Source organism: Sorex fumeus, unplaced genomic scaffold (assembly GCF_029834395.1).
Source record: "Sorex fumeus unplaced genomic scaffold, SorFum_2.1 ptg000058l, whole genome shotgun sequence".
In the NCBI taxonomy this organism is placed as follows: Eukaryota; Metazoa; Chordata; class Mammalia; order Eulipotyphla; family Soricidae; genus Sorex; species Sorex fumeus.
The window spans coordinates 24,968,571-25,040,659 of NW_026606115.1; the positions used below are offsets into that span (position 1 = coordinate 24,968,571).

The window sequence follows — 72,089 nt, forward strand, 5'->3', positions numbered from 1 at the left end:
TGTGAAACTAAGAAGTCGAGTTTGTTTGGGCTCACAAAACACATGGGGGAAATGTATCTGCCAATACCCAAAGAAGGACTGACTAGAGGAGGCTGAGAACATTCATAAATAAAATAACCATGAATCTGCTTGTAAACACCGTACCATTCCATAGCATCATTTCTTTTTTAAGCAAAACTTTTTTAAAGAACAGACTATTGGAGTCAGTGAGCAAGTGTGATTTTGAGAAGGGTGGGTGAGAAGGGGGCTTGCCATTTGCCTTTAAGGTTCCTACAGTCTTATTATAAAGAAAGCTAGAAATGGGAAGAGTAGCAGCAGAGCAGTGAACAAGCTGAATAGTAGGTAAGAATGTGGCTCAGTGGTAGAGCACTTGCCTTGCATGTCTGAAACCTAGGTTCCATCCCCAGCATCGGAAAAAAAATGTCACTGACTTAACCTACAAAACTGTTTATTTTATGCCAGATATCTGACTGACCTTGAAGAAGGGAAGGAGGGATTTCATAGCCAATTCAGTGTGGAAAAATGAATATGCTGGGTAGGTTCCGTGAGAGCAAAGGCCCACAAATTGACTTTTGTTCTTTGGCAGTTATGTCTTCTCCTAAAGAATGGCTCTCTTCATGTCAACTGGAATCTGTTCTTTCAGGACTTCAGCAGAAGGCTTTATTCCCTTAACCCTCCTTTTCTTCACCAGTGTTGCTGCCTGTCTTGGAAAGTAATAGGACTCCACTCCTGGGACAGTTTTCTAGTCCACAAGTTTAGCTTGATCTTTCACCCACTTCGGAGTTAGGACTGAAGTTTGACTCCATCAAGGAAAAGTTGAAAGGCCAGAAGGACAACATCGAAGTTAAGTTGTTTGAAGACAGTCCAAGGAACTGGAAAAACTATTCACCCATTGCCCATCTGATAAGGGGTTAATATCAAAGATATACAAGGCACTGGTAGAACTTTACAAGAAAAAATAACACCCAACCCCATAAAAATGGGGAGAAGAAATGAACAGAAACTTCCTCAAAGAAGAAATTTGAATGGCCAAAAGGCACATAAAAATGTTCTACATCACTAATAATCAGAGAGATGCAAATGAAAACAACAATGAGATATAATCTCACACCACAGAGACTGACACACATACAAATGAACAAGAACAACCAGTGCTGGTGCAGATGCAAGGGAGAAAGGGACCCTTATTCATAGCTGCTTGGAATGCCGAGTGGTTCAGCCTTTTTGGTAAACAATATGAACATTCCTCAAAAAAACTAGAAATTGAGCTCCCATTTCACCCAGCAATACCACTTCTGGGAATATATCCTGGGAGTCCAAAAACACACAGCAGCAACACCATCTGCACTTTTAAGTTCATTGCAGCACTATTCACAATAGCCAGAAAACACCATCTGTATCACCATGTTCGTTGCGGCACTGTTCACAATAGCCAGAATCTAGAAACAACCTGAGTGCCTGACAATAGATGTGCAGATAAAGAAACTATGGCATATCTACACAATGGAATACTACACAGCTGTTAGGAAAAGTGAGGTCATGAAATTTGCCTATAAATGGATAGACTTGAAGAGTATCATGCTGAGTGAAATGAGTCAGACAGAAAGGGACAGATAAAAAATAACTGCATTTATTTGTTGGATATAAAAAAACAGTATGAAACTAATATCCAAGGCCATGGAAAACGTACCAGGAGGACTGATCAATGGTTAGTCAATGATGTGGGAGATGGAGGGTAGTTCAGATAGAGGAGGATCCATTGTGACAATATTAGTTAGAAATGATCACTCTGGACTAGAACTGACTGTTGGAAGCAGGTCAAGGGATGTACATGATAACTGTTCGCCTTCTGTATATAAATCATAATTCCTAAAATGAGAGAGAAAAGAGAGAGAGAGAGAGAGAGAGAGAGAGAGAGAGAGAGAGAGAGAGAGAAGAAAGGTGCCTGCCATAGTGGCAGGCTGGGGTGGGGTTGGGGGCCTTGAAGGAGTGGGAGGGAAACTGGGGACACTGGTGCTGGAAATTACCCTGGTGGAGGGATGGGTGTTGGAACATTGCATGACTGAAACACAATCATGAGCAATTTTGTTATGTTCTATCGCATGGTGATTCAATAAAAAAATAAAATAAAATAATTAAGAGAAAAGAAGTTAACGTGTTTGCCTTGCATGCAACCAACCCTGGTTTGATCCCAAGCACCACAAAGGGTTCTCTGAGCACTATTGGGAGTGATCCCTGAGGACAGAGTCAAGAGTAAGACCTGAGCACCACCAAGTGTGGCCCAAAATCCCGTCTTCCTCAAATGAAAAGTAGAAAGAGTATGTGGGTAATATTTTAGTGAAGCAACCCAGATCAAATGAGAAAAGTGAGGATAATCTATTATTTATGTTTTGCTTTTCTGGAACCAATTGTTCTTTAATGTTAATTTAATGCTGTCTCTTCAACAAAAGGGTAATGTCCATGACGTTGTGACTTTGTCTTATTCATTATCCTCAGCATCGAGCACAGAATCTAAAACATAACACACTCTATAAATATTTGTTAAATGAACAGAGAATTAATTAAGTAGATCCTACATCCTGCTAAGATGTGGTGGAAGCTATCAAATAACTGAGAAAAGGTAGTGAAAAACTCTGGTCTGGGGCTGGAGAGTAGTACAGTGGGTAGGATGCTTGTCTTGCTTGCGGCTTACCCAGGTTCAATCCCTGGCATTGCATATGGTGCCCTGTGCACTGCCAAGAGTAATTCTTGAGTGCAGTGCCAAAAGTAACCCCTGAACATCGCTGAGTGTGGCACAAAATCAAACAAACGAAAAACCACTCTGTTTTTCGTTGGAAGCCATGAAGGACTAGAAGAACCAAACACACACAAACCAACTCAAAATTTGTTTGAAAGAAAGACTGGGGCCAGGGAAGGATAGGAGAAAACCTTGGGACACTGGGAGAAGGAAGTTGACACTGGTTGTGAGACTGGTGCATTATATGCCTAAAGCTCAACTATGACTAACTTTCTAAATCACAGTGCTTGAATAATTATATATAAATTTTAAAACAACAGCAACAAAAAACAACTGGAAGTTTGTAACTCTTTGTCTCCTAGTAAGAGTATTGAAAACAAGAAGGAAACAAAACAAGCATTTGTTGAATATCTTTGTAGTATCTGGTGCTCTCACATGTGTGAGTGCATTTACTCTTCACGATTCCATGAGATATATACTATTGACCATTTTAAAGATTAAAATAATAAAGCTTGTGCTAGAGCAATAGTATTATGGGTACAGCACTTGTCTCCATGCAGCTAACCCAGGTTCAATCTCGGGCATTCCATACAATTCCCTGAGCACCACTAGGAGTGATCCCTGAGTAAGGCCAGGGGTAAGTCTGAACACCATCTGGGCATGGCCCAAAGCCCAAAAAATAAAAATTTCAAAATATAAAAACTCAAGGTTAGATAACTTGTTCATTATCACTACTGCGAGACAATCTTAGTGTATCTTTCATGTTTCTAATATTGTATAAGCAGAAACACTGACATCATTCTGGAATTTTTTTTCAAGAATATTTGTAAGGTGAACAACTTTTCTCTTCCTCTGGAGTGAACCAAGGCAGACTTACTGCCTATCACATAGGATCTAGAGTCGTTCAGCTCTGTTATTTTCCTGAAACAACCCACAGCAAATACAAGTACCATCCAAAGCTATCTCCAGACTTGGAGACAAGGAAAACTGATACAAGAAAATGCATACACCCTGGCTACTAGTACAGCAATAGGCAATAAAGTCCCTTATTTCTGGCCCTGGAGTCTTGTGTTTTCAACTGTCTTCTATAAAATGTTGCAGGCTATAGACCAGAGAGATAGTACAGCAGGTAGGAAACTTGCTTTGTACTCTGCCAACCCAGATTCCATGCCTGGCACTATAAATGGTCCCCTGATCACCGACAAGAGTGATCCCTGAGCAAAGAATCAGGAGTAAGCCCTGAATACAAATAAGTGTATTTCTCAAACCAAAAACATTGGCAGGGGGCTGGAGAAACAGTACAGTGGGTAGGGCATTTGCCTTGCACACAGCCAACCTTGGTTCGATTCCCAGCATCCCATATGGTCCCCTGAGCACTGGCAGGAGTAATTCCTGAGTTCAGAGCTAGGAGTAACCCCTGTGCCTTGCCGGGTGTGACCCAAAAAGCCTAAATAAATAAATAAAATAAAGAGACAAAAAATGGCAGGCTACTTTGTTAGTTTATGCGTAAGAAGAAAACTCAGATCTTTCATGTCTCAAAAATCTCAAAAGTGAAAAGTATCAATTAGAACTGGGGATTGTACCTATGTCATTTTGACTCTGGAATCCACCCTCTTCTCACCTGGATGGTGTGACTTCCTGAGGGGAATTGGATGCATCATATAATGACACCCACGTGTCCCTAGACCTGTCATTACCTTTTTATGGTGGATGACTTGTGTGTTAATAATTAAAGTGTTTTTTATTATAATTCAGATAAAGATTTACTTAAAAGAAAGGAAAAGAACAGGACAGGAAGGCTTCCATAATGGGAAGGTGTCTCTTAAGCTGGATTCCTGAAATAAGAAGAGTTTGAAAGCACATGATTGTCTTCTGTCTATCTCAGACTGTAATAGAAATCCATACCCTATCCTCATGTTAGTCATGCTATTTTCTCAGGGCTAAGATTCTTGTAATAGTCAGGGTCATATTAGGTAGATTCATGCCAATAGATAGAAATTCCTGGACAACTCAACTGAAATGCCTTCAGTACTTTATAAACAATCAGCTAGTTTGAGCTCCTTGGTGAATACTTCCCAACTTCAACATCAAAAGTCCCCTAAGAGACAGTTCAGGGTATTAGCATGATTATATTTTCCATATATTTCTTGTCTTGGAGGGAGGTCTCCAAAGTGATGCTTAGGAGGTCTTCGGGACCCTTAGGAACTGTGGTTCAATGTGAAGGTCAGAGAATGCAGAGCTGCTCAGACTAGAAGTGCGGAGGATGACCCTAGGTCATCCAAGCCATACTCAGTGGCATCCCGGACTGCACCCAGCCACATTTGGAGGATTGTATAGTGCCAGGGATAAAATCAGGGCTCAGGCAAGACAAGTGCCTTCACCCCCCAAAGTATCTCTCTGGACCTTTCCATATATTTCAAAGTCTCAAGTTAATTGTATAAATGGTTTTATTGGTGATTTCTCATCTTAAGAGTACCAAGTATCCCCTCTATTCATATCGATATTTTGTTCCCTTTGTTTAAAAGTTCTTTTTATCTTCCACAATATTGGGTTGTGAAGCAATTATCATTTCTTTTCATGAAAGCTGAAGCAACAGCTGCTTGCAAAGGGTTGGGGAGCTGAGAAGCAGGATGTAGTGGAAGGGTAGGGTCATCCCCCTTCTCTGTCCCCTGCAGGCTGCATTCTTGAAAGCCTGGTATTGCTATAGCAAACTCATCCAAGTGGCTGCCTGCTAGCGTCAGAACAGTCCTCTCAGGGAACAGAGGTGCAAAAGGCTTGAGTGACTAACTGTTTTAGTGTTAATAATGTGTTTTCTAGCAGACTTGGAGGTTAGACTCCTCTCCCTATTCTGGACCCTTAATGAGTTCAGAAGAAAGAGTTTCAAGGAGATAGAGGAGAATGATATTCAGATAACTCCTCATTTTTGCTTGTTTCTTTGTTGAATTGGGAGGGGACACACATTGGTAGTGCTCAGGGTTCACTCCTGGATCTGTGCTCAAGGATCACTCATGGCAGTGCTTGGAGAACCGTGTGGAATTTTTCCTTTTGATCATTTTCAATCACCTTGCCTAGAAGACAGGATCTTGGAGCCAAGGGCAGGGCCACACTCATGTCAAGCCATGTCATGCTTCCTTCTACCTAGGCAGGGTAGAGGAGAGATGTGGGAAAGGGTGGGTTGCAAAGATGGGAATCCCAGAGCTGATTGGAACATGACTTTTGCTTTCGCCATCGTGGATTCAGAATTTATAAAGCCTGGGAGTCTTTGAGATGGAAGCCTTTTCCCCTCCAGACTCCAATCAGAAGCCGGCCCCCTGACCATATGGCCCTTAGCAAAGTTTGTGAGAGTAGAAATAACCTCCCTGTGGCCTTCCCTGAGCCTCTCCAGCAGCTGTTGATCTTGCCTGAACAGAGGACAATTGTTGCATTTCTTGCCCTGGAAGCATTTCTTGCCTCGGGAGACTTACCAAGTTGAGTTGGAGCCAGAGGGTGGGGGTAGGGGGAAATCAACAGTTCAAAAAACACCGCAGTAAATTAAAGTTCCCACCCCCCTGAATCAAGCCAGGAAGACTGGAGATAAGAAAGAGAGACATTTGGTGGGGGGTGGGGGGGAGAGAGAGGGAGGACCCGTAGAAAGTGGGCTCTGTGGTTTTTTGCTTGTGTCTACTAGCAGGAATCCACTAAACACTGGTTTATTTGTGTCCTTCCAGTCCTCATGTGAATAGCAACATGGCCTAGAGACATTTTCTTTCCTTTCCTGGATGGAAGGGGTTTGGGGGCTACACCTGGTGTTGGGTGTCTCTCTGTCCACTCCTGGCTCTGTGCTCAGGAGCGACCCCTGGAAGTGCTCAGGGTACAATATGTGGTGCCAGGGATTCAAACCCATGCTGAGGCTGCCACAGCCACATACAAGGCAAGTGTCTTACTCAATGCACTATCTCTCCCACCCAACATTTTCTGTTTAGTGTCAGCATTAAAGTTTCTTAACAATTGGGAACTTCACAGTTAGCATATAACAAGTTAAAGCAAATCTAGGTGTCAGTATCTTGTTCTTTTCCAATGTTCCTGCTTCCTTTTGTAAGTCTGCCTCATTCACTTGCCAGTGACTTGACAAAACCTCTCCACAGTGCAGAGGAGAGCTTCAAAAACTCTTTCATTCACCACCCCTTTTCACTTCAGACATTTTTACACTACTCTACATATATAGATTTATAAAAATAGATGTATAGGAGCCAGTAGATACAGCCGTAAGAGCACATATGCAACTGACCCACGCCCCATTCCCAGCATTACTCATCCCCCAATCAATTCCAGGTGCAGCTCTGGAGGTCCCAGGGGTGGCTGGGTATCCCCAGAAGCACAGGATCTCACCAGCATTGTAGCCTCAAGCTTTTGTGCTCAACTGCAGGCCTGATTGACCAAGAATTGCTGGTGGGGCCTCTAGGAACCCTGAGCACTGCATGGGATATCCAATATAAAGTAGCACTGTAGCACTATCCTCCAGCTGTTCATCGATTTTCTCGAGCGGGCCCAGTAACGTCTCCATTGTGAGACTTGTTGTTGCTGTGTTTGGCATATAGAATACGTCACAAGTAGCTTGCCAGGCTTTGCTGTGCAGGCGAGATACTCTCAGTAGCTTGCCGGGCTGTCCAAAAGGGGCGGAGAATCGAACTTGGGTGGCCAGGTCGGCCGCATGCAAGGCAAAAGCCCTATCCGCTGTGCTATTAGCATACAAATAAAAATATATTCTAATAATAAATCCGAGCACTGTAGCACTGTCCTCCCGTTGTTCATCAATTTGCTCGAGCAGGCACCAGTAACGTCTCCATTGTGAGACTTGTTGTTACTGTTTTTGGCATATCGAATACGTCACAGGTAGCTTGCCAGGGTTTGCTGTGCGGGCAGGATACTCTCAGCAGCTTGCTGGGCTCTCCAAGAGGGGCGGAGGAATAGAACCCGGGTTGGCTGTGTGAAAGGAAAACGCCCTACTGACTATGCTATCACTCCATCCCTAAGACATTTATTTTAAAACACACTTAAACATGTTTTTACCCCCACATTGCTTATGTTTAAATGTTTGTAATAGTTTTTAAGGATGCTTAGGGTATAGGGGCAGAGATATAGTATGGGGCTATGGTGCTTGTCTTGCATGTGGCCGATCCTGGTTCAATCACTGGTCCCCCTAAGCACTGACAGAAGTGGTTCCTGCACAGAGACAGGAGAAAACCCTGAGCATAACTGGGTATGGCCCTAAAACCAAAAAAGAGATAAATCTTTGTATTCATTTCATTTAACTTAGTTTATCTTATTTACTGTGATGTGCAATACTGTTAATATTAATGATTCAGGAATACCATGTTACTACAACACGCCCACCACCAGCATTTCTAACATTCAAAACGAATCAACATTGGCTCAAAGCTAGGGTCCAAAGATGCAGTGTTTGAGGAACTTCAGTGCTGTGCTTGGTGATGCACAGGAAAAAATGTGGTGCTGGGAACTGAACCTGGGCAGGTGCATACTAGGCATGTATCCCATCTCTCAACTCCCTAAGTGGTTTTCAAGATCTCATATTTCTGGGCCCTTGTCCAGACCTGAAGCATCATAATGGTGCATCAGAGAATCTGCGTAGTTAACAAGTTCCACATCTTATTCTATACACACTGAAGTTGAGAACCTCTGATCTGGATTCTTACAACTTCTCTTTTGCAGTTGCCTCTTTCAGGATAGTTCTTTCTATATTCTCTGCTTGGCAAAATCCCGCCCCCTCTGTGGAGGATGGAGCTGCCTTCCCCAAGCTTTCCCTGATTTCCTTTCTCTAATGCTGACTCCTCTCTTGCTGCTATTGAATGGAGGATACGTGGGTCTAATAACTTGGGGTGGGATTATGTTAGAGACTTGACAAGGCACTGGTGGCCATGGAGCTATACGAAAGATTTGGGTTTTAACACCCATTCCCCCAACACTTTATTTGGAAAAATATGGCAGGAAATTCAGAGGAATACCAGTATACTCTCCACCTAGGAACTATTAACACTCATATTTGCACACACACTCTCATACCATACACAAATCAGTAATGAAATAGATATGTATTTGGTTCCATTTGAAACCGAATTGCACTAACAATGTCACTTCAGACATAAACACTTCAGCCTATATCTTGTAAGAACATGCATCCTCTTAGCCTCTTACATGCTCATGATGCCATAATCACAACCAAGAAATGTAGCATGTATAGAATAATGACCTTAAATTTGGAGTCCATATTATAATGTCTCCAATTATCTCCAAAACAAAACAAACCAACTGCTAGTGTTGATACAGGATTTGGTCAATAATCATGAAATTCATGTGATTTTGGATTTTTCTTTTCCTTTTTTTTTCTTTTCCTTTTTTTTAAATTTTTTTTTTGAGAGTCACACTCAGTGATGCTTAGGAGCTACTCCTAACTTCAGAGTTATTTCCAACAGTGCTCAGGTGAACATATGGTGCCAGGGATAGAACCCTGGTCCCCCACATGCATTCATACTATCTTTCTGGCCTTTTTTATTATTATTACTATGGGAGGCACACCTGGTAATGCTTGGGGCTCTGTGCTCAGGGATCACTCCTGGAGATACACAGGGGACCATATGTAGTGCTGGGAAAGAAACTGGGTTTGTCATATGCAGAATTATTGCCTTAAATTCTTACTATCTCTCCAGCCCCTCCACCCCTATTTTAGCTTTTTTTCCTCTCTTAATGTTATTGATTTGTTCATCATGCATACAATCTGAAATTTGGTTGTTTCCTCTTATTTAGATTCACAGTAAATACTTTTGGCAAGGACACTAAAAAGGTAGTTTACTTCCCATTTCAGAGAAGGGAAGTGGAGCCACTCACACGACCCTGTAATTGTTTATTTTTTTTCTTTTGGGGTTTTGGGCAAAATCTGGGGGATCTTGAGGGGTACTCCCAGGCTCTGTGCTCACCAGTCACTCCTAGCTGTGCTGTGGGAACTATATGCAGTGCCAGGAATCCAACTGGGTCTGGCTGCATACAAGCAAGCACCTTAACCTGCTGTGCTATAAAATGTGTTTATTTATGGAAGCCGGAGTTTTGTAGGAGTCTTCATTGTAAAGGTGCATTTGTTTCTCTGAAATTGAGAAGTCATGTAGAAAGTAACCTGAATGTGGGTATTTCACAAGCTCTTAATATTGATTCTAGTGAGGCTTTTTTTACATGATGTGATATGAGTAAGGGGTCTCAAAAGCCCTCTCTACTGTTGCTCCACCTAAATATGAACTCAGCTCAGATTTATCATCTCTGCCTTCTCCACTCATTTCTTATTCCACCTCCAAATACCCACTCACGCCTGGGCCAAAGTCCCCTGCAAGAGAGAGACAGGGGTGGGTCTGGTGGGTCATTGTCTCCTCCCTTAGTTGCCTCACTCCCTAAACTACTCAGTTCATTGGCCTTGTAAAGAAGATCTTGTGCAAAAGTTCCAGGTATGTTTGAGGCTAGAGAAACCTAGACCTGAATATGTTTATGGACAGAACTCCTAACTGGGTTTGTGGGAAGTGGCAGACATGGATCCAAGCATCATTGATTCCAGTTCCAAACCCCAAAACTAGCAGGTAAGTAAATTTCTTTCATCTTGTTCTCATCTTCCCAGACCATACTTCTGGACTAACATGCCATTTCTGTCTTTTTAAACTCTATTTAAACACATTGATTTACAAAGTTGTTCATAATATGGTTGGTATGGGCATTCAATGTTCCAACACCAATTCCACCATCAGTGTGACCTTCCACCATAGTCCCCAGTTTCCCACCCACCCTCCAAGCCCTTAGCAGGCACAAAATAATTTATTTTATATTGCTTGTTACAACTAAATGGCTAATGGAATTATAAAAAAAAACTTCAGTAAAATAAATTGTGAAAATTATTATATCTAACCATTAAGTCCTTCTCTGAGGGTTTACTAAACTGTTGTTAGTTGAGCCTTCTGTGCTAACATTTTTGTTTATTGAGCTTAGTTGGCTTCTATATTACTGTCCCAACTATTTGGTGTACTCGTACAGGGATGTCAGCATTGTGGAATTCACACATGATTTCATGGAGCGGGGAGAGGGAGGATCCAAAGTGGGGAGTTCCATGAGGCTGGGAGGCTCATTATAGCCTGCCCAGTGCAGAAATCTTGAGATGTTGTGGCATAGGCAACCGCAGGCTCCAGGAACTTCAGGATCTCTAGAACTGGGCCTATGAGTTTATATGGCTGCAGCAGTAGGATGTGGTTGAGATTACTGGGGATTCAGAAAGTATGGGGTTTGTGGGGGGAGACTGCTTGCCTCTACTCTGAGAAGACCCAGACCCCACAGTTTTCAACCTAAATACCTGTGTACCTGTAATTTTCACTGGTTTGGCATCTCTGCAGAGGTTAGTTATGAAGCAGTGGAGTTGGGTCATTGGCATGATGGCAGCTGTGGTGTGTGGATATCTGACAGGGCTTTGGCAGGGTGAGGACTCAGCCCACCCACTCCTGAGGGAATCTCAGAGGTTTCAGCCAGAAGAACCCTGTACCCATGAATTTTAGTGGTTTGGCTTGTATCTTTCAGAGATTAGTCACGAATCTGTAAAGCTGGGTGGATGAGTTTACATGTGGTGCCTGTGGGATGTGGGTGTTGCTAATTGCTTTCTTGATCAAGAAGAGAGCCAAGAAGTCATGTGATCTGGGAGTTTATGAACCATAGCCATAGACAGTCTAGAACAGTTATGCATATCCTCTTCAGTGTCACCTTTATGAGTGAACTGAGTCAAGCACTTTGTACATATCACACCATTTGATCCTGATTATATGAATCCCACGATTTGACACATGGGAAAATGGAGGCTCAGAGAGGTTAAGTAACTCCCCCAAGGTTGCACAGCTATGAAGTGTGTGAATTGGGTTGCTGCAACTTGGATGAAACTGAAGTGTATCATGCTGCGCAAAATACTTCAGAGAGAGGACAAGAACCAGATGCTCTCACTCATCTGGGGTATTTAGGGAAACAAATCAATGGAGTATACAATATCAATTGATAGAAAACCCTGAGTACTGGAGTAAAATCTGAGAACACCAGATTTTTGGTGGGGACAGGATGTGGAACAGATGGGCTGGAAATGACGTGTGGGGTCTTGGGCACCTGAGTGGTTGTGAGGTGAGATAACTGAATATACCAAGACCATAAAACTCAATACTACTGTGAACACATTACTTCAATTATAATAATTTAAAGGGAGTGCTGAGAGATAGTACAGTGAGTAAGATTTGCACATAATGCACCTGGATTTGATCCCTGGTACCCTATATGGTCCTCCCAGTCAGGAGTAACTAATCTCTGAGCACTGAGTCAGGAGTAAGCCCTGAGCACCACTGGGTGTTGCTCAGAAAGCAAAAAAAATATTAATAAAAGAAAAAAGAAATCAAAAGAGTGGAATCTGGAGCTGGCGCCAAAGGTTGAGGCATGGGGCCTGGAGCGATAGCACAGCGGATAGGGCATTTGCCTTGCACGTGGCCAACCTGGGTTCGATTCCCAGCATCCCATATGGTCCCCCAAGCACCGTCAGGAGTGATTTCTGAGTGCAGAGCCAGGAGTAACCCCTGAGCATCGCCGAGTGTGACCCAAAAAAGGAAAAAAAAACATTTAAAAAAGGTTGGGGCACAAACTTTGCATGCAGGAGCCCTGAGTTCAATTCCCAAGCCAGGCACTGGCCCAAAAGAAAGTAGAATGAGGGGGAGGTGTGGTAGTGTAGCTAATAGGGCATTTGTCTTGCATTTGGCCCACAAGTGTTCAATCCCCAGTACCCCATAGCGTCCTCTGGGCCTGCCAGGAGTAATTCCTGACTGCAGAGCCAGGAATAACCCCTGAGCACGCCGTGTGTGGTCCAAAAGCCAAAAAAAAAAAAAAAAAGAAAGAAAAAGAAAGCAAAGAAATGAAAAGAAAACAGAATGGGAACTGGAAATAAATTGTCTCCCAATGATAAGTGTGCATGCTCTTCAACACTGCTGTTCGCCTCAATGAGCAATAATTGAACTAGACTTCAGAATTCTCTCTCAGTTTCCTTCTGGAGGGTTCCAGACCCACTATTATGTTCTTTGGAGGGAGGAAGCAGCGAGGCTTAACTGATTCTCTTTCAAGATGGCAATACAGTACAGTCGAGAAATCAATTGGTATTCCTGTGGTCTTACAGCAACTGAATAACTGAGCAGGGCTGTTGATGGAGAGACCTTAAGCTCTTGCTTATGAATTTGATTTTGATTTAAGAGGCAGCTGAGAGCCACTGTGATTTCTGCGTGGTGCTTGCTGAATCCAGAGTGGGTTCAGGATAAATTCATATCTCCATCCTTTGTGTAGGAAAATGCTGCTGCTTGATAATAAACAGGTTCTCCAGGTTTGCTGAAAAATACCCGTGTTGCCTACCAGCTCCTTCTGTGCTAGGCACACTTGATAGATTGTCTTTAGGTTTACAGCTCTCTATCCAGCTTGTCTCTGGAGGGGAAAAACGCTCCTTCTTAGATTTTAGCTACTGCAAGAAACTCTCTCAAACGCCCCCACATTCGTACTTTCCATTCTCAATAAACAAAAAAAATGCCATCTAAAGGTGCTCCAATTTTGTGGACCCTGGGTTTCCTCCATCATTGCCCAAGTCTCCCATGAGCTATGCTGTCAAACACTGCAGTGGAATGGGAAAAATTAATTAAATAGGCCTAAACCATCAAAAGCAAGCCTTGGATGGAGAGAGTACAGCAGGCAAGATGCCTTGTGGCAAGAAACTTACCCAGATTCAACGGCCAACACCTAATATCGTCGCAGAGTGCTGCCAGGAGTCACCCCAGAGCAAGGAGTAAGCCCCGAGTTCAATGAGTTCAACTGCCGGGTGTGCCACCCCCACCCCCACCACACACACAAATAAAACAGCAATCATTTCTCTTGCTAGCAAGTGTTGTGTAATTTCGGAGTTTGTTGCACACTTTATCTTTAGTTTCAGGGTTGCTATTCCTTAGCGACGGAGGTGTCAAGAAAATCTCTCTGCACCTGTTGCAAAACTTTGGCTATGACTGGAGAGAGGCGCTTGCAACTAGTGTCTCATCCCAATTTTAGTGTCTGCGTTAGGGAAGCAAGCATGTGGACATATAAAGTATCATCCAAGCTTAGCATATGTCTGGAAAGATTCAGTAGCATCACCCAGAGACACAGATTTCCAACTTGGAAAAGTCCTAAAAGGTCATTTATCTAAGCCCACCAACCTGCTCCTGACCACCCACCCTCCTACCCACTGCCACTACCTGGAACAGCACATGTGCAAAACATCTGTGCTCTCAGAAACCAAATTTTGAGCTGCTCCAGCGATATGCAACTCACTGACTTCAAGAGGCAGCTGCTCCCTGACTAGCTTTTAAACATTTTTTTTTGCTTTTTGGGTCACACCTGACAATGCGCAGGAGTTACTCCTGGCTCTGCACTCAGGAGTTACTCCTGGCAGTGCTCAGGGGACCACATGGGATGCTGGGAATCGAACCCGGGTCGGCCACATGCACGGCAAACGCTCTACCTGCTCTGCTATCTCTCCAGTCCCTTCCTGACTAGCTTTTAAAAAACATTGAGTAAGAAGTGAAACTAAAGAAATGTCTTATGTAGTGCATATTTGACGCACATGAGTCCTGGGTTCCATCCCCAGCACCACATAGTCAACACCCCATCTTACCCCTCCACCCCGGAGCAACCTCCAGCCAGAACCATCAGGTGTGACCCAAAACCAAAAATAGCAATAATATCTTAAAAATTCTTTTTATAAAATAAGGTGAAATCCAGCCTTCTGATACCTTCTAACCTTTGAGAGCTTCTTCCACTGAAATCTCTCAGAGAACTCACAGGCCCCATCCCCAGACTTCAGCAGATAAAAACTTCTAGTACCAGTTCCCAACCAGGAACCTCTCTGTAATGACTCTTCTCCCCCCCCATAGCTTTCTTTGTGGCCCGCTGGTCCTCAAACTTCTTCCTGCCATGGAAGTTGCCCATCCCATATTTCTGAGGTGCTGCCTGCCTTCCCAGCATGCAAAGGGTCTTGAGGTGCAGGGTGTAGGAGGAGATTGTGTTCTTGAAGGGTCCTCTGCAGCACCCTCACTCTACTGACCAAAGGCCATGGGACAGGACAGGTAAGCAAACAGTTGGAGAGATACATTGGTTTTCTGAGAGGCATCCGTCTAGCTCAGGAAGAAACAGCTCTAACTTAATAATCTGCTCCTCACACACAGTAAGAGACACCCTGGCTTATTCAAAGACACCGTGGGCGGTGCAGAGGATGAATAAGCATGATTCACTGCCACTCTGGCACCCGGGGCACGAAGAATAATAAAACCCAAAGAATTGTAGCGGTCTGAGTAGTAAATTAAGAGATCCGGGGCTCAGCTAGACTCGAGACATCAATGTTACCATGGTAATAAAGGGCCCTAGCATTCAGCAGCTATTACAGATCAGGCATCTAATAGGCTCGTCTATGTCACAGCCAAAGCCCAAGAGGCTAGCAAAGAAGACCAATTAGCATATCCATTCATTAGGGGCTTCTGCACACTTTGTCTCTTAATTCCAATTAGTTGTTTGTTTGAACCAACTTCACTTGCCTGTCTGAGACTCATTAGTGCCTTTTAGCCACTGGAAATAGGCTGAAATCTCCACCAGGATCTCACAATTCCCCAAGTCTTCCTCCCTCCCATCTTGGGGTTGCAAACCCATGGCCTTCAGTCCCTCGAAATGAAAGTCTCACTCATAGTACAACTGTCCTCGACAGATGGAAAGTCTCCTGAGGAATGTTATGCACTCTGGGTTCCTCCTGAAACCCAGTGAAGGAGGGATCTGAGGCCATTATCTGGACCATTCAGGTCAAGGAAATCCTCTCTGTCCTTGGCCAGGGAACCTGCTGACCACGCCTGCTGGCCATGACTCAGGAACTGGCTCTTCCAAAGGGGGAATTTTGGGCACTAGGGACCATCTTGGCATTATCCAACTCGGACAGTAGCTGTTCCAGCTTGAAGGACTGCCCTTCCGACACCCGCCCAAACCCCGCCTATTCCGGGAAGACTTCCCTAATCTTTTCCGTTCCAAATGAGTTCCCCCTCTCAGGGTGCCCTTCCAAGATGACACCCTAGGCAGGGCAGCATTCACTGCTAGGTTGGTCTAGAGCTTCCTCCCCCACCCCTGGCTTCGGAGTCCTCCAGGTGACTCATGTGGAAAGGGCTGGGCTCCTAGAGAGTACTCGATAGCGCCTGGGACAAACAACTCAAGTTCTAGTGCACAGGACCTCCCGGGGAATCCCAGAGGATTTTACCAGTGCCTATGGAGAAAGAGGACACATGTGTCCAAGGATGGCTTTTGACATACTCTCCCCAACCCCCCACACTCCCACAATGGAGGAAATTTATGATGACTGACTAGCAGAATCTCCATTCTGAGGCCAGCATGGCAATTTGTGTTTGTCATTGCTGGTGGCATCATTAATAATGCTGTTTTATGTAATAGGAAATGTTGGCAACAACCATTGCTGTTGGTATAGTCTTTGTTATTGGGCTGTCAAAGGTGAGCCACAGATGGTACACTCTGCCTGATCAGATATCCAAGAGTGGGTCATGCACCAGCATCATTGTATTGGGGAAGGAGTGGGGCCAATACGATTACCAAAAAGAGGTTCAGTAGTTCCTAGTGGTCAGGTGTCAAACCAGGATGCAGGAAGTAAGTGAGAGATCCATAAGGAGATGCAAGCCAGCAATCTCTCTAGTGAGCCCACTGGGCAGACAAACACCCTCACTGGCCCCTCTGTGATGTCTCAGCAAGTTTCTGTTCTCACGGGCAAGACACAGATGCTAACATTCAACAGCTCAGCAAAATATTTAGCCGTAGGAGGCAAGTAGTGTCTGATCAATAAGAAGAAACTCTCATGTCTAAGTCTAGTAGATAGCCTTCCACATCCAAGAAAGAGTATGTATAGCCAGACAATGAATAGCACTGGCTATTTCACCCTTGGGAGCAAAGATCTGCTTGCTTCTTTTTTGAAAATGTTCTGTTTATATTTTTCTAATAAACTTTTCTTAAGCAAAGCAAGCAAATGCTTTCTTCAGTGAATTCTTGTTCAAAGTTCTTGGATGCCTGACTGTACTCGGGGATCACTCCTGAAAGTGCTTCAGGGAACCATATGACCTTATCTAGTGTCAAAGATTGAACCAGAGTCGACTACATGCAAAATAATCTCTTTACTTCATGTACTATGCCTTGGGCCCAGTAAATTTTTCTTACTTTTTGGTTGTTGGAACACACTCAGAGGTGCTCAAGGACTATTCCTGGCTGTGTACTCAGGTGTGACCCCTGGAGATCGTTAGGAGACCATATGCTATGCTGGTGATTAAACCAGGGTCAACTACATGCAAGACAAATGCTTTATTTCCAGTACTGTATCTTCAGACCTCACTGAAGACTTTCACAAATGTGCCTACCCATTCCCCAAGAAATGCACCATAGGAAGAAATGTCAACAACTCTAGATCATTGCATGGTAGAGGTAAAGATAATTTGAAGAGGGTAGTCATATCTTCCTTCCTTTGTGAAATCAGGAGTGCACAGTCTTTGAGACTGTTTACCCATATGTTTCCCATATGCAATCATGTGGCTCTTCTGGAGGAGCAACCCAGTAAAGGGACCTTAGAAGCAGCTGCTAATATCTGGGCCCAAGGGTGGAGCACAGAATTCCAGGAACTGGTATGATTTGCCTTTGAATGTGCTGTCAAAGGCAAAACTTGCCCGTTTTCCCCCATCTCTTGCTTCTGTAGCCACGGCTGTGCTTCCAACTCCATGGGTCACTTCTGGCTCCAGATTGCTCTACTATTCAAGCAGAATGCTTTTCCTCTGAAAAGTGGCAAGAGCAGTCTCTCCTCTTGCATATGAATTCATTCATATTTCTGTCTTTTAGGCCCTCTTGGGTTTTGTTATTTTACCCCACCCAGCAGCTGGCATTCCAGAAGGCAACTTGGGTTATAGTCAAAGTATATTGCAAATATGTTAAGTAAATAGCAGGCTTCGGATTACCCAGTAAGCTAGCAGATGAGAGATTCTGCAAAATGAACGTTTTATTGCCTGAGGCCACGTTATTCAAATGACCTTTTTGCCCTCTCACTTTTGTGCTTTTGGGGTGCCTTTTTGTGTGGTGGTGGCAGTGGTGATTTGGGGGCCACACCCAGAAATGTTCAGGGTTTACTTCTTCTCTGTGCTCCTGGCAGTGCTCAGGAGATCATATGCATTGATGGAGAACAAAACAGAGTCAACTGCATACAAAGCAAACACCGTAACTACCCTGTATTGTCTATCCAGCTCCTGGCTTTCTGCTTTTGATTTCTGGCTTTCCTGCTTTATTGAGATATAACTGACCTATATATATATATAGGTCAGTTATATCAGTTATATAGCATTGAATAAGTTTAAGGTGTTCAGGATGATGATGGTCATATGCAAAATGGTTATCATCACAGTATTAACTAACATCCTTATTACATCACATAATTACGATTTCTTTTTCTTTTTACTTTTGTTTTGTTTGGGTTTGTTCTAACTTTTTTGGAAGAGGGAATGCCACTTCTGGCTGTGTTCATAGCTTACTCCTGACTCTGCACTCAGGGATCACACCTAGCAGGGATCTGGTGACCATACCTATGTGGTGCTAGGAATCGAACCTGGGTTGTCTGTGTGCAAGGCAAATGCCCTATCCACTGTACTATCTTTACAGCCCCACCATTTCTTTCTCATTTAAGATCTACTCTCAGCATTCATTAAGCACAGTGTATAATACAGTTTTATTGAAAACTATAATCACCAGGTTGTTTACTAGTGCCTTTCATCCTATTCGTCTTATAACTGGAAGTTTGTAGCCTTTGCCCAACACCTCCATGTTGTCCCTTGCTCCTGGAAACCACCATTCTATTACATTTCTCTGAGTTCACTGCTTTTAGATTCTACATCTAAGTGAGTTTACACAGTATTTATACTTCTGTAACAAGCTCATTTAGCATGGCATACTCAAGCTTCCTCTGTGTTGTTGCAAGTGGCAGTATTTCTTTCTTTCTCATGGTTGTATAATAGTCCTCTGTATATGTTTTTGTGTATGTAGTCAAATTTTTCAGTTGTTTTCATATTTTGGCTGCTATAACTAATGTCCTTCATACCTGGTTTGGAAACCTTGCAGCAAAACTACACTCTCTTTTCTATCTTGGGGAGACAAGAAGACCAGGTCATCCATCATTGCTTTGGATTTGGTAGCTTTCCAGTATTCTACTTCACATTCAGAAACACATTCAGACTCAGGCACAGAAAGTGTTTAAGAGACAGAGTTCAATGTTTACCGAGACCAGCATATTCCCTGGAATACATTTTGCTTTTATTAAATGCCAAAGAGAGTGATGACCTTCTCTCTCGCTCTCTCTCTCTCTCTCTCTCTCTTTCTTTTATCAGTGAACGATTTCTCTTCAAGCACAGGTAAAGGGTGACACTTTATTTAGGAAGATTTTCAAGTACCAACAAAGATCTCTTGTAAATGAGTTTCTTGTTTGCAATGAGCCACTATGCAAGCTGTCTTCCTCAGAATAGCCTAGACTTGGAATTCCAAATCAATATATCAATCTGAATGCTTGGACTATTTTTGCTTAGTTATAAATATGCCCTGAATCTCAGTATAGGAGATATTCTCTGCCACCTGGGTGTCATTAAGGGGGCAGGGGCAGGTTTGTGAAAGAAGAATTGCAAACTCCACCCTGGCTCTAGTGGGGTGGGCTAAACAAAGCAAAAAATCTCTTCAATAGTCTCACAATTTCTGCTCCTTTCTCTCTCATTAGATTCCACATTAGCTTCAGGAGTTATATATGTCTGAGAAACTGACACTGCAAAGTTCTGGCTTGTTCCCTGCCCTGATGCTAAGGGATAAATATAGATTGCAACCACTACAGAAATTTGGCCAGGATTCCAATGGGTATGAGTGTGTGTGGTGGGGGTGGGGGGCAGTGACCGATGGGGCCATTCTAACATGTAGGCTGGAAAGCTGGAAAGCTATTCTTTAGACCCTCTTTGGAGTGGGGAAGAGGTAAGGCAGGAGCCTGCTCTCTAAAATTGGACTGCCTAATCCACAGTTTAAGGGGTTCCTATATTGACACAAAGAGGGAAGACTGTCGTGGCTGTGTGTGTGTGTGGCGGGGGGTAGCAGGGGAAGGGAGGGCAAAGGGAATCTTTTCTGACACCCTAGATCCTTATGCATGAGATCAGCCTTATGAAAAAAGAAAGTTATTCTTGGCCAACTCCCCTCACCCCCAACTCCCACCCCTGCCCCACCCCTTGCACACACTGATATCCAACTCTCAATTGAGAACGCGACTCAAGATTTCCATTGGATCCATAGTATCTCAGGCGCTAGAGAAGAGCAGAGGGGGCAGGAAGAGAACTGTGTGTGTGTGTGTGTGTGTGTGTGTGTGTGTGTGTCAGGGGTGGGGGAAGAAACGCTCATCTTCATGACCCAGAATATCTCCCCCTCCCTTAGTGATGAGCTTGCTTTTCCATAAGGGCTTTCCTTCGATTCAAGGAAGGGGCCAGCCAATGAGAGAGGGGCATGTTAGATTATTTTGGGGAAGGGCTCATGCCAAGAGGGTTCACTTTTACTAAGCTCCAAGTGGCCCCAGCCACCAGTGTCTCCTGTACCAGCAGAAGCTACAGAACGCTTGCCCATCTGCTTGCCTCTGCCACGTCTTTATCCACTGACCAGCATGAGAAGGCAGCTGCGGTCCAGAAGGGCACCCACCTTTCCGTATGGTTATCGCTTCAGACTTGTGAGTCCCCACACGGCAGGTTATTTTGCTGCAACTTGTCAGTGTGTGTATTTGTGTGTGTGTGTGTGTGTGTGTGTGTGTTGGGTGTGTATGTTTGAGGTCTTAGCTTCTGGCTGCTTCTCCTTTGAATGGGCAGAAACAACAAGATGCAAGAAACCCATTCATTTCCCAGCCCCCCACTGTGGTACCCTAAATTTGTTGAGAGGAGGAAGAATATACCCCCCCACGATTTCCTGTGGAGCAAAGGGAAGGAGAGGGGAACAGTCCAGAGGGAAAGGGGGCTTTTAAACTGTATTTTTCTTGGTGGTCTCAAATTTGAACAGACCTTTAGGAATCTGGAAGTTGAAGTTTCGTTCCAACAGCAGGGAATTTTTCCAAGATGAGGGGGAAGAAGAAAGGAAGCAAAAGGAACAGCTATTCAGCTGTCTCACTCCCTTTGGGGTGAGCCTTTGGGAGCTCCTTGGGAACCCAGCTGCTCTTTATCTAAAGCGACCATTGCAAGCTGTGACAAAAATCCTAGATTCCTTGCTAGAAGGATGATAGGCAGGGGCTTGTCTAGAACCCCTCATTATCTAAAGGAGACAGCTGGAGCTCAGAGCCTACAAGTGCCTCGCAAGTTATCAGAAGAACTGAGAATATAAGTTTCTTCACTTTGAATCCTGTGCTCTTTTCATTCTATTTGTAGAATGCAACTGCCAACCCCCAGATCCCGACCACTCATAGCTACCCTGCTTCCTCATCCCCGCCCCCCCCTGCAACCCCATTTTTTCCGTACCATCATCAGTCTCCAGAGTTCATGCCAAATGTCTTTGAACCCAAACTTGCTTTCCATTTACTTTTCCATAAATCATTAATGGATAGCACACACAGTGCTTCTGTTTGTTTGTTTTTTGGTTTGGGGACCATACCCAGAAGTGTTCAAGGCTTACCCCTAGCTCTTCACTGAGGGATCATCTGGGGAGGTGGATATGGTTCTGGGGATCAAACCTTAGTTGTCTGCTTGCTAGGCAAGTGCCTTATCGGCTGTACTATCTCTACGGCCCACACAGTGTACTTTTGAAGGCAGGATCATTGAAAATCTCCCCAGAGAGGGTTGAGCTCTTGAGCCCCAGTAGCAAACAATGCCGAATCTGGTTTTGCTCTGGGCACAGTCACTTGTGGGACCTGGGAGCTGAGTGAAGGCGAGCAATCCTCACCAGCAGGAGAAATACAAGTTCTTCTAACCCTCTGCCAACATACAGAGGACTTCCCTGAATTTCCCAACATTTCTTCTGACATCTCCCAAATCTCTTCCAGCGTCAGAAGCAGTCACAGTTGATAGGGTATCTGTAATGAGTCGTTTCTCAGTTTCTTTTCTCTGGAATATTTCTTAAAATGCATATCCTTTCCATTCTTTAGGGTTGGGTTTTCCGCTTATCTTTGCAGGCACATAGTTCCATGTGTGTTAATGTTGAATGTCTATCTTACTGCACATCACTACCACCAAAAGTGCCCCCAGACAGTACTGGTTTGGATCTTAAAGGCACTGGGAGATATTGCTCTTTATATGAATTTCCTTGATCAAATTTGTAAAGAAATCAGTTGCTACCCTGAGTCATCACATGTTCATGTCTCTTATAAAATTAACCAACTGTTTTGAATGTTTACAGGAACTTGCTCAAAGGCATGCCATGTGCATATCTTCTGGCTCATGCGTTTCTCCATGTATTTGTTTCTATGTTTATATATTTAGAGTGCAAGTGGTGGAGCCACCTTCTGCCCCTCGGACTCTTCCCTTTTAGGGTGATAGAATGGCCACAGCACACACCCACAGCTGGAGCTCAATACCCTTCCAGACTAGCTCATGAGGGCAGGGCCACTGTAAGAAGCTGGCAGAAATGAAGGCTCCTTATTCCCAACGGATTTCCTACATGATTTCATTCAAGTGTTAGTTGCCCTTCAAAGTCCCTTCCTGGCTGAGTGGGTAGTCTCACCTATGCCTGGAGTCAGGGGAAAGGGAAAACAAGATATTGGCTGTTCCTAAACTTCAGGCAGTGTGAGAGCAGTGGAGAAATTCGCTTGGAGAAGGTTAATTCTTCCCTGGAGGGAAAGCTTTAATGACAAGCCATCTTTAATGGGATTATCGTGAGAGCTCATATCTACAAATAAGATCAGGCTGAGGCTGAGGCCAGCTGCCTCCATTGTGGAGCAGAGGTGGAGGGAACGCTGAGGAAATGGGAAAAGAAAAGAATATGGGTCTGAAATTTGGATGGGAAAGAGAAATTCCTTCACAGAAAAATGTTATTCTCTGAGTTTCCTCAAAGGAGACATAACGCTACCTCCCCACTGCACGGCACCTGATACCTCCCCCTCCAAGGTGAAGGTGACAATCTCTGTGTGAACATCCCCCGCCATTCCGAGTCCTGGCACAGCAGGCTGAAGAGGGCAGTGGGGAGAGGAAATTAAGTCAAGATTTTCTTTGATCACTAGTTACCACACTACAAAGCAAGAGTGGGGCTGGAGCAATAGCACAGCAGGTAGGGAATTTGCCTTGAACGCGGCAGACCTGGATTCGATTTCCAGCATCCCATATCGTCCCTGAGCACCACCAGGGGTAATTCCTGAATGCAGACCCAGGAGTAACCCCTGTGCATTGCCAGGTGTGACAAAGAAAGAAAGAAAGAAAGAAAGAAAGAAAGAAAGAAAGAAAGAAAGAAAGAAAGAGAGAGAGAGAGAGAGAGAGAGAGAAAGAAAGAAAGAAAGAAAGAAAGAAAGAAAGAAAGAAAGAAAGAAAGAAAGAAAGAAAGACAAGGCAAGAACCTTGGTGCCTGTACAGACTGCAGCCACAGAGCTGTGTTTGCACAACTGGGAGAAAAACTCAGAACACTCCTGGGCCAGAGCAACAGCACAATGAATAGGTGTTTGTCTTGCATTTGGCTGACCAGGGTTCAATCCCTGACACCAAATATGGTTCCCAGAGCCCCTCCAAGAGTGATCCCTGAATCCAGAGCCAGGAGACCTGAGCACCATCAGGTGGCAATTAAAAAAAAAACAAACTCACAACCCACCAAAAAGAACACGCATGTGCCCATTCAGTGCGGCAGTAATGGGCTAGATGCTACTAAATCAGACATAAGGAATTCACAGTTTAGTCACATCAGGGCTCACAGTGTCAAGAGACAGAGGGTTCAAAGCTGCCCCTTGTAGTAAACCTGCTGCATGGCTTGGGTAGGATTGTGTATGTCACTTCTCTGAATCTCAGAAGGCCCTGAGAATCTTTGCAGTCCCCAGGCACTTGAAGCAGGTGTGCATTTTCAAACTGCACATGTGAACAAATTAGAGAACTCAAGAGCACTTTTTAGCAAAAGCTCAATAGCTAAGGGAAGATAGGATGTTGAGATGCAAGTTTTGGTGTTCTTCTACTGATGGAGAATAAGCCAGTTTGCTGAGGCACAACACCCCCCCCCCACACACACACATACCATCACCACCATCACCAGCTTCCTCTTCCCCAAGCAGCGTCCTTTAGTAGAGTGTCCTCTAAATGGCCTTTGAGGAATCAGGCAGGGAGGGGGCAGCTTGGAGTCCTGGGCCTCAAGCATTTGACACATCCAACCCTAACAGGTGCACAGGCTGTCAGCTTTCGACAGCAGAGAGAAGGGAGAGCAGCATCGTTGGCTGCAGGCCCCCCTGCTGCACTTTGGCAGACCACCAAGAGCAAAAATCTAGCTCTATAGCCTGGATCTGGGAGGCCTTTGAAATGCCATTTGGTAGCGTCTGGGTCGTTCTTGCAGTGTTTTGGGAAGAAACAATTTCAGCTTTCACATCTCGGCAGTGGCCACTCAACAGATATGAACAAAACACTTACTATGGGCTCTGATGTTGACCTAGGGGAGGTGGTTAGGAGTAGTTGTGGTGAGTGAGGCAGCTTGTATGTGTGTGTGAGTGGGGGAATCCCAGTTCTCTGGTGATCTATTCAACTTCAAGTCAAAAAAAGCCCCAGCTCAAGACGCAGGCAGGGAATCAGCAAATAAACCCACACCTCATGTTCTGCCTGGGAAAGCAGTCAAAGTTTTGAGGAGGGGTACAGCAGCTGGCCAAGCCTCTTAATGTCTGTCCCAGGCTATTTTTAACCACAACTTGGGATGGTGAGGTTGAGCAGCTCAGAAGGGATAGCGGGTAAGGACAAATATGGTTTGGGCTAAGGATTTGCCATCATGGACACAAGTGTCTGAAACGACAACATTCTCCAAAGTTTTACTTAGTTTGGTCCTGACAGGTTCAGGCGCCAGGACAGAGTGGAGATAGAGATAGGAAACTGGCATCCATCCTAGGGAAACAGTCCAGGTGCCTAGAGCTCAGAAAAAATTATCAAACCTCTATGTATTAAATGGGAAGACTCTTGCCTCCCAAAGAACACAGACAAGGAAAATCTGTTTCATGTTATCCAGAGTATGTATAGGAGGAAGTGGACATTTATAGCAATTTACCAATGTTGTGTTGTTTTTCACTGATTGTTGGCTGATTGAATTGTGGCCTTGAAAATTTGCTCTTTTTTGCAAGAAGGAGATTGTGTTTTATCATCATTCCAGGATGATCAGGATGAAGTGAACAAGAATTATTTAGCAGATGAGGAGGAAGAAGCCGAAGAAGAGACTCAGGTGATGATGGCTCCAGATATGGGAGAAGAGGAGGTGGAGGAAGAAGATGAAGAGCAAGAGGAAGAGAAAGAAGAGGATGAAAAGAAGGAGGAAGAAGGACAGGGGCAGCCAGCAGGCAATACCTGGTGGGAAAAATTGCAGATCGTGAGCGAATACCTGTGGGATCCAGAGAAACGGATGTCTCTGGCCCGAACAGGTCAGAGTTGGAGTAAGTCCCGATTGTCCCAATGTCCCAGACAGGTGTCCTTTGCTTTGTGCTTAATGATCGAGTACTCTTTTATCCAACGTTGGATGGGCTTGTTTGCAAACTTCTCTTAGTATTTCATCTAAAAGTATCAATGCCTAGGGAAATGCTTGCACTATGGTCAGATTCCAGCAGCAAAAATCTGAGTAGATGAACAAACTTATTTGCATAGGTGCAACAGCCAATGCAATAAAAGAGGAACATTTAGTATCAGTTGAGATGGCCCAGAAGATGCTTCCCTGGCAAGTGCAAGGTCCAAGTGCAAAGCCCAGTAACACTCACTTCATGAGCGACTCCCAATGAGAAATCGAAAGGGTGGCTAGAGGGCATGGTGACTTAGGATATGCCTCCCATGAACCCCCAGCAAATATGAGGTCTCAAAATGAATCTTCCTCAATGTCCCATGGGCACCAAGGAACCCTGACTTCCCCTCCAAGCCTATGGGGCCCCCTGCCAGAAAGTGTAGAAATGAGTTGGAAAAGCATAGAATTGTGGCTGTAATGATAGTACAGTTGGTAGAGTGCTTGCCTTTGACTGCAGTCAACCTGTGTTTTAGCTCCAGCATCCCATATGGTCCTATGAGTCCACCAGGAGTGATTCCTGAGCACAGAATAAGCACTGCCAAGTGTGGCTTAAATCCTATCCCACCCCCACTCCCCCAAAAGAAAAAGGACAGAATTGAAAGTCCTTCTATCTGTCAGACCATAGGCTCTCCACTTACCCTCTCTCTTACCCTCCACATCTTCCCAACAAGAGAAATTGCTGTCTAGCTTCTCCAGCGGCATCAGCCAGTAGCTGGAATAAGATTTCAAAATCAAAGGACCAGAGAGTTCAATGGGCAGGAACACATGTTTTGCTTGCAGGATACCCTGAGTTTGATTCTTGGCATTGCAAGTACCACAGAAAGCAACCTCTCCCAATTCCAAAAGCACCACACAGGTAGCAGCCTTGGACTATTACCAGAAACCAATGCAAGCTAAAGTTGTAAAGTATTGGGGCTGGAGCAATAGTGCAACTAGATCACTTGCTTTGCATACAACATGACCCAGATTGGATCCCCAGCACCTGATATGGTCTCCCAAGGCCCACCAGGAGTGATCTCTGAGTGTGGAGTCAGGGAGTATATTCTGAGTACCACCAAGTATGGTCCAAGCTGGCCCCCCTTCCAAAAATTACAAAGTTGAATAACTCTGTACAAGACTATTTCTAGGATATGAGACACAAGTTCCTGCTAATCTGCTTGAGTATTTATTTCTCTTTTTTTTGGCTTGAGTATTTCTAAAGTTTTATGGTTTCGCCAAGTAATATCAGAGAAGGAAAGTCAAGAAGCCTATCCCTGGTCCCAGCCTGCAGGCACTTCAGGCATTCAGAGAGTACGTGGAGGATTCAGTCTTAAAGGGACCACTGGCAGAATGATGCTGAGCAGCTCTGGGGCTTGGCCAATGATAGAATCACACTCCTTCCCATTTCTTCTTTGTACCCACTTTCACTTCGCAACTGCCTCAATACTCACCTCTTGAATTCTTTATGCTGAGTTTCCTCACAATACTTTATCTAGGGTAAAATACACACTTGGGTCCCCACTACACAGTCCAGGAAAGAGCAGCTGGTGATTTAGTGTTCAGTGCACCCACAGGAGAAGCCCAAATTAGAGGAGACCATGCGTGTTTGGAATGGGTTCCATAATATTAGGAGTCTCTGTTGCTGTATATGAGGTCTCAAGAGGAGTCTTCCTCAATGTCTCATGGACACCAAGACAACCCTGACTGCTCCTTCCATGCTATGGAAGTCCCCTGACAGAAAGAGGAGAGATGAGCTGAAAAAGCATAGAATTGTGGCTGGTGTGATAGTACAGTTGGTAGGATGCTTATTTATTCTAATGTCCCATTAGATAATTCTCTCCCTTATAGTTTATTACTTTAATTCAACTCAGGCCAGAGAAATAGTACAGAGATCAAGGCTCTTGCCTTGTATGTAGCCCACCCTGGTTCCATCCCTGGAGCCACATAAGGTACCTTGAGCACTGCCAGGACGTATCCCTAAGCACAGAGCCAGGAGAAACCCAGGAACATCTCCAGGCATGAAAAAACAAACAAATTCAACACAATAAGTATGATCCCCTTAGCCCTACTTCCTTGAATTAGGAATGGAGGTTATGGGAGTTCTGAATATCACCCACCTCCCTTTATTCCTCTTCCATTTCCAGTCTCACCCTGTCCAGTTCTCAAACTCACAACTGGAAAAAAATGTACCATTCAAGGAACATTCCAACATTCTTGAAGCTACAGAAAAATACAGGACACTGCAGTGGGGAGTGCGTTGTAGAAGGGGATACAGTTGTTTATCCTTTGCATAAAAAAGAAGGAGGAAAAATAGGTCTTGTGAAATGCCAGTCTGATTCTGGGAGAAAGGGGCCATGCATCAATCGCTAAAGAACCAGCGATTAGAACTTCACCAGATGAGTAGATCCAAAGCACTCCAATGGAGAGCAATCAATCCACAGGCTTCTAATTGTGAATGAGGAAAGCATGTTCAAGTAGCCAAGGAAGATATCTTGGCTTGGACATATCCATGGTAGGACATACCATAGTGGGACATAATGCAGGCTTATGAGTAGAAGGTTTAAGGAGTACTCGGTTTATAGTGATGAGCAAATAGCTCATTCTGAGGCCATCCAACAGATGCCTTGCTGCCCTCTGACTTGAGAACAAGGTGTTTATTTAGGCATTTCAAATCCTGGCACAGCTCTGAACATCAACATCACCAACATACTTGCTCAGCCTATTATTTTACTCTGGGTTTTGCTTTAGTAGTCACACAACCTCTACTTTGAGGAACTATGTTATGTTACTGGAAACTGCCAAAAATCTTCTGAGGGAATAATATTATTATTCCCCTTTTAGGAAGGCAGAGACAGAAGTTTAGAGAATAACTCGTCCAAAGTCATACAGTTTAGATGGGCTTGGGATCGTAAGGGATGTTTCGGTAAAAGTACTAAAGAGTTGAGATCCTAGGGATCTGGAATAGACAAGATGTCCCAGTTGGATTAGATTATGTGGGGCATTCAAGAGAGAACGTGGATCATCCAAATAATAGAATAAAACATGGACCTACAGTAGTTAAAGCGATAGGACATTGGGTAGGACTTTTGCCTTGCATGAAGCCAATCCAAGTCCAATCCCTGGCATCCCATATGGTCCTCCTAGCACCACAGAGGTAATTCCTGATCGTAGAGCCAAGAGAAACCCCTGAGCATTACCTGGTGTAACTCTTCAAAAACAAAACAAAACATGGACTTCCAAAGAAGAAAAGGTTGGAGGGATAAATAGGTCCCAAGGAGTGTACCATGTTTAGTTGTGGCTGTGGCCATTCAGGAGTAGTAGTGACTGAGATGTCTTCCATTAGACCCTAGATCACAGGCCCCTAGTAAAGCTGAGGACACTCATTGCTACTACCATTCTCCCACATTTAAGGTTAAGGTCACATAACTAGAGCCAAAAGAAATCTATCTCCATATAAATGTACCTTGTATTATCTTTTTTTTTGTTCATACATGAAATTGTAACTTCTGCTCCCCCAAGATGACTCCCATGGTGGATCCATTTTTAGCAAGATGGGGCCAGCAGAAGGGAAGAGCAACACTGGGCACAGCCCATGAGGATAGCCTGGGAGCAGCAGCCAAGCATCTGAGTACAGCTGTTTTACTCCAAAGACTCTAGCTGAATCAATGCATTCATGTACCAGTTCTGCATTAGTTCATCTAGGTTCATCCCTGGTTGGATTACCAGGGGATTTAACGGCCCCTTTCCTTTCTCTGTTCCTTGTTGAGGGTGAATGTGATTGGGTTCATATGGTTCTGTTTTAAAAAATTCATATTTGGATTCCATTTGGATCCAGCAAAGTTATGTAGTTTGTTCTGGTTTGGGCTTCATGATTCAATTCAAACCTCTAGTTTTGAATTGAACAACCTGTCAGTGATGTGAGCAAAGACGGCTATTGTTGTCTAAGTTGGAGAAGGGGGGTCCACCTTGCCCCATGCTGGCTAATTCTGGAGAGAACTTAGTCTTAAACTGGAGAGATAGTACCCCTGAGCACCATGGTGTGTTCAGACACAAGAAAGACAGGAAGGAAGGAAGGAAGGAAGGAAGGAAGGAAGGAAGGAAGGAAGGAAGGAAGGAAGGAAGAGAGAGAGAGAGAGAAAGAAAGAAAGAAAGAAAGAAAGAAAGAAAGAAAGAAAGAAAGAAAGAAAGAAAGAAAGAAAGAAAGAGAGAGAATGAAGAAAGGAAAGAGAGAAAGAAAGAAAGAAAGAAAGAAAGAAAGAAAGAAAGAAAGAAAGAAAGAGAGAGAGAGAAAGAAGGAGAGAATGAAGAAAGGAAAGAGAGAGAGAAAAAAGAGGAGAGAAGAAATAAAGAAAAAAAGAGAAAGAAACAGAGAGAGAAAGAGAGGAGAGAAGAAAGGAAAGAAAGAAAAGGAAGGAAGAAAGAGAGAGAAGGAGGGAAGGAAGGAAGGAAGGAAAGAGGAAGGAAGGACGAAAGAGAGAAAGAGAGATGGAGAGAGGGAGAGAGAGGCTGATGAGATAGGACATCAGGTAGGGCACTGCTTGCTTGCAAGCTGCTGACCCAGGTTTGATCTCCAGCACCCCATATGGTTCCCTGAGCTACTCAGGAGTGATTCCTGAGTGCAGAGCCAGAAGTAATCTCTAAACATCGCAGGGTGGAGGAGAGAAAGGAAAGAAATAAAAAGAGAAGGAAGGAAGGAAGGAAGGAAGGAAGGAAGGAAGGAAGGAAGGAAGGAAGGAAAGAAGGTCCTCCAAACCCTTCCAGGGGTGATCCCTAGGCCTAGAACTAGGAGTGAGCCCTAAGCATCACCAGGTGTGGCCCCAAAGCCAAAATAAAATAAAAAGATTTTTGAAAATTAAAAAAAATACAAGATGCATGCTAAGCCCTATTTACCTGTGAAGCTTAGTGGAGAGGAGGATGCATTGAGTTTCTATAGCAGTCCTGAGCTCATAGGTTGTAGTGCCAACAATTACATATGGCTTTCTCCTCCCTTTCTTCCCCATTCTGTGCTGTTGCTCTTTTTGAATAGTATAAGCACTGAAACTTTTGCCCAAAAAGAATAAGATCTGAAACATACAGGGTGAAGCCTCAATTAGCCTTGATTAGGGAGAAGTCCAGTAGAAATTCATTAGGAATTTGAATTATAGTCTATGTGAAAAGAAATGCTGTTTTCACCACTTGCAAATACCTATAATCATTGGAATCAAGCTGTTCAAATTCTTCAGCTTTCCTGCGTGAATGAATAGCCAAGAATGATTTGTACCTAGAGTATATAAACCAGTGCCCAAAGGACTCCTGAACAATTTGGTCTCTGCAGTATTTTAAGCTCCGCTGTCCTATAATCTTGTTTTTGGTCATCATTTGCCCAGCAAGCCCTTCCATCGTGATGCTGTAAAGGAAAACTACATTTGAGCCCCTGGCATAATTTGTGCCAATTCCAAACTGATAAAAATGCAAGGACACACTGAACTGGGGAACTCCCAAACACAAGGTACCTTCGTGTTTAGGTTGGTTCTGGTTCCTGAGTCCAACTAAGGAGATGGGCAAGTGGGCCAGCACTGATCACTCCCAAATCTCATTCTCCTGCAGGTATGATCTTAGTCATTTACTTCTTCTTCTATGCCTCTCTGGCGGCTGTGATCACCGTCTTCATGTACTCGATATTTCTGACCATCAGTCCTTACCTGCCGACCTTCACAGAGAGGGTGAAACCTCCTGGTGAGTTCCCAAATGCCCTGTGTTGTCAGAATGTGCTGGACAGAAATCTGCGCGCGTAGCATGTTCAGTCTCAATAAACTTCGGCTCTTCCCGGTAATGACTTAGGGATTCAATTATTAAGCGTAAAAGTAAAATGGAACTTGGCAAATTATGGCCCTTTTCATTTTGATTGCCTGGGGCAGGGGGATGGTTTCATGGGAATCAATACCAAAAACGAAGGATTCCAAGAATGGGTTAATATAGCGAAGTCTTTTTCTTTTCATTGCCAGGAGTTATGATCAGACCCTTCGCCCATAGCCTTAACTTCAACTTTAACATTTCTGAACCTGATACTTGGCAGCATTATGTGATTAGCCTAAATGGCTTTCTCCAGGGTAAGTTTGTCGCTTTGTTGGAAAGCTCTTTGGAAAAAATCATAGATAGGAATTTAAAATTTACTGGGCATAGGAATCCCATGAACCCCAGCCCATGAGTTTCTTCCTTACCTTATATGCCCCATCAGCACCTGGACATGCCAAAACTGTTCTAGTTGGTGCCATGAGCCACCCTCTTGCAAGATAAGTTCACTGTGGACAGAGACCTAATTTGAGCTTCTGTAGCACACTACAGCCTCTAGTCTTTCTCCAGTCATAGCTGCTTGTTCAATAAAGATTCATCATAATAGAGAATTCTGGATTGGGGGGATTTGGGGGGGGGAAGGAATTATCCCTGGAGCTAGAAGAACTGCTCTCTCTACTTTCTCCAGGTAAGAAAATTTATTTCTGGGGAGAAAGAGAGCATATCTTTATTTGCTAACATGACAGAAGTAAAGTAGAGGATGAATCTCTGAGTAACAGTCACTTGAACCTTTTGGATCATGGCTATTTTCAAGATGCCTATCTCTGGAGCATCATCAGACACACTTTCAGGGGAAAATGAGTGGTTTTCTGAGAGGTCCTTGCTCAGAGTGAGCACAGAGATAGCAACTTGGTGAAGGTGAAACACAGGCAAAGGTCTCGTGTTTATTCAGCTATAGAAAAAATGCCCCAGTGGGTTTGCAGTGCTATTATTTGTGTGGAAAGCCACCCAGAGGGGCTTGGTTGTCCTGGCTAGAGCTGGAGGGGAGGAGTGGGCAATGAGTTCAGAGAATAGCTATCGTCAATGTATTAAGAAGTGTTTGGGGAGTGTTCTTCCTTCCTTTTCCTGCTTCCTTTCTTCCTTCTTTCTTTCCTTCCTTCCTTCAGTGGGGTGGGTGTTTGAACCACACTTGGCAGTGCTCAGAGTATATTTCTGGCTCTGTGTTGAGGGATCACTCCCGCTGGGCCTGGGCAGGGTGAATCCTGTGTGGTGCCTGGATAAAACCGGGGTTTGCCGAATACAAGGCAAGCACCTGAATCCCAGTACTATCTTTCCCACCCTTTTTAATTATAGAGTATGCAACATGGGTACAATATATGTTAACATTTATGGTATTGATGTACAAATTTACAGTCCCAACCACTATCACTGCAAAAGTGCCCACATTCTCTATCCCTGTTCCTATGTCTCCAGAGAGGTGTTCTTGCAGGGCACATATTTGTCAAGCAGTGTTAACCCTGCAGAGCAGAATCTCTCAGCCCATTTTACAAATGCGGGAACTGAGGCTCAGAAAGGGGAAACAGCATAACCACAGTCTCTCCAGAGCAACAGTATACCAGTCTGTATCCCCCCACCACTACCATCCCCCTTACTGGATGTTCTTGACCCCCCCTTCTACATAGAGAGACAACACCCAAGAGCCAGCAGCAGTGGCAGCTAATAGCGGGCTCACAATCTTACAGCCCTTCTCAAGACCTGTTGAATCAGAATTTGCATTTTAACAAGATCTACCAGTGATGTGTCTGACCTTTAAAGCTTGAGAAGTGCTGCTTTTCATAATTCTTTGAGGCTGCCCTGTGACCAGGAAAAAAATGTGGCTCTGTAGCTGCAATCTTCCGTGTTATTTGGCGTTAAACCTGACCTTCAGAATCTTCAACTGTAAGAGAAAATACAGGAATCTTTCTAATTCCATGTAGTTCCATTTTTAGCAAAAAATAAAAGAACCAAAAACCAAAGCAACATAACTCAACAATGGTTGCAATATCTTCTCTCTCTTCCTCCTCCCCAAAACACTTGTGAGCACTGCAGACATATTGCCAGAATTTCTGAAGAGGAAATTCCTTTGAGAAAGCAGTGAAAGGAGAAATATCAATTCTGACATGATGTTAGAGGTAGGAAATATTAGGAAAAGCTTCCAGCTCTTAATTCTTAAGTAAATATTACTATATACCCTGTTAGAAAGGAACACACCGCTGGGATAGACATCCCAAAGTATCAATTCCATTCACACCAAAAACTGGAGTTTTGCAAGGGTCATAGCCATGTCACATTATTTTGATGAAAATACCTCAAGAGAAACAATAAATATGTGATTATGTTTATATTTAGAAAGTACTTAGTCATTTTTTAAAAATATATTTAAAAGCAATGCTTGAATGTAACTTTATCAAAGGGAAAATTAGTCTTAGCCATAACTGGAACTGATTTAAAATCCCCAGTTGCTTCTTAATAACATCAAACCCACTTCCATCCTGCTTAGAAGAGGATCAGGGGTGCCATTGTCTCTGAAACAAGCTCCTTGGAACATACCCAATGGGAATAACAAGACTCTCTGGGTGCCATCATTTAGAACGAAGTTGGAAATTGTGCAGCAATTAGCTGATGCCAGTTCCCTGACATGCTGTAAGCCTCAAAGATTCATTTCACAGAGGGCTTCTTCCAACTCTCTCCCCCATGTATGTACTTCAGACACATGTCACATATTGTTCCATGCAAAAGGCCACTAACTCTGAGCGTCTGAGGTCTCAGGAGAGATCTCACTCCCTCACCTTCTTGGTGAGACCCTGATTGTCACTAGTCTCTGTCTTTCAGCCTAGGCTACTCTACAATTGAGAATTTCTCTAAAGAACATGCATGTGGGGGTCTGGAGCAATAGCACAACGGGTAGAGCACAATGGGTAGGACTAGGGCTATCATTCCAGCCCCCTAAGTACTACATTGAACATAGTTATGACCCTCTGCTTATAACAAAAGATTCCATTTTGGGGCACCTACCCCCATAACATAAAAACATTGGTTCAAAAAACTTTGCCCCTTGGCTTTGCCTCCTTATAATCACCACGCCTTTACATGCTTTTGTCCCTCTTTCAAATCACTAGTCTGTGCCTATTGCTCTCCCATAAGCTGAAGAAGCAGCCCTCTAAATCTACACACCACCAAACTGGGAGAAAATAAGAATAATAAAGAGAAGAATTTAAAGGGGACTTATATATGACCCAGAGATAAATATATAGAAAGTCTAAGGGAACTTGAGAAGCAAGGGGACAATCAAAGTGGGAACGAAAGACTAACCCAGAAGACTTCCTGGAAAGAATGTTGCTGATGAGGGGTCTTATGCACCTCCTATCACTGTCACAAGACCTAGAAAAGATTGAGTTGGCTTTCAGAGGTGGAAACTAGAGATAGGAAATTAGTTAGAGAGGAGAGGTTATTAAAGATGCAGCTTTCCCTGGTACCATGTTTAACATTATCTAACATGAGCTTTGCCATCTACACATGCTTTAGGTTACAATGACAGCCTTCAAGAGGAAATGAATGTTGATTGTCCCCCGGGGCAGTACTTCATCCAAGATGGTGATGAGGATGAGGACAAGAAGGCCTGTCAGTTTAAGCGCTCCTTTCTGAAGAACTGCTCTGGCCTAGAGGATCCTACTTTTGGCTACTCTACTGGACAACCCTGCATTCTTTTAAAGATGAACCGGGTATATTATTAGCCCTTGCTACTCTGGCAGTGATAAGTAAATGAGATGGGTAGGACGATTCTGGCCACTCCAGTTTTCTTGGGCTCTGTCTTCACACAGTGCAAGGTTGGCCATTTTTATTGGCGGCAGCATTAAGTCAAATAACCAGACAAAAATATCAAGATGTGATTCCCTCTTCTCCCTGAATACTTCCTTTTTAAAATATAGTCCATAGGTATTTTACGTGAATAATTTTTAAATATTGCTATAGTACCTTGATTTCCTAAGTTATACATAATGCAGTTATTTCAGGCATTAAATGTCCAACACCAATACCACCACCAGTGTGCCCTTCCCTCCATCAATATCCCCAGTTTCCCAACCACCATGCCAGCCTATTCCTTGCAGATATAAATTTGCTTCACATTGTTTGTTACAACACAAAGACAAATGGAATTATCAAAACTTAAATCAAAAGGAGTAAATTTGTGCTGATTGTTATTATATCTCAAATGATGTTACTAAAGTTATTACCTGAGAACCTATTATTACTTGAATACTTTCTAATTCCATACTTCTTCCTCACCCCTAAGTTTGCTCTTTGATTCTCTCTGTCAGGAAATAGCTCCTGTGCTCTTTGGAACAGGGGATTGATCTGGGGACAAAATAGAAGATAGTTCCTAGAAGAAAAATATTTTCCTTTTCTCTACTCCATGCATTAGGTATGACAATCTCACCAGGCACACTCCTTTTGCAACCAGAAAGTGCTTTTCCATATTCAGGATGATCTTCTGCCATTACCATTGAAATAACATCAGGCACCAATGCAAGGAATAAGCTAAGCTGCCCAGCTCTGAAATCAGTTTCTATTTTCTGCTTTCTGGAATATTTCTGAGAGAGCAAAATAGACTAGGCTTAGGTTTAAGGAAGGGCTTACTCAAGGGGGATTTAGAAAAGCCCTATTTGTACTGTCCAATCTATTTTTTACGTGCTGGTTTTCTTTTGATAGATTGTAGGTTTTCGTCCTGGACTTGGAGATCCTGTGAAGGTTTCCTGCAAAGTTCAGGTAAAGTGCCTTTTTGAGTAAGCATTTTTAGCACATCTGTTCCATCCTGACTCTGAGGTAGGGACGGGGAGGATCGTCTTTTCATAAATTACACATCCCTTTAGTTCTTTCAGGCCTCCCTATTTATTTCCCAGAAGCATTCAATTCAGTGCGTTTGTACCTTGTGGTATGTGTGTGTATGTCTGCATGTAGTTTGCATGTAGTGTGAATGTGTGATGAGTTACGTCTTGAAAACCAAAACTGAATTTCAGCTAAGGGGCACAGCAGGAAACAATAATGAGCCCAAATCATTAATTGGGATTGTGTTTACACTTTTGCTTTTAGTTCTAATGACTTGTTTCTTTGAACTAACCAAACAGCTGTCATTGGAGTCATTAGACCCTACTTTGAAAACAGAATTTCACTTTTGCAGCAATGACCAGTGGCATAGGGTGCTGCAATAACAAATGACTACAAGGGAAGTAGAAACAGAATTCCATTAATATGCTAATTAACTGTCCTTCCAGGGACCATTAACTTCTATCTCATCTACACCAATTAGCTCCTTGGTAGGAAGAAATCTTAGCCCTTGGTTTTGCTTCTTAAACATGCTGTAGCTCCATCCTGTTTAACTGAAGCAACTACGCCTGAGCAATTGGCTTGAAATCTTCTCAGGATGCCAGATAGTTCCATTCTCGGAAATAGAAATACACCTCTAACCTCTAGACTTTGGAGGGGCAGATAAGAGTGTAACAAGAGGCAATATTGATTCAGTCAACAGTCCACATTCAGCAGTCCACATTATTGATCACTTATTACAAACCAGCTAGTAGGTGTTGGGGATGACAAGATAAAAATAATTATGTCTCTAAAGTTAGAGCAATCATGTATAAGAGATGCTATTTTTGTAGATGACTTATGTGAAGTGGGGAGAGATGTCTATAACTTTCCTTTCTAACCACCTCTGTCAGCCGGGGAGGTGCCCAGAGAAGTTGAGGACTGATGAGAGTCCTACACCTGATTGAACATCTACATAGTCCAGACCTTTCATCTCACCAACCCTGTGCAGTGATCATCTAACTGTACCTGAGTTCCACTTGTTCTACCCAGTGGGGAAAATGATCCCTGCAACACAATTTCTTAGGGAGCATTAAAACTCAGACTGAAACAAGGAATTGCTCATTACAGGAAGGGAAAATCAGACCTAAATTCTGGCCAGGTTTTCTAGGAATGTGGCCTCCCCTCACAGAAAATAATTGCAGGAGGAGACAAAGAGTGAAGTCAAAATATTTTGATTTAGAGATGATGAAGAAGGAAAGAGAGAGTAACACATTCAAGAGAGAACACAGGCTTCTGCAGAGGGCAGTGAGCCCTGAATGGCTTTTCAGAAGGAGATACATAGATGTTCTTCAAATTTCCTTGGCATGGAGTATTCTGTAGATGTAAGAGTAAATTAGGATATTATCATAGAGGAAGACCTTTGAACTTTAGTGGACTTCTCTCATGCTCTTTATCAAAGTATTTTATTTAATAAAAGAACATTGATTTTCAAAATTATTAGTAATTAAGTTTGAGGTATTATGAATATTTTAACAACAGTCTTACTAATGGTATCAACTTCCCTTCACTGGTGCTCCCATATTCAATCTCCATCACCACCCTCACTTCTTCACCCATTATTTCTGTTTCTTACTTGTCTTCTTCCTTCCTCCTTTTATTTCTTTCCTTCTCTGTCCTCCTCCCAAAACTCTGGGGTAAAGGCTGATATTTCATGTTCTTATAGCAGCCTTTTGTTTCTGCTGAAATTTCTCCTCCCCAGACTTCTCTAGGGCTGGTTCTCCCTCCATTTGGAGTTTTATCAGGCCTCAGTTTTGTATCCACAAAGTGGTTCCAGTTTGAATGCTTTCCTTACTTTAGGGTTAGTGACAGGTCAAATCCTTTAAAGCCTAACTTGATTTTATTACATTTGAGGCATATAGCATTTTTTTTTTGCTTTTTGGGTCACACCTGGTGTTGTACAGGGGTTACTCCTGGCTCAGACACTCAGGAATTACTCATGGCAGTGCTCAGGTGTCCATATGGGATGCTGGGAATCGAACCTGGGTTGGCCGCATGCAAGTGTCAACTTCCCTCCACCAGTGCTCCCATACTCCATCTCCATCACACCCCTACCTCTACACCTTGACAGGTACATTACAAAGTGTTGGTGATTGCAACTTAAATTTCATGTTTTCTGTGTCATTGAGTCTGTGTTTTGAATATATAGCTATACCATTCTCCCACATCACCAGTATAACTGATGCCCCAACCTCTGTTCAACCATTACTTCCATTTCTCACTCGTCTTCTTCCGTCCCCCTTTGCTTTCTTTTTTTAAGATTTTATTATTGAATCACTGTGAAATAGATCTTTGCAAAGCTGTTCATAATTTGGTTTTAGTCATACAGTGTTCCAACACCCATCTATCTCTCCACCAGTGTACATTTCCCAGCATCATTGTCTCCAGCTTCCCTCTGATCACCTCCCTCACCCGCAGCCTGCCTCTGTGGCAGGCATTCTCTCTCTCTCTCTTTCTCTCTCTCCCCTTCTCTGTCCTTCTCTCCTCCCTAAACTCTGGGGTGAAGGCTGGCAGTAATTGGAATCTTATTGGGCCTCAGTTTTTGTATCCACAAAGTAGTTCCAGATTCAATGCTTTTGTTACTTTAGGGTTAGTGAGAGGGAAACTCTTCAATCCTATCTTGGTTGTATTATGTCCTGAGAATTCAATGCCAGAAGGTCTCCGTCTATCTGCCTACTTCACTAGAAAAGTTATGATGGGGTCACCCGATAGCACAGCAGTAGGGCGTTTGCCTTGCACGCAGCCAACATGGCCGACCCGAGTTCGATTCCTCCGCCCTTCTCGGAGAGCCCGGCAAGCTACCGAGAGTATTCGATATGCCAGACACAGTAACAACAAAGTCTCCAATGGAGACGTTACTGGGCCTGCTCGAGCAAATGGGATCACCAAAGAAGAAAAAGTTAGGTAGGTCCACACTATGTGAGGCAGTCTTTGCTTTTCTTTTTTCTTTTGTTTTGTTTCTTGGGCTGCACCCAGTGGTGCTCAGGGCTTATTCCAGGTTCTGCATCCAGGAATTACTCCTGATGGTGGTCAGCAGACCCTATGGGATGTCAGGGCTCCAACTTGGGCCGGCAATATGAAGGAAAGCAGCCTACCCACTGTACTATCTCCAGCCCCTATGTGTATTTGCTTTTGCTTGATAAACAAAAACTTGTGGTTTTGCTCTCCTTCCCCCATCTAAAGATCTATTTAACTCGCTCTTCAAGTCATGTTCTCCCTTGAACTTATTTCCTGTCTTTCTCTCCCCTCACATCTTTCTAAGTAAGTTTCAATAAAACTCTTGCTTCACTAAAAAATCAAGTTATTATTACTTGTAAATATTATAAAAGTTCAGAGCATATCAAAGTTCTGGGACCCTCCCATCCACAAAAGACTCCTCTGCTCACCCTTCCAAGCCCATTTCCTTCTAGTAAAGGTCATCAAGTTTAGGTTCTGCAATTTTTGCCAGTTTGTTTGATTCTATTGTTTGGGGGAGTTGGCCACAGCTGGCAATGTTTGGGGGTTGCTTGTTGCAGTGCTTTGGTAATCACACGGTGCTAGGGATTGAATGTAGTCCTCCCTCCTACCAAATCTGTACTCAGCTATTTCAGCCTTCTTCCCTATCCTTCTTTAGTTATATACATTCCACATACTAGTGAAAGCGATATTGGTAGTCTCCCAAAAGGACACTCATTTTGTTCACAGGTATGTGAATATGTGTAAATACACATGCATGTGAGGTGCGACTACAAATTAATGAAGTTGACTCAACTTTACTAGTGAATAAATATTATAGACCAAGACCATTCACTAATAAAGAATTTCAAGTGCCAGGGAGACAACTCAATGAGCTAAGCACAGCCTTTGCATGCTGGAAGCCTGGGTTCCATATTCAGCGCTGTATGTCTCCCCAGCACCATCAGGAATGACCTCCAAAGACAGTGCTGGGAGTAGTCCCTGAGCCCAAAAACATTTTTGTAGAGGCCACATCTGGCTATGCTTAGGACTTACTCCAGGGTATGCACTCAGGGATAGATCCTGGTGGGGCTCCGGGGATCATATGGGGTGTCAGGGATTGAATTCAGTTAACAACATGCAAACTGTTACTGAAAGGGTATCATGCATATTACTTTACCTCCTTTCAGCACACCAGGTTTGTCTAGAGTGATCATTTCCAGCTATCATTGTCATAGTGGTCCCTCCTCTGTCCTAAAAGAGGAATTTCAGTGCTAGTTAGCAACATATATAAATTAATCAAAAAGAAGACTAACAGGGGCTGGAGAGATAGTACAGCAGGCAAGGCTCTTACCTTGCATGTAGCCAATCTGGGTTCAATCCCCAACATTGTATACGGCCCTCCAAGCACCACCAGGAGTAATTCCTGAGTGCAGAGCTAGGAGTAACCCAGGATCATTGCTGAGTGTTCGCCCCCCCCCAAAAAAAGAAGAAAATTAAACGTGTTTAACTAGTATACTAATTGGGCTGATTAAAAGTTCTAGTAGAGGGGTTCAGAAAGATAGTACAGCTTACTCCTGGCTGTTTTCTAAGGGATCACTTCTAGAAGGGCTCTAGGTATTCTATCTGGTGCTAGGTACCAAAAATGGGTTGGTTATGGGAACAGAGTGATAGCACAGTGGGTAGGGCATTTGCCTTACACGCAGCCAACCCAGGTTCAATCTCCAGCATCCAATATGGTCCCCCAAGCACCACCAAGAATAATTTCTCAGTGCAAAGTGAGGAGTAACCCCTGAACATCACCGAGTGTGGTAAAAAAAAATATGTTGAGTGCATGTAAGGCAAGTACTTTGAACCTAGTACTATCACTCTATCCCCTTGAATATCTGAGTTTTTACTAAAAACAATTATACTATCTTGACAGACGTATACCTATGAGGAGGGGTCAAAGAGATGCCATAAAGGACTGCAACACAGGCTTTGCATGCAGGGGGGGCAGGTTCAATTGCTGGCACTACATGGTCTCCTGAGCACATCTGAGCACGGCTCCAAAACAAAAACAAAACAAAATCATCTCACCCCCCCCCCACTTCCCTTGAGTGATTTGCAAGTAGTGATGCATACTTTGTACCTTATTAACCCCTAAACTTCTGCTCTTTAGAGCAAATCTAACACAAAGACAAAATGGGCAAGACCCTACCTGACATGATGGTCACTAATTTGTTTAATTGTTTCCAATACTGGGCCCCACAAACTTGGCCTCTGACTCCACCTATTATAATGAAATACACTAAGAATTAAGTCACAGATGTGAGTGTAGAGAAGCCAGCTAGAAATTTGCCCCTGTGGTTCATCCATGCCCACTTTAGGCACCTAGCCTGCCTTACTTTTAATTTTTTGTTTATTTTGGTTTGAAGGGCCACACCTTCTGGTAGCTAGAGATTTTTATGGGCTCAGTGATCAGAGGTCACTAACAATGATGCTCAAGGGAACCATATGTGGTGCCAGGGATCAAAATCAGGTCAGTCAGCCACATGCAAGACAAGCTTCTTAAGCCCTATGCTATCTCTCTGGCCCCAATTACAACCCTTTGAGTGCTCTCCTTGACCCTTATTTTGTATTATTTTGGTGCCAAGGATCAAATCTAGGGCCTTCAATGTACAAAGTGGGCACCTACCCATAAGCTGTTCTCACACCCAGTAGAACTGAGCCCACAACATGAAATTTAAAGAACATGATTTAAGAAACATGTTTCAATTCATTCTTGTATCAAGCCCAAGTGAGTGTCATTCCCAGTATGATTCTTTGGAGGTGGGCTAGTCCTTTTTGAACCGTGTTGTCAGAGCAGCACCAGTGATAAATCCTCTGGAACCCTGCTAGAAATGATCCCCAAGCATAGAGATGGGAGTAGCCCTCAATCACTGCCAGGTATGGTCTCCTCTCCTCCCCTTCTCTCCCCACCCCCAAAAGCACACCAAGTACATTCAGCCTTCTCAGTAAAGGTCTTCAAAGCAGTATTCCTTTCTTGTTCGTTTTCGATGTGAGCCAATTGCTCTATGCTCAGACATCACTCCTGACAGGGCTCAGGGGACATATTTCAGTACAGGGGATTGAACCAGGGTCTGCCATATGCAAACCAAGCACCTTAACCCCTATACTATCTATATCTCTTGCACTTAATGTAGCATTCTATGAGCTACAAAGGCAAGGTGGAATCTTTCCCTGGGAACTGTCCTGTGGGTTGTATCAGGCTTTGTTTTGCTCCATTTTCCTTTCTTTATACTCTTGGCTGGGTGCGGGGTGTAGGGGGTGAGAAGGGCAGTGGTTGCATAGTGATTCCACCTATGTCACAATCCCTTTTAGCTCAGGTTCCAATCACCGAGTAACCGAGCACACTACATATGTCTGCCTTTACTTACAGAGAGGTGATGAAAACGACATCAGATCCATCAAGTACTACCCAGAGTCAGCTTCTTTTGACCTCCGCTACTACCCTTACTATGGCAAGCTGACACACGTAAGTCTGTATGCACTGCTCACTTGGCTGTCCTAAAGGACTAAGAGACAAATAGTTGATTCAGACAAGACTGCTGAGGAAGCAGCAGGTAGTACCAGCAGGCAAAGAACTGCCGGTCAAGACCAGGACCTCCCTTTTTGAACTCCTATCATAGCCCCTTATTTCCACATCAATAGGAACTTCCGATATTGTCTGATCTAATACTGTCTGTTTACTGATACATATATTAGGGTTTGGAGAGAGAAAATGACTAGCTCAAGGCCACAAAGTTCATCAGTACCAGAACCCTGGAGCAGAGAAATCACTTCCTCGATGCCCAATTCTGCCCAAAATTATCACACTTGCCTGCTTATCCCGTTTTAAGCCTTGGGGCAGCAAAAGTTTCATGGCTTCCTTGCCAACACAGAGATTTGATAGATGCTAGTTCCTGTTTGATTTATGGCCTGATAGCCAGAAAATCTTATCAAGCCGAGTGTGAATTGTTCCCCCCCAGAGAACAATCAGACCTCTGACAGTAACTTATGAGAGAAATGGGTCATTTCTCCACTTTGCTGAGGGCCAAGAGAGAATGTCAGTGATGTTAGCCATTTGTATGCAGGCTTGGCTGGTTTCCTTTGTGGAAGTTGCTCTGTCCTGCAATGAATAGCTGATCTCATCCATCCTATTACCTTCAATTCCTCATTGTTCTTCCACCTACAGGTTAACTATACCTCCCCACTGGTGGCCATGCACTTCACAGATGTGGTGAAGAACCAAGCCGTGCCTGTGCAGTGCCAAGTGAAGGGAAAAGGCATCATAAATGATGTCATTAATGATCGCTTTGTGGGCAGGGTCATCTTTACTCTGAACATAGAAACCTAAGAATTTCAGGGAGCCCTGCCCACCAGTTCTGCATATTGTTTTCTTTCATGTGACCCTAGAAGCACCTGAATTCTTTTTCTTCCATCAGAACACAAGCAGGCAGACTCCAAAGACATCATTCCTTGTCTTTGACATGTGTAGAAAATTTAGGCGCTATTTGATTTTTTAAAGTTAGACCTTCCTAATGAAAAATAGCTTATATTAATCTCCTTCACTTTACTGCCCTTCCACACACTTAAAACTAAACTCCAATTTTTCCACTAAAATTCTCACAATAGTATGAATACAGCATCTGATGACCTTCACAATAGCCATGAGAGAGCATTTCTGTGACAATTATAGATTCATTTTGTTCTGTAAAACTTTTGTTGATAGAGAGATAAGATTTCTCCCAACCAGGCTAATAATTAATTTTTTATAAAACTTTCTTGACCTTGGAATCACCAATCAAAATAAACTCAGATATATTCATGTTCACAACACCTAGAAAACCCTACATTTAGGGTTACTCAAGAAATGGGTTGCCTCCCATGGGAAATTTAACATTGATTCAAAGATTAAGGACTTTGATTCCCAGTCTTCAACTGGGACAGATATGGAACTAACTGAATTTTGTTCTGGGATAGAGATAGAGATCTTCCCTATGACTTTCTTTTGTGGAATAGGGCCCCACTACAATTGGGGAGAATACCTGCCATATAAATGTAATTGATTGCTATTTGATTCTTTGCTCTATGTTATACTCATTCAAAGGCAAGATTTCTTGCAAACAGGTTTCTCTCAACTTTAGGCAGAAGATAAAACTAAAATGATGACTTCTACCCATTCATTATCCTTGGATTATTTGTCTGACAATAGTTTAATGTGTTTTAAGATCATCAGGGATGTATGTATGTGCATTGACACCAGATAAACAGAGCTGTGAGCATTGAAATCGAGGTATGCCAACTAACTCAGAAAGCTCCTGTCAGGTCACCCTAAGTCCAGGCCTATTATTAAGATTTTTGTTTGCTAAAAAAATGGTATGGAGCAGATGTTTATTCAGGTTGTGCATCATCCAGAATCATGCATTGTCTTACCTTTGACCATGTGACCATGTCACTGTTTCTCAGCATCTCCACCAGAGAGAGGACTGTAACAATAAGAGAAAAGGAGCATCCGACCATAACATAATGTCTCCTGATTCAAAACAAGATCTAATGCCACCTAGAAGCATCCACTCTGATTCTCCTTACAATGTCTATCCTCTCCTCAAACAGGGAATGGGCAGACTGGTAGTGGAGGTGAACAGGTTAAAAAGTAACTTCATAAATACTGTGAGAAAGGTTATAAATGTGTAGGTGGGAATGCTATGGAAACTGAGGAAATATGCAAAGGCAGATTTGTAAAAGATCATGGTGTTTGGGATCACCTATGAGCAGTTCATGGAACTAGAGAGAAAAGGACTCAGAGAAATGGCAAAGAGTGGGAGGTGGTTGAGCTAGAGAGGTCTGTAAGTACTGCAAGAGGATTCTGAATTTTATCTAAGAGGTGAAAAGGAGCCATTAAAGCATTTTAGGTGGGGAAGTTCTGTGATCATATTTGTATTTTAGAATCTTTGACAGTTACATCGTGCATGACGATCAGAGAGGGGCCAGACTGGGAAATGGGCAATGAAGGAGAAGAAGTAAAGATGACTTCCTGGTTTAGAACTTGGTTTGAACCAGTCGGATAGTGAGACAGTGGATCTAGACTGGGAAGGCAAGAGAGAAATAGGTTTGAATAGAAAGGTGTTTGGATACTTTCAGCTTGTGCTTTCTATAGTTCAGACACCACTGGGGAAATCAAAACATCGGTAGAGGTGGACAGAAAGAAGTCTGAGCATAGAGACAACATTTGTTTTATGAAATTCTCTGAAAGTCTAAACTACTTATTCTTGGGAATTTGAGCCCATAAAATAAAAACACCACACCAATATAGTCTCTCAGATGGTGTTTTTCTCTTAGTTTTGTGCTAGAGGAGACTGCTTCTGCTTTTTGGACTCTCATGGACAGGAGAGGGAGATTTACTGTTAGCAACAAGTGAGAGAAGATAGGTGAAAGCAAATCTGTGGGAAATACAAAATAGAACACACACAAAAATGGTCTTGTCTCAACACCATTCCTCACCAAATTCAATGATCGAAACTAACTTTTAAAATTTTTTTTAAAAATAGAAAATGCTTAACAGCCATTTGAAAATTCATCTCAAATCATCCAACTCTCCAAATATAGTAGAAGAAGATACTAGAACATTTGATCTGGAAAGGACATTAGAGAGCACTTAGCAAAAACAACCTGCATTGCATCTGACTCCAGGTCCATTGCTCTTTCTTCTCTGAGGTTCTGCTTACCAGGATTTAACATCTTCTGGGAAAAATGAGTGATATCCCCAACATTTTGAAGCATGTGTCACATTCGAGTTAGAATAGTTAACATTTCACAGGAATTCAACTACTGGTGCTACATTTTATACATAATACATGATCCTGTTAAATATATTGACTATTAAACAGACAAGAAATTATGAATCTTGTGTCATCACTATTTCTCATTCAACGAACTCCATCATGTCCACAGTTGGCAAGCAGTATAATTGAATAAGGCTAAGATAGTTTGGGGTGTGATCTGGGACATGGAAAAAACAGCTTTATTGTACAGAACTGTATTTTAATATATTCATTAAAGTTGCAGTCTAACTGTTGAATAAATGTCTAGTGCATTAATTTAAATGCCTCACACACACTGTGCTGTATCAAGATTTGATTGGTATACCGTCTATTGCAACGCACTTGGTTTTCCTTGGTTTTCAATGAGAAATGCTCTTTGCAAATACCTTCACAGTTTGATCCATGTTAGACTTAGTATTTTTCACCCCTCACTCCTCTGAAATTGCTCTCCTAAAATAAGCTTTTTGGCATTTTTTTTAGTATCTTCATGTAGAAAACATTTTTATTACCTTGGGGAGTTGATGACAATAATAAATTGGAAAAAATAAGTGTTTGATTTTTCTCTTTCTAAACTTCACCTTTCATTTTCACACAAGAATACTGGCAGCCACATGGGTAGAAAACTTGACAATTGACTGCCTATTAGCTTGTCTTATTTTCCTTTTCCCCAGATTTTTTTTGGGAGGCATTTGGGGTTTAGCCACAGGAGGATGAAACTAAAAGTTGTTTCATTTCTGAGCATTTTCCTATTGCAATCTTTGTGTAATCACAAAATAAATAAGTAAGCCGGTGGCAGTGGAAGTCTCCCTCGCCAACCATGTATGTCTGATGGTGATGAGCCGCTTACCCACCCCGGCCTGCAGCCACTGCCAACAGATGCATGAAGAAGGGAACAGTGTCACCAGGCTGGTTGGTGATCAGTTGCCATTTATTCCATTCTTCCCCACGCCTGTTCCAGTTTCACTAAGCGCCCCATACAGTCTCACATTGCCCCTCTTTCCCGTCTCCTCCTTTCCCCTATTTTAGTCTCTCTGCGCTCCATCTCGCTGCCTTGGCCTTGTGTTCAAACTCCAAGCATTGGGTGTAGCAACCACACCTAGGTCATATGTAAGACAATCAACACATGAAAGCCCTTTCTGATCTCCTGCAGCCAGGAGATCCCCTCAAGGGTGAAATACCACCTAGGGGTGTGTTTCTCCTTTCCTTAGTCCAACAACCATTTAAACATTCATCTTAATTCTACTTCCTAATATTAGCCATTTTGTATGGACACAGTACGAGATACATTAAGCTTATAGCGTGGCTCTCTTAGGGACATCTTTCTATAGATCTCGGACTACAGTGCTCAGGCCAGATTAGTCTTTCCTATCCCTATCAGGGTCATAACCCAGTTTTTACTCTTTGGATCATGACAGAATTTGCCCATGACCATGGTTTTAACTTATAGCTAAGTATTATGGCTCTTGGCCTGGCCCGGTTTGATGCCAGGATAGCTCAGAGCTTACCCTGGGTTCATTCATCCCCTTGTCGGGACACTGCTTTTGTGGTGCTAGGAACTAAGGGCAACTGAGGCTTAAGTCAAGAAAACAGATGCCCAGGAGTGAATATTATACAGAGTCAATTAACTCCCATGTTGCAAAAGCATAGCATTAACTGTCTTCCTGTGCCTATACAAAAAGGACATTGCTCTGAAGTAAATTATGCATAAGGACATAAGAGAAGGAGAAAAACAATATTTCACTTACAAATACAAAATCAGAGATTTCTGAGCAATCTGACTTTACAAGTCACAGGTACTGCTTAAGGGAAAATGGTGATTAACTGGTTGGGGAAGAGAGCACAGAGAAGAGGTTAAAGATAAACACAGAGGAATGGGAGTGCCGTGGGAGCACTGTGATGGGTATAACCTAATAAACCTAAGCTCCTTACTGTCAGGGAGAAACAACAAACCAGTGTTATCCTACAAAACTTCTTGCTCCAGTTTTTCTAAAGACAACTTAGTACAAATCAACTACGTTTTTTGTTTCATCAAGGTTGACACCTAGTTTTTTTAAATTACACTTATTTGTGTAAGAGAGCAACAGTAGGATAATACAGAGGTTAGGGCACTTGCCTTGCATGCGGCTGATCTGAGTCATTCTCTGGCACCACATATGGTCTCTCAAGCCCCACCAGAAGTAATCCCTGAGTGCAATGCCAGCCAAAAGTAAGCCCTGAGCACAGCTGGGTGTGGCCTAAAAATAAATAAGAGATCAACACTAGTAGAAACTTTGAGCAGTGAGAAAGAACACAATTCAAAAGAAAAATTCTGTAATTGTTTGATAAAAGCCAGCTAAATTACTTCAGGTCATGTCTGGTTACAAACTGTCTCCCAGAGCCAATTGCTAATGGTAATTGCAATTAACGACAGAAATTTCTCAGACTTAGAGATTGGGCTACAGCAGGAATCCTGTATTTTCTTGGAAGCTGTACTCACTAAGGTCTACTAAGCTAGTATTGTTTGACTGGTGGTGGGATGAGTCCATAATACCAATATTACTCCTATATAGGTTTCTCGTAATTAAGTTACTGAGTTTCGGGCTAAGAGGGAAGAAAATATCATAAAGGAGTTCAAAAAGTTTGAGAAGAATTTAGTATATTTCTCAGTCTGGTAGCTTCTTTAAGTATACGCCTTCATTGATGCCTGTAAGACCAAAGCATGAGTTCTAAGAAGAAACATGTAGCACAATTGAAAAAATAGGATAATTGAAGAGGGTTTGTTTACAAAAAGATTACTTATAAAGGTATAGATGGACAGAACCACAAAGTATAGTTCAATGAGTCAAACTAGTAGAAATTAAGCTGTTACCATTATCAGACCCTAAGAAACAGGGCTTGGAAGTGATTACCAGAAATGCGTCCTGACATTTGGCTGCCTTAAGAGGAATGGTGACCTTGCTGAATGGTTCAATCAGCTCAGTATGATCTTATAGATAGGGAAACAGGAGAAAATTGCCTCAACTTAATTTTCATCCTTTCCTTTGATCTCATACTGATAATGTCCATTAGGCAAACCCAACCCCAAGCCAGAAAGACCAACTGATGTGGTTCCTGCAAGTTAGCCTCATAGGAAAGAAAGTAGAGTGGCGAACAGCATATTTGGAGGATTAAAAAGGGGTGTAGTAGGACAGCAATCAAAGCAGTCCTGCGTGTAGACTCCTTAGAGTCGACTGCAATGCTGGAAACATCTACTGCATTAACTCTACTGATTGGGTCAATTTTAACTTCATCCATATTCTGCTATTCAGCTATAAGGTATTTGGCTTTCCAATTTTATTTTATTTCCCCCCTCCTACCCCTCTTGCTATTGTTGCTATTGTTGTTTCAATGACTAGAGGTAGCACATTTGATCATGGTGGTCATCAGGGTTTGTAAACGTTTAGTTGTGCTCACACATACTTGGTTGTGGTGCTTCAGAAATCATACAATTGTGGCACTGGGGATTCCAAATAGCAGTGCCTCTGAGATTACACTCAGAATGAAGTGCAGGGAATCCAACTCATAGCCTCATACCTACATAGCAGGCACACTAATAACTGAGCCTTGCTTTAAGAGCTCACATTTTAGGGACTGGAGCAATAGTACAGCAGGAAGGGCATTTGCCTTGCACACGGTCTACCTAGGTTCAATACCCAGCACTTCATATGGTCCCCTAATTACCACCAGGGTGATTCCTGAGAACAAAGCTAGGAGAAAGCCCTACACAATGCCAGGTGTAGCACAAAAAAAAAAAAAAACCACAGAAAAAGAGTTCACATTTTACAAATTCTTTCCTCTGTTCTTTAATAATCTTTACTTCAAATTTCCTCTTTCATAATCTGGCATCCTTTGGTATACCACTTTGAATTCTTGCTTATAAGTGGGAAAAAATAAATCAAAGTCTTAAATCGGTTTAATAATTAAAGAGGGGACACACAAAAGAATCTCATAACCAAGCTCATTGCAGAAATGCCTCAGACTTTGCACCAATCTGATTTCACCATTCTACTCCAGACAGGAGCAGGCTTCTTCCACCTGCCCCCTAGGAATCCTGGCAGCCGCCATCTTCCAGAATCCAATGAGAAGCCCAGGTACGCGGGAGTAGTAACAGCAAACGTCAGGCCTCATGGGATAGGGGATGAGCTGGAACCTCTCGTCCCACTGCCCCAATGGGACCCTGAGGTGACGCCCACAAACTGCCTCTGGCTTCTATTTAAGCTCCTTAACAACCGTGACCCAGAGACACACAGAAGATTCTTGAAATTGAGCAACTCACTACAGAGATCTCTCCAGAACCTACTTATCTAAAATTTTAGAATTCCAGAAGTGCACAGCCATGAGAGTGGCCATGCAACATCATGCTATTCATAACAAGCAATACAAAATAAATTGTCTAGCATTGCCTTTTCGGCAGATTTGAGTGGTGGCAGGAAAATTCCAAATAATAATGGTGAGGAGGTATGGTGACACCAGCAGGTCAATCTGTACCTGTGAGGTGAGTGCATCAGCAGCCTGATGGCACCGTCAGACTTTCAGATACCTCAAAATTGCTGCTGTGCCTTTGGCTAGACCCCAAAAACTTGGGGCAAAGTTTACCAAGAAAGCAAACGGCCAAAAGTTAGGTATGTGGGAGACACACCCACAAACCACCTCTGGCTCAGCTATATAATTGGAGTCATGGCCTCTCTGGTTCCTAATCGAACTGCTTAATAACCATGATCCCAGAGACTCAGAAACTAATTTCAGAACCCAAAGGCTTTTGGCAGAAATGCGTCCTGTTCCTGCAGTAGGTTACTGGGGCTGGGCCACTCCAGGTGGGAATAGGTTTCGTGCCTTGGCTTGTTCCCCTTGGCGTCCGGTGACCGCCATCCTGCAGGGGCCACTGGAGAGTCAGGTTTGGGCCTGCAGTGACGAGTCACGTGGGGCCTCACCAGATGGGGGTGGAACCAGCCCTTTCCTCCCCATCCCAGCAAGACCCAGAGTCGCCTCCTACAAACGGCCCCTCTGACTCCTGATCAACCTGCTTAATGGCCATGAACTCAGAGACTCAGAAACAAATCTCGAAACCCAGCGGCTTTTGGCAGAAATGCATCTGGACGGCATACAAGGTGGCCACCGCCTCAGAGCTTATTAGAAAGCCAGGTATGAGCCGGCGGTGACGGGGCAGCTGCAGTCTCATGGGAAGGGGGGCAGTACCAGCTCATCCCTCACACCCTACCGAGGTCACAAGTTGCCCCCCCCTGCCAAGAGGGTCTCCAGCACGGCCATGGCTCCAGAGGCAAAAGGACTTAATCCAGAGCCCAGTAGCTTGCGGCAGAAAAGTGAATGGACCATGCGTTAAACTACGGCACCATGCCTCCCTGGGAGGGAAAGGGTGTTGCTCTCTTCCGCCTTTTTTACCCCGGGTAGCAAGGTGACCGCCACCTGAGAGCTTATTGGAAAGCCAGGTATGAGCCAGCGGTGACAGGGCAACTGCAGTCTCATGGGAAGGGAGACGGTACCGGCTTGTCCTTCATGCCTTACCGAGGTCATGAGTTGTACCCCACAAGCGGCTCTCCAGCACGGCCATGGCTCCAGAGGCAAAAGGACTCAGTCCAGAGCCCAGCAGCTTGCAGCAGAAAAGTGAATGGACCATGCATTAAACTCCAGTGACAGGCCTCCCCGGGAAGGAAAGAGTGTTGCTCCCTTCTGCCTTTCCCCCCAGGCCCCCCGGCAGCAAGGTGGCCGCCGCCTCAGAGCTTATAGGAAAGCTAGGTATGAGCCGGCGGTGATGGGGTAACTACAGTCTCATGGGAATGGGGGGTGGTACCGGCTCGTCCTTCATGCCCTACCAAGGTCACGAGTTGCCCCCCAACGAGCGGCTCTCCGGTACAGCCATAACGTCAGACTACAGAAACTAATCTCGTGATTATCTGGCTCTTTGCAGAAATCCAAAAATCATTATATGATTCTCATAACCAGCTATAGAAAACAAAGTATTTCAACAATGCCTTTTCAGCAATTTTGATTGTTGGGGGGGAAATTCTAAACAGTAATGGTGCATCTTTTGTCGAAGTAATGAATGTAGAATGTAATCAATGTATCAATGTATAGAATAGTTAAGTGGAAATCATCTCCCTCACAGGCATTGGGACGGGTGGGAGGGGGGGGTATATTGGGGTTCTTGGTCGTGAAAAAATGAGTACTGGTGAAGGGAGATGTGTTTGATAATCGTATGACCAAGATTTAAACCTGAAAGCTTAGTAACTTTTCCCACAGTGATTCAATAAATAAGTATAAGAAGATAAATAAATAAATAAAACTATAAAAAACAAAAGTAAGATGGAGGAAAAAAAACTGTCTCTTGCCTGACAGTTCAAATGTAAGTTCTGAATTTCAGGGTTGGAGAGATAATACAGCAAGTAGGGCACTGATTCATGCCCAAATCAATCAGCTAATCAGTGGCTGAATAAATAGCAGTACTCCTACATAAAATTTTTAAAAAACAATAATGGTGAGACTGGTGTCTAAATATTGAATGTAATCAATGTAGAGAGTATTGTGGAAATTGTCTGTCACAGAGGCAGGGGAAGAGTTGGGATGGGGGGGTAATACCAGGGATTTTGTTTGTGGAAAATGTGCAGGGATGAGTATTTGATCATTGTATGACCGAAACTCAAACATGAAAGCTTTGTGACTGACTGTATCTCATGTTAATTCAATAATATATATAATATATACATATAATAAACAAAAAGAAAATAAATATTTCTTTAAAAAAGAATGAAAGAGGACTTAATGAAACACTTAACTGAAAAATCTAGGGGAAGTTTTACTTCAGGCACAGTCAGTTACAGGAACACAAAAACACCATTAGGAACCAACTTCTCAGAATCTGCTTGTTCTCCATCATGCCGATTTCGTCCTCGGGTTCCACAAAGCAAGTTAGGTAAGATGACAGCCAGTATTTCCAGGCTTATATCTCTAAAGGCTACTGTCCACTTGAAAACATCTCTTGCCTGACAGTCCAAATGTAAGTTCTGAATTTCAGGGTTGGAGAGATAATAAGCAAGTAGGGCACTTGCATGCTGCTCACCCAGGTTTGATTTATTTTATACCCCATATATGGTCCTCCAAACCTACCAGGAGTGATCCCTTGAGCACAACTCCTGTAGCAAACCCTGAACACAGCAGAGTGTGGCCCCAAAACAAGTAAAATCTAAATCTCTCATTGTTTCAAATGGACTTTGTGCCCACCTCTGAACCAGTTTCTGTGACCATAGCAAGAAATTTCTCTAATTAACCAAGCTTTAGTCACATGCACATCCCAAAAGCTTGGCGGCAATATTAATACCACTCAACTCGCCTGAATTGAAAGTCAGCAAAAGGGGGTCCTCTTAGGATACTTAAAATGATGTTACCAAAGAAGGGGGATTGAATGTAAAGTGGAAGATAAAATTGATAGTGTCCACTGCTTTGACTCAGTGGTCTGTCAAATCCTACACCTACTTGTGTTTGCATCTGAAATTTTAGATTAAAATATTTTCAAAATTGGAGAGAGAAAGAAGATGGCAGTGGCATAGCAGCAGTCGTGAGAGGTGGCAGAGTGGCAGCAGCTCTCAGCGCTCTAAACAGCGGGGCTGATAGGCTCACAAGATTTCTGCATGAATGACTGTAAGTGGCCTTTAACTATTTTCTCTCAAAAAGATGGCTTTAAGTGGAACCAAACTGGCACTCGTGACAGAGAACCAGCCAGAGTGGGACTCATGAAGATGGTGGCAGCACCCACACAGCCTCTGAAGCTGATGGAGCCATTGCAGCTCTTGGCACTATGAGCAGCTGGCCACATCAGCGGAAGAAGTTTAGTGTGATTGACTAGGGGTCTTCATGTCCAACTTGGCAATACTGCAGAGCGTGGGTCCCGGAGTTCAGGGGATGCCTGGGTTCCCAACATGGGAGTCTGAATCAGGCAACTTACTGCTGGCAGGGCATCTCACCACCCTTTCTTCCCAGGACCATCCCATGCCACCAGTGCCACCTACAGCATATTATGGAGGAAAACCTCCCTGAGTGCCAACTGTCTGGAGATGGTGGATGGGGGGGTGTCCCCTGGTCAGGTTCTGCCAGACTGGTGACTATGGCCTACCCAGAACACCTGAGTTGTGAATGGTAGCAACCCTGGCCTCAGTTCTAGTCACTGCTGGGGCCCAGAGGGTGCAACACCACCAGTGTGTCAACCTGGACTCAGGCGGCAATGGCAGTAGCAGCCTGATGGTGTCTTCAGCCTTTCTGACACCCCAAAATCACAGCTATTTCTCTGGACAGACTCCCACAACACTAGATCAAGTTTTCTGAAAAACTAAACTAAACCACCAAAAGGAGCCATGCCCACAAACCAACTCCGGTTCAGCCACACAACTTCATTTATCAGCCTTACTCCAGAGACTCATAAATAAATTCCAAGAGATAAAATGCTACAGTTAAACTTAGAACCACACAAGGCTGAACAGACTGGGGTATATCGGAGGGGGTAGTTTTGCCTGGTGCTGACCCAAACAAAGCCTTGGCAGCCGCTTGCTCCCACAACCCAAAATCACCGCCATGCCCCCAGCTAGACTCCACTGTCTTGGGATCGACCTCACTGAGATATAAATCTGCTTAAATTTCAGATATGTGGATTTCGTGACTGAAATCTCCAGGCTTTCTCGGGGTCATGATGGGCTACCTCCCCCTACCTCTCTGTGCCTCTGGAATCCTAGCAGTCACATTCAAACCTCAAAGCTGCCACCCACTTCAAAAAATCTACTTCAGCTGTACCATTCTGTTAAAAATACTGAATGCCCTGACCAATTACAATGACCTCGTAGCACCTGTATTTCAAACCATAATGCACAAAAGAAGATAGAGAGAGACAGAGACAGAGAGAAAGGGAGAAAGAAAAGTGCCTGACATAGAGGCAGGAATGGGGAGAGGGGCTGCGGGGGTTATGAGAGAAACAGAGGACATAGGTGGTGGAAATTGTACATGGTGGAGGGATGGGTATTGGAGCACTATATGACTGAAACCCAATCATGAACAGCTTTGTAACAGTCTATCTCACAGTGATTCAATAAAAAAAAATTCAAAATTTTAACATCTCCAAAGAGCAATTCTCTTACCATATTCTATCATTTTGTCAACACCTTCTGCTCAAAAGAAAGAATGTGTGGAGACAGAAGCTGCTCTGATTTATTCTGTTTTCTCTTTACCAAAGAAAATTCTACAGTTCAACTGTGCATTAGAAACCTGGATTGCATAAAGCATTTTCTTTACATAACAGAATGACGCAATCTTTATAATACAGTTAATTCAAATCAAAAAATATTTGCTTCCATCAGGAACTAAGATGCTCATAAATGAGGAGGAGAATAAAAATGCCGTACTTTTCCTCCTAATTTCTCAGCTGATTATATCATCTATTTAAATAGGAAATCCTAAGGAATCTACTAAAGGACCAGAGATAACAAGTTCAAAAGGTTGCAAAATAAAAGTTAGGTACATTTAAATCAGTTTTCCTTCCACACATTAAGAGTGAACAATTAAAAATGAAATTAGCAAAACAATCCCACTTACAATGGCATAAAAATAATAAAAGACTAGGGGAAAGATTAATAAAAGAGGGCTGGAGCAACAGTACAGGGGTAAGATGCTTGCTTTGCACACAACAGAACCAGGCTCAATCCTTGGCACTACATATGGTTCCCTGAGCACAACTAGGAGTGACCCCTGAGCCCAGAGCCAGAAGTTAGCCATGTGTACTGCTGGTATGGCTCCAAACAAACAAAAATAACAAAAATACAAGACATGCACACTAAAAACTATACATTATTGCTGAAATAAATTAAAGAAGAATTTGTGCTGGAGTGATAGTTCAATGGGCTAAGCACATGCTTTGTATGTGGAAGGTCCTGACTTGATCCTCGACACCACATTGGCCCTTGAACATTGAGTACTACTAAAAACTACCCCTGAACAAAGTTAGCAAAAAGCCTTTTATTACACCACCATGCATGGTTCAAAAGAAAAACCACTAAATTAACTAAGAAGTACCTTTATTCATGGATTAGAAAATTGGCATAACTAAAATGACAACTTCCCAAATTGATATACAAATTCAGCACAATCCTTGGGTAATTCCAAATTTCCCTTTCCCCCCAAACTTGAGGTGATCTAAAAATTGAAATGTGAGGGGCCTAAAAAACCCAAAAAATCCTTGGAAAATATAACAAATTTAAAATATTCATATATCTCAATTTCAAGCCATACTACTTTGAGTAAGGAAAAGAGCATAGTAGTTTTATCCCAAGGATAGACATTAAATTAATGGAATAGAATTGAGAGTCCAGAACTAAATCACACGCTTATTGTTAGTTTATTTTTTAAATGGTGCAACATTTATTTTTCTAGTTGGGGACACACATGGCAGTGCTCAGAGCGTACTCCTGGCTCTGTGGTCAGGGATCTTTCCTGGTGGGGTTGGGGGATCAAATGCAGGTTGGCTGCATGCAAAGTAAGCTCTCTACTATCTCTACTATTTCTCCAGCCCACCATTATTTTTAAGTAAAAGAATAGTATTTTCAACATATGAGACTAGAAAATATCTACATGTGAAAGAATTTGGAACTCTACTTCATATTAAGTACAGAAAACAGTCGCAAATGGATAAAAATTATAAATGAATGAGTTAAAACTATAAACAAAACATAGAAAAAGAAAAAGGAAACATAGAGATCAATTTTTGTGATCTCAGGCTATACAATGGCCCACACTAATATTAAAAGCTAAAATCTCAAGTGACAAAGAAAAATTAACTTCATCAAAATATTGGGGGGGGGGCACACCCAGCAGTGCTCAGAATTTTCCCCTGGCTCTGTGATTAGAAATCACTCCTGGCAAGGCTCAGTGTTCCATATGTGGCGCACATAATTGAACCCAGTTGGTGGCACACAAGTCAAGCGCCCTCCCCACTGTACTATCTCTCTGGCACTTTATGAAAATTTGTAACTTTTGCTCTCCAGAATATGGACCTTAGAGGTGTTCCATGATTTTACTCCATTGACAAAGAGATAACAAACAAAAATAAACAAATGGAAATGCTTCAAATTTCAAAGGTTTTACATGGTAAAAGACACTTGAGTTAAAATAAAAGGACACCTTACTCAATGAGAGAAAATATTCACGCACCGTACACCAGATAAAGGGTTTCTATGCAGGACCTATAAAATACTTACAAAATTCAACAACAACAACAAATCAACCTACCCAGCACCACCCAAACAAAATCATTAATTTGAAAAGATGTCTGCACACCTATGCTCATGGCAACACTAAATACAATATTCAGGAAACAGAAACAACCCAAATGCCCCATGACAATTAAATGATAAAGAAGTTATTGGATGTATACACATTGGAATGCTATACATCTGTAAGAAAAGAATAAATTATGCGTTGCGTATATATGGATAGAATGTCAGGGACCATTTGAAGTCAGAAAATAAAAACAAATACCAATCTCACACAGGTTTGTAATACAGAGAACCAAAACAAAGGAAGAGACTATATAAAATGAGGACAAACCCATAGCCTTGGATTATAAAACTGAGATTACTAAACATTGGGGAAGGGAAAAAGGGGGTAAGGAGAAGATAGATGAAAAGTGACATAAGGACCTGGGTAAAGGGTCATGTAATTATGTACACCAAGACCATAAGTGTCAATATCATTATAAATAAATTGCCTTAACCATAATACATTTTAATAAAAAATGGTAAAATTAAAAAAGAACACTTTAAACAATTCTGTAATATAGTGAATGCTTTCAAGGGGCTAGAGAGATCATACAGAGGTTAAGCCACTTGCCTTGCATGAGCCCAACCTTTGTTCAACCCCTGGCACCACATAGGGTCCCCTCCAGGTTTGATCTATGTCTGTCAATCAATTTAATGACTGCATGTTAAATGCATGCCTATGGTGGCCTCAGTGAAACAGGCAAAGACTAAATATAAACCCAACAGCATAGATTCATTCTTACTCAGACTGATCTAGTTTGTTCTACCTCTGAATGTTTAATCTGACAACAAAGAGGCCACAGCATAGCCTCTAGTAAGGCATCAACACTTTCAGTGTCTAATTGACATGAATATAATGAGATACTTCTATTCTGAGTGTATCAACAGTTTTCACAGTACTGGATCCATATTTCTGGGACATGTTTGCCTTTCTTAACCCCGAGGCCTAGTTAACACTGCTCTCTGAGATCTTACAGAGTATTTGACAGATTTGCAGGAGATACCACATCATGGTACATTAGACCAGAGAATCCTTGTTACAGCAAAAGAGGTACAGGAGTGGGCCTACGTTGATGAAACCATTGTGCCATGGCCTGTGACACCCACAAAAAGCTGATATTAACAAATAATGGAATTGCCTATTAAGAATAACTGGAGGATCAACTCAAAATAAGTTATTTGTGAGGATAAGATTGTGTTTCCACAATGTATTATACTCTTTACAGCTAACACTATTATATAGTGTGTGTCCTTGATAAGAATATGTGAGTTCAGGAAGCAAGAAGTGGGATAACACTCACAGAACTTCCAAGGGAATATTAAAGAGGCTTTGTCTTTGCTATCTCTGCAATTCAGAAGTTAAATATTTTATTTGCTCATATATGCAGTATAAGAATACCAAAAAAGGGATTAGACAATCTCTAATATATATATATATATATATATATATATATATATAAAGGCTGAGACATGATCAACAGAACTGAGAATTGAGGGATGTGTGAGGAGAGTCCCTAGGATATTGATGAAAGGATCTTGAAACACTGGTAGAAGGATTGGTGTAAAACTCTGGCAACTATAAAACTGCTACTTCAATTCTATTGTAAATTATTATTCCTCAATAATTTTAATAACTTTAATATGTCATAAGTAAGTAAGGGCTGGAGCGATAGCACAGCGGTAGGGCATTTGCCTTGCACGCAGCCAACATGGCCGACCCGAGTTCTATTCCTCCGCCCCTCTCGGAGAGCCCGGCAAGCTACCGAGAGTATTCGATATGTCAAACACAGTAACAACAAAGTCTCCAATGGAGACTTTACTGGGCCCGCTCGAGCAAATCGATGATCAACGGGAGGGTCTTTATTTATTTATTTATTTATTTTTTAATATGGGCTGGAGAGATAGCACAGTGGTAGGGCGTTTGCCTTGCACGCAGCCAACATGGCCGACCCGAGTTCGATTCCTCCGCCCCTCTCAGAGAGCCCGGCAAGCTACCGAGAGTATCTCACCCGCACGGCAGAGCCTGGCAAGCTCCTCGTGACGTATTCGATATGCCAAACACAGTAACAACAAAGTCTCCAATGGAGACGTTACTGGGCCCACTCGAGCAAATCGACGATCAACGGGAGGGGTCTTTTTTTTTAATATGTCATTAGTTTAGTTACAGACATTCAATATTACAACACCAATCACACCACCATTGTATCTTCCCACCACACATTTTTCCAATTTTCCCAACCACCCTTGAGCCTGCCCCCATAGCAGGCCCTCAATAATTTATTTTACATTGCTTATTATAAATAATTTACTAAACGGACAATGAAGAAATGTTTCCTCAGAAGATAGTTGGTGAAGATGTTGTATCTCACCAAGTCCTTGTATAAGAGATTATAAAATGTTATTACAAGTTATTTAATAATGTGATTTAGAGACGACCGCTGGGCTAGAGCTGTTACTGACTGGATTCCACGAGACGTCAAAAGAAAGTGTGACATCCCACTATGAGATGGTCAGACTTCTTCGTCAAAACCCTGAACAAACTGTTTGAGGCTTTTCATGTTCCTGGAGCGAGCAGATGCCACTGGGCTACACTAGCACGAAACAGGGACAAATGGAGCCCACCAGAGCAAATAGAAGATCAACGGGATGTCAAGTGATACAAGTGATTACAGGTTGTGCCTTCTGTTTTTGTTAATTGAGATTGGCTGCCTTCTACATTACATGCCATCCAATCTGGTGTGCTGCTCCCGGTTTATCAGAGTGATAGAGTCTGAGATGTCACGCAGTCGAAATTGCAGCCACGCACTCCAGAGTGTCCACAATTTCTAATGAATACAGCTGCAGTTAAATTCTTGACTGGTGACTTTGGGGCTTGTGAATGACTGATGGATTTCAGAACGTGCAGGGAGGTGGGGGGAGGAGGTAGCCCATCTCCGACCCCATGAAAGTTGGAGATTTCAGTCAAAAACTCACTTAACCAAGTTTTTCAACAAATTGATTTATGGATGAGGTTCACCTGCCTCCCTCCAGGTTGCCTCGAGATGACTCAGACTTTTGCAGGATCTGGGAGAATTCTGCCACTTGCAAATCTCTTTTGAGATTTATTTCTGAGTCTCTAGATCATGTCCATTGAAAGATTTTACATGGCATCAAAGGTGCACCATTAATTTTTAAATTAAATTCTGCACCTATCTTCAAATAGAAGACTCACCAGAATCTTGCGTTTATTTTCACATATTGAAAGAAACTCTGAGTCAATAATTCCTGACAATTCAAGAAGAACCAACTGCTTCTCTTCTTCCTATCCTCCTCATCCTCAGCACCAAGGTCCAGCTCCACTTCCACTGCCCCCACTGCCATGATTACCCAATTTGTTTCACTCCACAATTTTTTATTATTTTTTATTGAATCACCGTGAAATAGTTACAAGATTTCATGTTTGAGTTTCAATCATAGCACTGTAGCACTGTAGCATTGTCGTCCTGTTGTCCATCGATTTGCTCGAGCCGGCACCAGTAACGTCTCCATTGTGAGACTTCTTGTTACTGTTTTTGGCATATCGAATACACCACAGGGAGCTTGACAGGCTCTGCCATGAATACTCTCGGTAACTTTCCGGGCTTTCCAAGAGGGACAGAGGAATCGAACCTGGGTTCGCCACGTGCAAGACAAACGCCCTACCCACTGTGCTATAAATCATAGAATCATCAAACATCCATCCTTCCACTAGTGCATATTCTCCACCACCAATGTCCCAGTATACCCCCCTTTCCAACCCTCCCCCTGCCTTCATGGAGACAATTTCCCCCATACTCTCTCTCTGGGCATTATGGTTTGCAATACAGATACTGAGAGGTTATCACGTTTGGTCCTTTATCTACTTTCAGCACACATCTCCCATCCTGAATGATTCCTCCAACCATAATTGTCTTAGTGATCACTTCTGTATTCCAGATGCCTTCTCCTCCAGCTCATGAGACAGGCGTCCAACTACGGGGCAATATTCCTGGTCCTTGTGGCTACTGTCCTTGAATATCAGTCTCATATTATGTTATTTTATATTCCACAAATGAGTACAGTTCTTCTATGCCTGTCCCTCTCTTTCTGACTCATTTCACTTAGCATGACACTCTCCATGTCCATCCACTACTAAACAAGTTTCATGACTTCATCTCTCCTAACAACTGCATAGTATTCTATTGTGTAGTTGTACCAAAGTTTCTTTAACCAGTTGTTTATTCTCGGGCACTCGGGTTGTTTCCAGATTCTGGCTATTGTGAACAGTGCTACAATGAACATATAGGTGCAGATGTGATTTCTACTGTGCTTTTTTGCACCATTGTGATATATTCCCTGAAGTGGTATTGCAGGGTCATATGGAAGCTCAATTTCTAGTTTTTGAAAGAATGTCCAAATTGTTTCCCAGAAAGGCTGGACCAGTCAGCATTCCCACCAATGGTGAAAGAGCGTCCTTTTCCCCCCACATCCACGCCAGCACTGGTTGATTTTGTTCTTTTAAATGTGTGCCAGTCTCTGTGGTGTGACACTCAACAATTTTTTTGCTTTATGGGTCACACCCAGGATGCTCAGGGGTTACACCTGGCTCATGCACTCAGGACTTACTCCTGGCGGTGTTGAAGGGACCATATGGGAATGCCAGGACTCGAACCCGTTTCTTCCATGTGCAAGGCAAATGCCCTACCCTCTATAGTATCTCTACAACCCCTGGCACTCAACAATTTTAATTAACTAAAACCCTAAGGTCAGGCCTGGGATATTGATCAGTGGTTAAGTGCATTATTGGCATGCATGATACCCAGGGTTCAACATACCACACACACTTACACACACACACACACACACACTCAGAGAGAGAGAGCAAAAGAGAGAGAGAAATTAAGATGAAAGCTAGAGGTTATGGCCCTAAAGAGTCCTAGCTCAAAGTTTCTCAACCTTTTTCCATCAATGACATTAATGGACTAAATAATTGTTCGTTGTGGTAACTTGTTGTTAAAAACTTGTTATTAAAAACTTGTTAGTTATAGTATTTTATTAATCGCTGGCTTCTACAAACAAGAAACCAGTAGCACACTCTTCCAAGCTGTGACAAGTAAAGGCATCTCCGGATATTGCCAAAAGTTCCTTGGGAGGTCCAACTATTATCAATTGGCAATCTCTATCCTAGACAATGGGAGAAAAAGATAATTCATAGGAAACTAATTTGGGGGGTCACACCTAGAGGTGCTTAGGTTTTATTTCTGGCTCTCTACTCAGGGGATCACTCATGGAAGACTCAGGGGACTATATAGGATGCTAGGGATCAAACCCAAGTCAGCTGTATACAAGGCAAGTATCCTACCCACTGTGCTATTGCTCCGGCCCCAGAAACTAATTTTTAGCTAGAATATGAGTTTTTCAGACTCTTTAAATAACAGGGACAAGATGCAAGAAGAGGTATTCCCATCTAAGCTTGGTCAATTAAGCCCGACTATCAGAAGGAGATAGAGTTACTTATGTACAATAGGGCCAGAGTAGAATTGTCAGGGGATCAAGTTATCTGTAAGCAGAAACAGCTGCTAGGTTGGCTTGCTACTCTGTCAGGGATTTAACCAGTAAGGAGAAAAGCTCAAAGGGTTTTTACACAGAGATTATTTTTTACCTAGATAACATAATTGAGTTCAGCATAGTGTCAGTTACCCACATTCCTAATCTTGCAGGATGAGACTTGAACCATAAAGGTAGATAACAGACTGATATATCCATTGTGTGTGGAGGAGTCAAATCTAGGTTGCAGCTAGATACTAAAGAGGCCAAGACAGCAGTTCCACGCCTCACTAGAACCAGGGAGATTATAGGAGCATCTCCCCTTCTAATGCAAGATGGAAGCTAATAAAAACTATTTTTGCTCTTCCATAAATGGCCTTAAGTAATCTCAAAATGGCTCACAATTCACTTGGCCCAGAAAAACCTACAAATAATGCAAATTGAGAGGTGCAAAGAGTGTTATTCACCGTGAGGTTGCATAGGATATGCAAGGCATGCAAGTGCAAAAAGCTACCCAGTATCTGAAGGGTGTCACTCTCTAGAAACAACAGGTGCCATTATGGAATTACAATGGTGGCACTGGTAGTTGTTCCCAGGCCAAAGACTGGAACTGGCCACAAAACTGGTGACCCCAAAAAAAAACACCAAATTTTTTTTGCCACACATATATATATATATATACATATGTATATATATATATAGATATTTGCTTTTTGGGTCACACCCGGCGATGCTCAGAGGTTACTCCTGGCTTTGCACTCAGGAATCACTCCTGGCGGTGCTCAGGGGACCATATGGGATGCTGGGAATCGAACTCAGATCGGCCGCCTGCAAAGCAAACACCCTACCTGCTGTGCTATTGCTCCAGCCCCTTGCCACATATATTTTTAAATGCAGAGTCAGACCAGAGAGATAGTACAGTAGGTTGGGTGACTGCCATGCATGCACCTGACCCGGTTGGATCCTTAGCACAGCATATGTTCCCCTGAGTCCCACCATGAACGATATCTGCGTGCTGAGTCAGGAGTAAGCTCTAAGCACCACCAGATATAATTTAAAAACAAACAAAAAATCCTTGCAGAGTCATGCTGAACAAAGGGTTTAAATGTTGGTTTTCTGATCATTGAACATATGCAGATGAACAAAGTGCACAAGATGTGCTGCAGAACTTACAGAGATCACGGTGGATTCACTCTGACATGAGTTTCCCTTTCACAATGAGTTGATCCTTACTGAAAAAAGAGCATTGTTTCTAAATCTGAAGAGGAGGTTGCACGGAAGAAAAGTAGAAACTGAGGAAGCACAGGCGTATGGCCCAGGAGTAGACTAGACATAAAATTAGTAGATATATAAGTTTAAAAAGAGAAAGAGAGAAGAAACCACCACACTGAACTGGATAGGGCCAGTCTCAGAGTCCAGATCACTGGATCCTTCTCCAGATAGGGCAGACCGAGTCCCTGTGCTATTGGAGAGCCCAGCGCTCCACCCACCCACACCTGCTTCCAGCAGCATTTAAACAACCAGGACCCATGCCAGATCCCAGAGAGACGCTGAAGCCACACTAAACCTGGCCACAAATGCCATGATGCCGAATTATCCTAGTGATAAGGCTGCATATGCTGCCACACAACATCTCCAAAATTCATAGTATTCAAAGTATTGACAGCACTGTAGAAACACAGAAAATTAGATGGGATCATTTTGTAGTAGTCTGCTAAGTTCAATTAGGGAAAATAAAAGCGCAGAAAGCTCAAGTAGCACCTAACAGCTCAGCAAATCCTTGGACAATTATTTAGTATCACTATTATGAGATTATATGTTGTAGCACTGTCCTCCCGTTGTTCATTGATTTGCTCGAGTGCACACCAGTAACGTCTCCATTGTGAGACTTGTTGTTACTGTTTCTGGCATATCGAATATGTCACGGGTAGCTTGCCAGGCTTTGCCGTGAGGGCGAGATATTCTCAGTAGCTTGTCGGGCTCACCAAGAGGGACGGAGGAATCGAACCCGGGTTAGCCGCATGTAAGGCAAATGCCCTACCCGCTGTGCTATCACTCCAGCTCATTATGTGTTGTAACAAGAAATATAAAGTATTTGGTATCTTCTAAAGGAACAGGCTGGGGTGAGTAATTTAGAATATTGGTGGAGGAAAGATCATACTGGTGATGGGATTGGTGTTGGAATATTGAATACCCGAAATGACTACTATGAACAACTTTGTAAATCATGGTGTTTAAATAAAGTTTCAAATAGGAAAAATTAATTTAATTCTATTTTATTTTTATTTTTTATATGTAGGAGTACTGCTACTTATTCAGCCAGTGATTAGCAGATTGAATTGGGCATGAACTCCATCTTACTTTTTTTTTCATAATTTTATTTATTTATTATTTTTTCTTCTTATATTTTTTATTGAATCACTGTGGGAAAGTTACTAAGCTTTAAGTTACTAAGCTTTCAGATTTAAGGCTCAGTCACACAATGATCAAACACCTCTCCCTTCATCAATACTCATTTTTCACCACCAAGAACCCCAATATACACCCCCTCCCACCCCTCCCAATGCCTGTGAGGCAGATGATTTCCACTTAACTATTCTATACATTGATTACATTCATTATTTCGACAAAAGATGCACCATTATTGTTTAGAATTCCCGCCCCCACGATCAGAATTGCTAAAAAGGCATTGTGAAATACTTTGTTTTCTATAGCTGGTTATGAGAATCATATAATCTTGCGTGGCTCTAATAGCGGCCTTGTGATTTTGGATTTCTGCAAAGAGCCAGATAATTACGAGATTGGTTTCTATGCATCTGGTGTTATGGCACTCATGGGGGGCAACTCGTGACCTCGGTAGGGCGTGAAGGATGAGCTGGTACCAACCCCCTTCCCATGACACTGCATGACACTGCAGTTGCCCTGTCACCGCCGGCTCATACCTGGCTTTCCTATAAGCTCTAAGGTGGCGGCCACTTTATATGCGGTCCAGACGCATTTCTGCCAAAAGACGCTGGGTTTTGAGATTTGTTTCTGAGTCTCTGGGATCACAGCCGCTAATCAGCTCGATCAGGAGCCAGAGAGGCCGTTTTTAGGCGACAACTTGGTGTCTCGCTGGGATGGGGAGGAAAGGGCCGGTTCCACCCCAATCTGGTGAGGCCCTGCATGTCTCGTCACTGCAAGCCCAAACCCAACTGGCCAGTGGCCTCTGGAGAATGGTGGTCACCAGGCCACCAGGGGGAACAGGCCAAGGCGTGGAACCTATTCCCACCTGGATTGGCCCAGCGCCAGTAACCTACTGCAAGAACAGGATGCATTTCTGCCAAAAGCCTTTGGGTTCCGAGATTTGTTTCTGAGTCTCTGGGATCATGGCTGTTAAGCAGTTCCATCAGGAACCAGAGAGGCCACGCCTCCATTTATATAGCTGAGCCGGAGGTGGTTTGTGGGTGTGTCTCCCACATACCTGACTTTTGGCCATTTACTTTCTTGGTAAACTTTAACCCAAGTTTTTGGGGTCTGGTCAAAGGCACAGCAGCAATTTTGAGGTATCTGAAAACCTGACGGTGCCATCAGGCTGCTCATGCACTCACCTCCCAGGTACAGATTGACCTGCTGGCGGCACCATACCCTCCCCCCATTGTCTACTTTCAACGTGCATCTACTATCCTGAGCGATCCATCCAATCATCATTTATTTAGTTCTCCTCTTTCCATCCCAGCTACCTTTTCCCCTAGTGCAATAGATCAGCTATCAAGCTCTGGGGCAGTCCTCCAGACCCTTGTTTTAACTGTGCTTAGGTGTTAGTCTCCTATTATGTTACTTTATATTCCACAAATGAGTGCAGTCCTTTTATGACTGTCCCTCTCTTTCTGACTCATTTCTCTTAGCATGATACTCTCCATGTTGATCCACTTATATGTAAATTTCATGACTTCATTTTTCTAACAGCTGTCTAGTATTCTATTGTGTAGATATACCAAAGTTTCTTTAACCAGTCATCAATTCTCGGGCACTTGGGTTTTTTTCAGATTCTAGCTATTGTAAATAGTGCTGCAATAAACATACAAGTGCATATGTCATTTCTACTGTACTTTTTTGCATCTCAGGATATATTCCCAGAAGTGATATTGCTGGGTCAATGGAACAACAAGCTCCCACGAATAGCTAAATAAATTCTTGGGAAAAAGAAGATGGGGGAGGGGGGCATCACCTTCCCCAGCTTCACACTGTACTACAAAGCAGTAGTAATTACAATGGCACTTATTGGGGAAAAAACAGACCCACAGACCAGTAGAATAGGGTTGAACATCCTTACACGTACCCTCAAATATATGAGCATATAGTCTTTGATAAAGGAGCAAGGAAAGTCACTGTAACAAATGGTGCTTGCAAAACTGGACAGCTACATACAAAAAGAAATGGGCTCAGACCTCTACCTAATACCATGCACAAAAGTCAGATAAAAATGGATTAAAGACCTCAACATCAGAACAGAATCCATAAGGTACATTAAAGGAAAAGTCGGCAAAACTCTACAACACTGAAGTCAAAGGTATCTTTAAGGATGAAACGCCATTGACCATTGAGTGGAAACAGAGATAACAAATGGGACTATCTTAAGCTAAGAAGTTTCTGTACCTCAAAAGAAACAGTGACCAGAATACAAAGACAGTCTACAGAATGGGAAAGGATATTCACCCAATACTCCTCCAATAAGGGGTTAATATCAAGGATATACAAGGCCAGAGGTATGGTGTATGGTATGACTCAGGAATAAATCTCAAAACCCAGCAGGTTTGGACAGAAATCCCTGAAGATTTAATTGTTAAAATTTTGGAATTCAAAAATGGTGTGGCCACTACTGAAGCTGCACAACATCATATGTTATTCATAATCAGCAATAGAAAACAAATTGTCTACAGTTGCTGAGAGGGGCAGAGGAATTAAACCAGGTAGACCATGTGCAAGGCGAGACCCCAGTCATCACCCACAAATGACCTCTCTGGCTCGTGATCAAGCTGCTTAATAGCTATAATCCCAAAGACTCAGAAACAAATCTCGGAACCCAGCAGGTTTTGGCAGAAATCCCTCCAGATTTAATTGTTAAAATTTAGTAATTCAAAACTCGTGCAGCCACTACTGCGACTGCACGACATCATATGTTATTCCTAATCAGCAATAGAAAACAAATTGTCTACAGTTGCCTTTTTCGGGAGTTCTAAGTGTTGGGGTAAAATCCCAAATAATAGTGGTGGGTCTGGTGTTGGAATATTGAATGTAATTAAAGTAGAGAGAGAGTAATGTGGAAGTCATCTACCCCACAGGTAGGGGGATGGTGTGGGATGGGGGGTACACTGGGGTTTTTGGTGATAGAAAATGGGCACTAGTGAAGGGATGGGTGTTTCATCATTGTATGACAAAGACTTGAACCTGAAAGCTTTGTAACTGCTCTCACAGTGATTTAATAAATAAATTTATAAAAAGGGGGGAAAAGCCAAAAGGAGAGAGAGAACAGAGGGGAATGCCCTGCCACAGAGACAGGGTGGGATGGGGGGGACGGGGGGCGGGAGGGATACTGGGATCCGTGGTGGTGGGAAATGGGCACTGGTGAAGGGATGGGTGTTTCATCATTGTATGACAAAGACTTGAACCTGAAAGCTTTGCAACTGCTCTCACAGTGATTTAATAAATAAATTTATAAAAAGGGGGAAAAAGCCAAAAGGAGAGAGAGAACAGAGGGGAATGCCCTGCCACAGAGACAGGGTGGGATGGGGGGGGGGTCGGGGGGTGGGAGGGATACTGGGATCCGTGGTGGTGGGAAATGGGCACTGGTGGAGGGATGGGTGTTTGATCATTGTATAAGTGAAACCCAAGCACAAAAATGTGTAAGTCTGCAACTGTACCTCATGAAGTCTCACTATTAAAAAATTTTATAATAAAAAATATATTAAAAATTTTTTTAAATTTTTAAAAAGGGGGGGAAGTAAGGTAGAGTTCATGCTAAATTCAATCAACCTAATCAATGGCTGAATAAATAGTAATACTCTTACATTTTAAAAAAAGGATATACAAGGCATTGGTTGAACTCTACAAGAAGAAAATATTCAATCCCATCAGAAAATGGGGCCATGAAATGAACAGAAACTTTCTCAAAGAAGAAATCCGAATGGGCAAAAGACACATGAGAAAATGCTCTTCATTACTAATCATCAGGGAGATGAATATCAAAACAACTATAAGATATCGTCTTACACCACAGAGACTGGTACACATCCAAAAGAACAAAAACAACCAGTGTTGGTGTGTATGTGGAGAGAAAGGAGCTCTCCTTCACTGCTGGTGGGAATGCCGACTGGTCCAGCCTTTTGAGAAAACACTATGGACGTTTCTCAAAAAACTAGAAATCGAGCGCCCATTTGACCCAGAATACTGTATTTTTTTTTTTAGAGCTTTATTTACTTACATATTTGCCTGCACAACCTGTGGTGCTCTGGGGATAGGCCTGGCCCTGTGCTCAGGAGTGACCCCTGGTGGTGACCAGAGGACTATATTCAGGTCTGGGAATTTGGTTTTGGGTCAGTTATGGGTTTGTTTGTCTGTTTGCTTGCTTTTTAAAAAATTAAAGCACTGTGTTTTACAAAGATGTCCTAATAAAGTTTCCGGCATACAATGTTCGAACATAAAACCCACCACCAATGTCAAATTACCACCACCAATGTCTCCAAGTTTCCCTTCCACCCTTCGCCTTTCTCCTTGACAGGCAAATTTTGAGCCACACCTGTGTATGTTCAGGGATTACTCCCAACTCTGCATTTAAGGATCACTCATGTTGGTACTCTGGAGATCATATATGGATCTGGGAATCAAATGTGTATCAGCTGCATGCAAGGCAAGCGCCTTCCCTGCTATATTCTCTCTCCAGCCTCTAAGTTTGGTTATTGTATTGCAATTTGGGTATCATGCTTAGTTTTGTTAACAGGGGTTAACTTGAAGTGGCCACTTTTAAGAAAAGTGCCTTACCTCCAGCTTCTATTATTGAATTTTTTATGAACTTGCACCAGTTTTCCATAGTGATCACACGATTTGGGAATCCTATTCACAGTATCCAAGAGTTTCCGTGCTTCCACATCCTAGCCACTGCCTATTTTGTTTCTATACAGTCACCATCTAATGGGGAGACAAAGATCATTCTTTGTGGTTTTGATTTCCATTTTCTGAGGATTAATCACTCTGAGCATCTTTTCATACACTTGTTGACCATATGGATAGTATCTCCAGATAGTTTTTAATAAAAATTCTTTGTCCATTTTTAATCAGGCTATGTTTGTTATTGTACTTGAAGTGGAAGTGTTCTTTATACACTTTGGATATTAATCTTTTATCAAATATATTTTTGCCAATCCTCCGCCCCTCTCGGAGAGCCCGGCAAGCTACCGTGACGTATTCGATATGCCAAACACAGTAACAAGAAGTCTCAAAATGGAGACGTTACTGGGCCCGCTCGAGCAAATCGATGAAAAACGGGAGGACAGTGCTACAATTTTTGCCAATCTATTTCCTATTCTGTGAGGTGACTTTTCACTATGTCGATTGTATCTTTTGATCCATAACAGTCTAAGGCTAGAAAGATGATTTAAAGGACTGGAGAGCACAGTTTTATTCTCAGCACTGCATGGTCGACTGAGAACTCTGAGCATTGAGCAGGAGACCCCAGTACTACCAGATGTGACTTCCTCCCCCAAAATGTTTTTAAGACTGATGTAGTCCCATTTATCTACAATTGCGTTTGCTGTTGGTGTCACATTCAAGTAGTCATTATCAAGTCCAATGTCATCAGGCTTTTCTCCTGGGTCTCCTAGGAGTTTTATGTCCCATGTTTGGGTCTTTAACCTATTTTGAATTAATTTCTGTGTATTTCTAAGGTAAGTTTCCAACTTGATTCTCTTGCTAGATTGTTGGATACAGTTTTCTCAGCCTTATTTGCTTAAGTAAAGGTTCTTTCCCCACTGAGTAGTTTTGACACCTTTTAAGAAGGTCATTTGATAATATATACAAGTATATTTTTTGGTGTCTCAATTCTTTTGCATTTTTTTGTCTTAATTCAAGCACCATTATGTTTTTGCTTAATGTAGCTTTGTATAAGGTTGTTTTGGAGAGGGCTACACCAGGAAGTGCTCAAGGACTACTCTTGGCTCTGTATTCGGGGTCCCAGGAGAACATCTGGTGTTGGCAATTGAACCTAGGCAGCAGTCCAGTCCCTTGAGTCCTCTACAGCCCTATATAAGTTTTTGCCAATCAGGAAATATAAGTTCTCTACTTTTGTCCACTATTTTTGGTCTCCCAAGCAGTGTTGAGGGAGTCCTGGGCCCACTCTCAGTGATATCCGGTCAATCAGGTTGACCCAAGGAAGTGGTATATCTCAGGCCCTTCAGTGCTCAGGAATCACCAGGATCACCCCAGCAGTGCTCTGGTCATCCAGGCTTTATACACAGAGATGTTCAGGAGACCATGTGATGTGGGGGATTGGACCCTGGCTAGGTACATGCTGTTCATGCACCTTAACTGCTATACTATCTCCCAGCTCCTCTTCATTTTTAAGTAGGACCTCACACCAACTGTGCTTGGAGATCAGGGACCACTTCCAGGGATAGCTGGCCTCACAGTCAGTGACCAACAGTTCAGTACTTGGGACCAGACATGAGGTATTGCTCAGTCCTGGTGGTACTGGCGGCCACCACGACCATCCTTGTGGTGCCAGGGTAGCAGGGGCATATGTGGCACTGAGGCAGAAACTCAGACCTTGCAGAGAAAGCCATGAACTCCGCCTCTTCCAGTCACCTCCCAGCCCTCACTTTCATCTTTTCTCAAGATTGTTTTGGCTACTCACAGTCTCTTGAGGTTCCAGATGAATGTTTTATTTCTGAGAATAAGGCAATTAGGATTTAATAAGGATTGCATTGATGTTCTCATAGAAAAAGCGAAAGAAATAGAGTCTAAAGACAGAAACATCAAAAATGCATTTTAAAAGAATTCTTTAGGTAGTACGGTGGATACAGGATTTGCTTTGTATGCGGCTAACCTGGGATCGATCCCCGGAACCCTATATGTTCCTGCCAGGAGTGATCCCTGAGCACAGCCAGGAGTAAGCCTTGAGCACTGCAGGGTACGGCCCCAAAACCCCCCAAAATAAAAATAAATAAAAAATTA

The 72,089-nt window shown here is 42.9% G+C and overlaps 1 protein-coding gene across 4 annotated transcripts; it reads left to right on the plus strand.

Annotated features, from left to right (window-relative positions):
• Positions 1-20,492: 20,492 nt before the first annotated feature.
• On the plus strand, positions 20,493-54,726 carry ATP1B4 (ATPase Na+/K+ transporting family member beta 4). Of its 4 annotated transcripts, none has more exons than XM_056125794.1 (10): positions 20,493-20,612; positions 25,184-25,460; positions 31,145-31,273; positions 31,543-31,647; positions 34,895-35,091; positions 36,080-36,136; positions 42,588-42,683; positions 50,044-50,120; positions 53,542-53,682; positions 54,678-54,726. In XM_056125794.1, the coding sequence occupies exons 1-9, from the start codon at positions 20,550-20,552 to the stop codon at positions 53,678-53,680; spliced, it is 1,140 nt and encodes a 379-aa protein (XP_055981769.1). In that variant the 5' UTR covers positions 20,493-20,549; the 3' UTR covers positions 53,681-53,682; positions 54,678-54,726. The 4 variants fall into 4 exon arrangements, with proteins under 4 accessions (XP_055981769.1, XP_055981770.1, XP_055981771.1 ...); XM_056125795.1 differs by having other exon boundaries at positions 25,184-25,448; XM_056125796.1 differs by lacking the exons at positions 50,044-50,120; positions 53,542-53,682; positions 54,678-54,726 and adding an exon at positions 43,383-46,209.
• The last annotated feature ends 17,363 nt before the right edge of the window (positions 54,727-72,089 follow it).

Excerpts from the sequence above, each read along its gene's own strand:
- ATP1B4 (XM_056125794.1), top strand. The coding sequence starts at position 20,550 with ATGAGAAGGCAGCTGCGGTCCAGAAGGGCACCCACCTTTCCGTATGGT. Across the intron at positions 31,274-31,542 it reads AGAGAGGGTGAAACCTCCTG|GAGTTATGATCAGACCCTTC; the intron begins GTGAGTTCCCAA and ends TTTCATTGCCAG. Across the intron at positions 31,648-34,894 it reads CCTAAATGGCTTTCTCCAGG|GTTACAATGACAGCCTTCAA; the intron begins GTAAGTTTGTCG and ends CACATGCTTTAG.